The sequence below is a fragment of the Bos indicus genome, chromosome 17, assembly GCF_029378745.1.
Source record: "Bos indicus isolate NIAB-ARS_2022 breed Sahiwal x Tharparkar chromosome 17, NIAB-ARS_B.indTharparkar_mat_pri_1.0, whole genome shotgun sequence".
Taxonomy (NCBI): Eukaryota; Metazoa; Chordata; class Mammalia; order Artiodactyla; family Bovidae; genus Bos; species Bos indicus.
The window spans coordinates 14,801,428-14,873,516 of NC_091776.1; the positions used below are offsets into that span (position 1 = coordinate 14,801,428).

General features: G+C 38.4%; 1 protein-coding gene across 1 annotated transcript; it reads right to left on the reverse strand.

Moving 5' to 3' along the window:
* Window positions 1-9,641: 9,641 nt before the first annotated feature.
* Window positions 9,642-44,854, reverse strand: USP38 (ubiquitin specific peptidase 38). The gene is made up of 10 exons (XM_019977545.2): window positions 43,705-44,854; window positions 42,167-42,302; window positions 35,760-35,889; window positions 33,208-33,309; window positions 28,776-28,934; window positions 26,737-26,930; window positions 23,772-23,865; window positions 21,004-21,110; window positions 18,478-19,834; window positions 9,642-13,706 (listed from the first exon to the last, which is right to left on the reverse strand). Exons 1-10 carry the CDS (start codon window positions 44,384-44,386, stop codon window positions 13,545-13,547), a joined length of 3,123 nt encoding a protein of 1,040 aa, XP_019833104.2. The 5' UTR covers window positions 44,387-44,854; the 3' UTR covers window positions 9,642-13,544.
* Between the last annotated feature and the right edge of the window lie 27,235 nt (window positions 44,855-72,089).

The window sequence follows — 72,089 nt, forward strand, 5'->3', positions numbered from 1 at the left end:
GTCCATTCTTAACCCGGTTATGATTAGCTTCTTGGTTAGATGAACATCCCCCAAAGTATGAAATACTTCCATCTACTTATGCTAATGCATGATTTCTTTTTGACATACCATCCATACACTTCTTGACCAAGTATGTTGATCAAGTTCTTCAAGACTTATACTTCTTAGCTCTTGGAGAATGACCCTGCCTAACAGGACCCTGTGTTCAGTTCCATGTGCGTCTATTTAGTGCCTACTAAATATCTGGTAATATTGGGGATGCACAGGTGAAGGCATTCTTTCAGAGGGAAAGCAGTCTAGTTGCAAACAGTTATATCCCCAAATATACAAAATTAGCAATAGGCTCTACTCAACATTTTAATGAAGATTGTATTAAATATAACTTTTTTTGTTGGAAACTGAAATGGCAAAAATTACATTAATCAATTTATTTCAAGTATGAAAAGTAAAATTACTCTTCAAAGGGGAATAGTCAAACAGCTCCTTGTTAGCAGCTCTCTTAAATTTCTATGGAGAGAGTAAAATAATTGACTAGTGTGAGGCTTGGGGTTATCCATGAAGTCCTGCAAACTTTGATCATACATTTTTCTTAATGAAGATCCTCTTTGTAAAACACACTATTGCTCTCATTGTTCTTCAAAACCAAGTCCCCAGTGTACTAGGTGGTGTTAACTGACACTGCATTGCCTAGAAAATAGAGATGTGGATTGTTTAAGGCACTTATTCTGAGTCAATAGTCAATCTGGGAAGAGAAGTTATTTGCCAAATGGCAGCCAATCTATTATTTTGTCTCTAGTATTTAACACAAACCTAGCTCTTTGTATACTTGTGTCTACCCATGATGTTCCAACAAAGGATAGTGGAAAATTCAAGAACTGTTCCAGACGATTGCTGACCTGTTTATACTGGCAGCCAGTGCCCTGGCTGAAGACACAATAGAATATTCTGGGCAGTCATGTCCCAAAGCAAGATTCTTAGTTTAGCTTGGAATGTTTTCTCTAACACTATGTTGTTGAGATATAGGGGAGGGCAGGGGAGATTGAGGGGCAAGTTTTGTATTATTGTTTTGTTATTATTTTACTTCTTATTTTGTATTCATTTTAGCCATGGGTGAGAAAAGTAATAAACTTCTCTATGACCACTGGTTAATTTGATTATGCAATTGCTTCTGCGATTACTGAAAACTGAGAAGGTGAAAATTATCCAAGGAAAGAAATTATTCAGCAGAAACATACAGAAGTGTACCGTCAGTTACAACAGAAAATTACTTTTCCATGTTTTGAACCTAGATTTAAATATTTTCCTCATTAACTCTGGACCATGTTTGAGAACAAACTGCTCCAGACAGAACCAGGTTAAGGTCAAGCCTGTCTTTCACACCTGAAAATGATGATGTTCTCGGGAAATATAAACTGTCAAAAATACAGCGAGGATAGTATTTGTAACCGTGTGCTTAGAACTAGCCAAGTATAGATGATCCTGGAGAAACTGAATGGCACCAGTGCTCTCTACTGGAATATTGGGATTTTGGTATCAAGGTCACATACCACAGGGCAGACATCCTGAAAAATACTCACGCCTGTTGTTGTCTGTTTAAAGAAACTAAGGTCAGTGCTGGGAAGTAAAGGACAGACTATAACCCCAAACCCAAGAAGTAAAAATAAACTTGAAAAAAATAAAAAGATATTCTAAAAGGGCAAGTAAACATTATGAGCTATTTCCTTTCTCATAGCCGTGGACAGACTGGTTAATAAGTGGTCAACAGGAGCAGCAATTAAAATAAGTCTATGGCTCTGTTGCCTTAATAATAAGGAAGTCTTTAATATTGTTACAAGTTCCCCTTTCAGAAGTCACACATGGTCCATTCTCTAGGCATAGAATTGAGCCTGAAACTTCCAGGAAGATGGATACCTAAAAATTGTTTCTTAAATATTTTCATTTATTTCAAAGAGAATAGACATGTATTTAATTTTTTATAAGGATTTCTAGATGATAGGTAGTTAGGATGGGAAGGAAGCATAAAATTGTAAAATGATCACTATTTTTCAGGTTGTACTGTTCGTTATGGTGGCCACTGACCACTTAAATGAGGCAACTGACCATGCAAATATGGTTAGTATACCTGAGGGACTGACATTGTAATTTAATTGAAAATAGATGCTAAATTTAGATGCAAACCCTTCATTTTCATCCTCTCCAGTTTTCTCCAACTCTTAGTGTAAGTCCATCATCCATCATTGGGGCCCTTGCAGTAGCTTCTTAACTGCTTTCTGGCCTTTAATCTTATACTCTGCTAGATCAGTCTCAAAAAACTGTTAACATGAATTTGTTTCTTTTTTTTTTTTTTGACGTATAAAAGACAAAGCCAATGCAAAGAAATAGAGGAAAACAATAGAATGGGAAAGACTAGAGATCTCTTCAAGAAAATTAGAGATACCAAAGGAACCTTTCATGCAAAGATGGGCTCAATAAAGGACAGAAATGATATGGACCTAACATAAGCAGAAGATACTAAGAAGAGGTGGCAAGAATACAGAGAAGAACTATACAAAAAAGATCTTCACGACCCAGATAATCATGATGGTGTGATCACTCACTTAGAGCCAGACATCCTGGAATGTGAAGTCAAGTGGGCCTTAGGAAGCATCACTACGAACAAACCTAGTGGACGTGATGGAATTCCAGTTGAGCTCTTTCAAATCCTGAAAGATGATGCTGTGAAAGTGCTGCACTCAATATGCCAGCAAATTTGGAAAACTCAGCAGTGGTCACAGGACTGGAAAAGGTTAGTGTTCATTCCAATCCCAAAGAAAAGCAATGCCAAAGAATGTTCAAACTACCGCACAATTGCACTCATCTCACATGCTAGCAAAGTAATGCTCAAAATTCTCCAAGCCAGGCTTCAGCAGTACGTGAACTGTGAACTTCCTGATGTTCAAGCTGGTTTTAGAAAAGGCAGAGGAACCAGAGATCAAATTGCCAACATCCACTAGATTATCGAAAAAGCAGGAGAGTTCCAGAAAAACATCTACTTCTGCTTTATTGGGAGAAGGCAATGGCACCCCACTCCAGTACTCTTGCCTGGAAAATCCCATGGAGGGAGGAGCCCAGTAGGCTGTAGTCCGTGGGGTTGCTAAGAGTCGGACATGACTGAGCGACTTCCCTTTCACTTTTCACTTTCATGCATCGGAGAAGGAAATGGCAACCCGCTCCGGTGTTCTTGCCTGGAGAATCCCAGGGACGGGGGAGCCTGGTGGGCTGCTGTCTATGGGGCCGCACAGAGTCGGACACGACTGAAGCGACTTAGCAGCAGCAGCAGCTGCTTTATTGACAATGCCAAAGCCTTTGACTGTGTGGATCACAATAAACTGTGGAAAGTTCTGAAACAGATGGGAATACCAGACCACCTGACCTGCCTCTTGAGAAACCTGTATGCATGTCAGGAAGCAACAGTTAGAACTGGACATGGAACAACAGACTGGTTCCAAATAGGAAAAGGAGTACGTCAAGGCTGTATATTGTCACCCTGCTTATTTAACTTACATGCAGAGTACATCATAAGAAATGCTGGGCTAGAAGAAGCACAAGCTGGAATCAAGATTGCCAGGAGAAATATCAATAACCTCAGATATGCAGATGACACCACCCTTATGGCAGAAAGTGAAGAGGAACTAAGAAGCCTCTCGATGAAAGTGAAAGAGGAGAGTGAAAAAGTTGGCTTAAAACTCAACATTCTCAAAACGAAGATCATGGCATCTGGTCCCATCACTTCATGGGAAATAGATGGGGAAACAGTGGAAACAGTGACAAGCTTTATTTTTTTGGGCTCCAAGATCACTGCAGACGGTGACTGCAGCCATGAAATTAAAAAATGCTTGCTCCTTGGAAGAAAAGCTTTGACCAACTTAGACAACATGTTAAAAAGCAGAGACATTACTTTGCCAACAAAGGTCCATCTAGTCAAAGCTATGGTTTTTCCAGTGGTCCTGTATGGATGTGAGAGTTGGATTATAAAGAAAGCTGAGTGCCAAAGAATTGATTTTGAACTGTGGTGTTGGAGAAGACTCTTAAGAGTCCCTTGGACTGAAAGGAGATCCAACCAGTCCATCCTAAAGGAAATCAGTCCTGAATATTCACTGGAAGGACTGATGCTGAAGCTGAAACTCCAATAGTTTGGCCACCTGATGCAAAGAACTGACTCATTTGAAAAGACCCTGGTGCTGGGAAAGATTGAAGGCAGGAGGCGAAGGGGACGACAGAGGATGAAATAGTTGGATGGAATCACGGACTCAGTGGACACGAGTTTGAGTAAACTCTGGGAGTTGGCGATAGGGAGGCCTGGCATGCTGCAGTCCATGGGGTTGCAAAGAGTTGGACATGACTGAGTGACTGAACTGATAAAAGACATACAGAAAAGCACAAAATTATAAGTATACAGTAGATATGTTATCATAAAGTGAACAAAGCTGATAAATGAGTAATAGGTAAAACAGAATTATACCATGGAAGTCCCCATTCATGATTCTCTGTGATCAGTTCTCCCTTTCTCCCACCGTAACAGCCATACAAGTGTTTGCTTGGCCATGCAGAGACAATGGGACTGACTCAGATCTCTTGTTGTTTAGTTGCTAAGTCATCTCTGATTCTTTGAAACCCCAAGGACCGTAGCCTGCCAGGCTCCTCTGTTCATTGGGTGCTAGTGATAAAGAATCTGCCTGCCAGTGCAGGAGAACCAGAGACATGGGTTTGATTCTTGTGTTGGGAAGATCCCCTGGAGAAGGGAATTGCTACCCACTCCAGTATTCTTGCCTGGAAAATGCAATGGACAGGACAAACTGGTGGGCTACAGTCCAGAAGCCTGACCACACACGGTGGGGGCTGGTGGTGGTGTAGGAAACATCCATACTTCTTACATCCACAGACTGCCTGTTTTACAGAAATAATTTGCTCTCCTTAAATTATGCTTGTGGAAATCATCCATGTTGTAATGTTAATTGGAGTTCATTTATTTTCACTGCTGTACAGGAATCTAATATATGATATACCACAGCTGATCTATTCTACTCTTCATAAACACTTAGATTATTTCAAGTTTTATGCTGTTATGAATTTTCTAGGCAATAATAATGGAGTGGATTGCCATTTCCTTCTCCAGAGGATCTTCCCAACCCAGGGATTGAACCCGGGTCTCCCGCATTGTAGACAGATGCTTTACCGTCTGGGCCACCAGGGAAGTCCTGAATAACACATAAGATCTTTGCAAATGTGTATTGTGAACACATTTTTGTAGCCGTATGCACAGGTCCAGTTTTCAAAGATAATGCCGGTTTTCCAAAATGGTTTTATCAATCCACACTCCTGTTAAGCGTGAAATTTTACATTCTACATTCTCATCAGTATTTTTCAATCTGTCAAAGTTTATTCATTTTATGAATAATAAATGGTGTACCATTGTGCTTTCATTTACATTTTCTGATGATTAATAAGGTGTCTTTCTGTATGTTTATTAGAAACTTGTTTTCTTTTGAAGTGCCTGCTTCTCTCTTTCCCATTTTCTATGAATCATCTTCTTTTTTTTTTTTTTTTAATTTGTAGTTATTTTATATATTCACTTGTGAGTTGCAAATATTTTCCACTCCATGGCTTTTTCATCCTGAATGGTGTCTTTGAGGATCAGAAGTTTTTCATTTTATGTTATGCATTTTATCATTGCTTTTCTTCATGACAAGGGCTTTTTGGGTCCTATTTAAGAAATCTTTTTCATATTCTTAGGTTTTGAAGATATTTTTCTAAGTAATTAAAAAAAACTTTTATTTTGCTTTTGTTTAGATTTACCATACATCTGAAATATATTTTTGTACATAGTGTGAGGTAAAGGCTGTTTCTTTTAGTTTATATGATTATCCAATTGCCCCACTATAATTTATTGAAAAGCCCATTCTTTCCTCACTGCTCTAAAGCACCTGCCCACCTTTGTCTATGGTGACTAGCTTATCCCAGTTTTCCTGAGAGTTTCTTGGTTTCAGCCTAAAAATTCTATATTCTGGGAACAGCCTCAGGCAAACTAGGATACATGATCATCTTCCTTTTGTCATAAATTGTGTGTGCATAAATATGGGTCTATTTCTTGAGTCTCTCTTCTGAACAGACTAATAAGCCCATGTCTTAATTAGCTTTATAATAAACTTTGTTATTCTATAAAGAAAGTCATCTTATTTTATTCATTTCCAAGAGAGTCTTGACAAATTTTGTATTTTTTTCATTTCCATTTTAGAATCAGCTTCTCAATTAACAGAAATAAAAATTCCAAGATTGGGGATGCACTGTTTATATACGTCAGTGTAGGGGAAAATAGGTGTTCATAATTTTTAGTTTTCCAAGCCATGAATTGTTTGCTGCTGCTGCTAAGTCGCTTCAGTTGTGTCCGACTCTGTGCGACCCCATAGACGGCAGCCCACCAGGCTCCTCTGTCCCTGGGATTCTTCAGGCAAGAACACTGGAGTGGGTTGCCATTTCCTTCTCCAATGCATGAAAGTGAAAATTGAAAAGGAAGTCGCTCAGTCGTGTCCAACTCTTAGCGACCCCATGGACTGCAGCCCACCAGGCTCCTCCATCCATGGGATTTTCTAGGCAAGAGTGCTGGAGTGGGGTGCCATTGCTTTCTCCAAATTGTTTAGGTCTTCTTTAATTTCTTAGGTAATGTTTTATAGTATTCTGTGTAATATTAAAAAAACTGATTTTTAAAATATTATTGTATGTGGTGGTGGTGGTTTAGTTGCTAAGTTGTGTCTGACTCTTGCAATCCCATGGTCTGTAGCCTGCCAGGCTCCTCAGTCCATGGGATTTTCCAGGAGAGAATACTAGAGTGGGTTGCCATTTCCTTCTCTAGGGGATCAGCCCAACCCAGCAATCAAACCCAGGTCTCCTGCATTGCAGGCAGATTCTTTACTGACTGAGCTATGAAGGAAGCCTCATATTATTTTTGTTATATTATTTTATATATATAATATTACACACTATATAAACATATTATTGTATGTATCATTATTCATTTCTATATTCTGATACTTGTTCTTTATATATGCACTTGAATTTGATATATTGGCTTTATATTCAGGTGACTAACTGAATTCACTTATTAATTTTTAAATTTTATAGGTAAGTTAAGCATTCATTATTTTGGATTTTCTACATAAACAGGTGGCTGGCTCATAGGCTGTAGTTTGCCAAACTCTGCTTTAGTCCATGTTCACACTTCTTTTCCTGGAAGGGAGTCTCGTCTGCCTGTCTGGTGTGCTGGATGCATGGTGGATACAGCAGGTGGTCAATCAAATTGCTGCTCAAGAGCACAGTGTCAGACTGGAGCTTTCCAAAGCTGTCCCTCCTTTCTTGGATATTGAATCAACTGTGCCAAATCTATTTCCAGCCCTCTATTTATTTGTGTAGACCCAATTTTCCATCTAGTATCATTTTCTTTCAGCCTAAAGAATTTTCTTTAACATATCACATAGAGCAAACACTCAAGAATTCTCAACTTCTGTCTAAAAACGTCTATCTCACCTTTGTTTTGAATGACATTTTCACTGGTGAAGTGAAGTGATAGTGACTCAGTTGTGTCGGACTCTGTGACCCCATGGGCTCTTTGCAGCCCACCAGGCTCCTCTGTCCATGGGATTTCCCAGGCAAGAATACTGGAGTGGGTTGCCATTTCCTTCTCTGGGGATCTTACTGACCCAGGGATTTAACCCAGGCCTCCCACACTGCAGACTCTTTACCGACTGAGCCACGAGGGAAGCCACAGCAAATATTCACTAGGTAGTTTTTTCTTCTGCACTTTTTGGATGTCATTCCACTGCCTTTCGGCTTGCATATTTTCTAGTGAGATGACTGCGGTATTCCTTCTGTTTTTCTATGTTGGGGGTCACAAACTTTTTCTGTAAAGTACTTTAGTAAATATTTTTTGTCATTCACTGCTAAATAGTCTGTGTCACAACTACTCAGTTCTGCCACTGTCGCATAAAAACCACTATGATGATGGGTAAACAAATAGGTGTGTCAGTATTCCAACAGGATTTTATTTATGAAAATCCATGAGGCAGAATAGATACGGCTTGAGGGCTGTATATGTGCTAAACTTGATTCTATATGTAACGTGTTCTCTTTCTCCAGCTGCTTTTAAGAGTTTCTCTTTATCATTGTTAAGAAACTTGATTATTATGTGATTGGGTGTAGCTTCTTTTATATTTATTCTGCTGAGGGTTTGTTGAGCTTCTTGGATTTTCCATTTCTTTATTCATTTTGTTCATTTTTCTTCACATTCTTTTAAGGTTCACGTTTGTCAGTTCCTTCCTTTCCATAATTTGAGCCTGTTTCTATTGATTGGTTTTTTGTGTTTTTTTTGGGGGGTATAAGCCATAGTTTTCTTTGAATGACTGATAATTTTTTATCAGATCCTCAACATTGTGAATTTTACTTTCTTAAATGCTCGGCTTGTTGTGTTCCTTTAAAGAGTGCTGGACTTTGTTCTGCGTGTAGTTACTTACACGTGAGTTTGATCCTTTCAAGGTCTGCTTTTTTTTTTCCCCCCAAAATTTAAGTGTTTATTAAGAGTTAAATATAAACATCAACCTATTGACTTACAGAAAAATAGGGTCTTTGGGGAATTGTTTGTACCTGGACTACAGTTATATGCTCCTGTAACATGACTTACTGGGGTGCAGGGTCTTTCACAGCAAGAATAGGAGACTGGAAAGGACATCTTATGATTGTAACAGGGAAATGATACAAGAAAATTTCACATATTGAGATACAGAGAAGTCTTTCTGGCTTATACACGAGTTAAGGTGAATTTTATGCTAACTAAAACAGCCTGCTTGTGTTAAGACCTGCTTTGAATCTTTGTTGTTGTAAAGCAGCAGTCCCCAAACTTTTGGCACCAGGGACTGGTTTTGTGGAAGACAAGTTTTCCACAGACCAGGGATGGGGGGATGGTTTAGGGATGATTCAAGTACATTTATTGTTCACTGATTTCCATCATTATTACATCAGCTCCACCTCAGATCATCGGGTATTAGATCCCGGAGGTTGGGGACGTCTGCTTTGAAGGATCAGTCTTTAATTTACTCCATTACTAAGCTATGGTATTTTCAATGAGAAGCACAAGACAACCAGGATAAAACGGGAGACTAGTCAGTTAGGGAGGTTGGTATGAGAAGACTTGAGCATATTGACAGATGAGCAGGAATTAGTCAAATGAAAGCAGGGAGGGAAAGTGGGGTCAGGGGAATGATGTGCTTACTGTTACTTGCATGTGGAAAAGCCTAGAGATGGCAAGTATATGATGTCTGAGTAAGAACTGGGCTTCCCTGATGGCTCAGATGGTCAAGAATCTGCCTGAAATGCAGGAGACCAGGGTTTGACGCACAGTCTAAATGACATGGGAGGACAGAAAGGGAAGATTGGAAGAGATAAGGCTAGTAAAATAAGTGTAGTTAAACAGGGGTAGCACATGAGTTCGCTCAGAACCATATTTCTCAACTGTTGGGATTACTACCTACAGGTTTCAAGAGTGGGTCTCACTTTTTTTTTTTTTTTTAATGGTGTTTGGAGTGCAAAAGAATAAACGATACAGATTATAGAAATTCGATTTCATAGTTCACTGCAAACCTTTATTCATATGTAATTTGCTTCCTTCTTTTGCTCATGTTTTTCTCCTACTTGTTACCGTCCCTCTTTTGGAGCACTGACTTTGGAGTTCTGAAGACATGGATTAAAATCTCAGTTATGACTTTGAAAAATCTCAATTTCTGATTTTTTAGCTGCATAGCTTTGAGCAAGTTCCTTAATCTGAGTCTTTACTTTCTTTATCCATGTAAGAGTAAGGGAGGGCAAAGGTAAGAACTCACTTACAGGGCTGGTGTAAGTTCAAAAGGCATAAACATCTATCAGTATCCACCACATCATCTTTTTATCTGGTTGACGCTTACGCTGCTTCCAAATAATTAATATTACTATAGTTTTAATCTTTCTTAATCACTCTACATGTTACTATCCTTGGATAAAAGTCCCAGAGAAAACAATTCCTTTTCTAGCCCAGAAGTTCTCAGCAAAGGCTGTACATTTAAATCACGTGAGGAACTTCAAAAAATACTGATACCCAGTCGCCATGTAATTTAATAGGTCTGGGGCAGGGCCAGGCTTGGTAATATTTTTTAAAAACTTTCCAAGTGATTCTAACATTTTGCATGGTTGAAAGCCACTGATCTACCCAGGGAAGGCTAACCTTTTCATCTCTCTGAAATCAAGGTGTGTGTGTGTCTAGCACACAAAGCAAAACTTGAAGACATGAGATTTATTAAGAGAAAAACAACTGCAGGCCATAACTGACACTGGTGATGAGAGTTGGCTACACACTTGGCTGACTTCTTAGAGTCTATTTTTAAAGTTAAATCCACACTGGTTATGTAACACTGGGGCTAAAGGTTTTACATAACAAATCCTTTTGATTTTGTAAAACCCAGATAGTTGATTTGTTGAATAAAATCTTTATTTCATTTCTTTAAAACTATTTATATAACAGAATTTCTTTTTACACAGAAAACCTGAGGTTTTTATGAGTTTTATTTTTAAAGAACTGTTTACTTTGAATCCTTGTTTTTTAAAAATCCTTCATTCATTTTGAGTTTCATTCACTTCCAAAAAGGACTCTATAAGAAAATTAGTAAAACAAAAAATAAGGCTAACATTATGATGATATGACAGTTTGGTAAATGCATATATATATACACACACACACATAGAAGAGCCTTTTAGACTTCTTTTTTCTTTTATTAGACTTCTTTTTTAAGATTCATTGGGTTTTTTTGGGGGGGGCGGTTATTATCTTTTTTGTTTTTAAATTTATTTTTTAAATTGAAGTATAGTTGATTTACAGTGCTTTAGATTACAGCAAAGTGATCCACTTATAGTTAACTAGTTAGATATGTGTGTGTGTGTAGGTATACATATACACATAATCTCTTCAGATTCTTTTCCAATATGTTATTATAAAATACTGAGTACAGTTCTTTATGCTGTACAGTAGGTCCCTGTTGATTATCTATTTTACACACACAGTAGTGTGTGTGTGTTACTCCCAAACTCCTAATTTATCCCTCACTGTTCTACTGTGTTTACCATAAGCTTGTTTTCTATGTCTGTGAGTTTCTTTCTGTTTTATAAATAAGTTCATTTGCATATTTTCTTTTAGATTCCACATATAAGTTACATCACATGATATTTGTCTTTCTCTGGCTTCTTTCACTTAGTATGATAAACTCTAGGTCTATCCACGTTGCTCCAAATGGCAGTATTTCTTTCCTATGGCTGAGTAATATTCCACTACATATAAATAACCACATTTTCTTTTATTCATTCATCTGTTGATGGACATTTAGGTTGCTTCCAAATAACTATTACTATAGTTGTAATTTTAAAAGGAAATCTTTAACTTCCAGTTTTTGGTAATGGTATGAAGTTAATCTAAATATGCTCAGTAGTATGTTTTTTTTTTTTCTTGTGCCACACCACACAGCACCTAGGATTCTAATTCCCTAACCAGGGATCAAACCCATGCCCCTGAATTGGAAGCACAGAGTCACTAGACTACCAAGGAAGTCCCCATGCTCAGTATATTACATAACTAGAATTTCATCTTTGTTATCATTCTGAATATTCAATTACCTTGAAACATAAAAATCCTTGAATGGCTTGCTATTCAAAGATAAAACTTTATGTAGGTTTAATTGTCTTTATGCAAGTTCCTAGTAGAAGCAGTTGAATCCAATATCAACCCACCAAGTATTAAATGACTTTACCAGTTTCAATAGATGCCGATTGATACAGTCTGACTATAAATCATTTTCTAGCCAGTGGATAACTGAACACATAACTTAGACATTCACTATTAGAACAACAGGAAGTCCATAGGAAAGAAACTTGATAAAATTCCTTCTGGTTTCAGTGATTTGTAGGGAAGAGAAATCTCAATTCTGTAAAGAACTTCCAGTTTTTAACTAATCCAATCAGTTTTTCTAATCTTCCTGATGACCAGAAACAGGTTAGGAATGGGAAGTAGTAGAATGAAGATGAGGATATCTGTTTTTAACCACTGACATTAAAAGCTTGGGAAAAAGATAAATCCCAAATCAACAAAGAACATTCTTTCCGTGAAATGTTTTAAAAATAAATATATGACCAATCTTCGGAGCTATGTACACGATGGGTAAGTTAAAACTTTTAGGAATGGAGACAACTGGGATCCTGAATACTGTATAATCAAGACCTAGAAGTGACTTGTTTCCAGTTTCCCAGCAAAGAAAATGTGGGAAGGTAGGGGCTGACATTTTGACATTTTATCTGAAACTGTGAAACAGATATAACTGTGCAAAACATATGACTCAAAAAAAAAAAAAAAAAAAAAAGCCCAAATGTACAACTCTGAAAATATATGATCAATGTTTAATATTCTGAGGATTAAGTAAAAAAATCAAAAAAAATTTTTTTACTCGATCTAGTTCATTTCCTCTGAATTCTTAAGAGTTAAAAACAAACTACCACACTTTTTGATTTAGAACCATCAGATTTTACTTCAGGAAAATCTAATACCTTTCAAAAGTTATAATTTTAATGTTAGCACAAAAAATTACTTCCTAACATTTCATTTTAGAAAACCTTTTCTGCAGCCAAAGATTCTTATTTTTGAATTACAGTACTGCAAGGCACATACAGAACTCACCTCCTTCAAAACACACAGAAGATATACTCCCTGAAATAGAATTTTTAAAATCCTCAATTAGAAATACTACAAAGTTAGCAATTCTTAAGGTAAAAATGTGACTCCTACAGGATCATGCACCTTTCTTAAGATCAAATTCAGCACATATGTATAAATAATCCTTTTTTAAAACATTTTTACTCGAAATGCAGAGACAGTGATGCTGAAGACAGCACTGAACAAACCTGAAAAGTACTACAGCTTGATAAAGTTTATGTTATTGCCTTCATAAGAGACTGTATCATCGCTAGTATTCTCAAAGACTTGAATTTAATAATGGGGTAACTACAAAGGGAATAAAATATTTGCTTTCTTTTTAAACAATATTTCCTTCACCTCCAACACACAATTCTTTTATAAAGGATGCTAAGTGAAATCTATTTTCTGTTCGGTAAAACTGAGCAAGGACCATTTAAATGCCTCTAACTAAATTTAATGCAGCTTCATTAGGGACCAGGTACATATTTTCCTCTGAAAATTTTTGGTCAAGCGTGTCTAACCATAAAAGCAAATGGAGTTTTAAGAGGTAGATTTTTTTTTCCCATGATGCATTTTGTTAATAAATGTTATTGTCAAGAAAATAAAACAAGCACTGAGTGTGTTTTCTTAAAGTATAAGGGTCTAATGAAAAGAAAAATAAAAGATAGATATGATATTTGTTACAGTCTGACATTTTAACAGTCATGGTATTGGATGTTTTGTGACCAGTGCATTTTGGACTCTCTCAGCATCAAAATACGAGTCTTCCAACTGTATTAAATCCGCCTCCACCCCCACCACCAGTTGGTCCACAGCTTCCGGGTGGATCGTTGTCATCAAATCCATTGGGCCGAAAAGAACAGGATGCAGATGCAGCTTGTAGGGCCCGGGCTCGAGCATTCAACTCTTGTTCCTGAAATTTAAAATAGTTTTTATGACATTAAAACTCTAACTACCGTGGATGGGTATATCATCTATAAAAATATTTTTCAGTTGCTTTAATCCTTAAGTATCCTTCAAATCTCAGTAACTTTAAAAATACTGATTACACTAATCCTTATCAAATCGTACTAAAGTACATAATCACAGATGGAGCAAACAAGAGAGAGAGCAAAATCCTGGTGTAATTTTAGAGAATGATAGATCCTAAAGGCCATCCTCTGTCAATACCCCACTTTAACTGAAGCCCCACAGTCTTCAGATTTCTCTACAGAAACATCACAGTTCTTGCAAAGCTCATCAACAAATACAAGAATGGATTTCTTTCCTAATACACAGAACACAAAATTCAAAGGTTATGACAATGGATTATCTACTTTCCGTCAAGTGGGGCTGTTTTGGAAGTGGGTGATTACAGTAAAAGGTATAAATAATGAAAGAGGGCTCAATGTTTTCCTGCCCTTTCCTCAGAATATTTCTCAGTAAATAACAGATCTCAAAAACACTGCTAAAGAAAATGGAGCCTGTATTCTTACAGTATTACTTAAAACCATCCCCTACCAGATTATTAGAACTTTTATAAGGACTCATATTCATCTCTGTGCCAGACACATATTAAGTGCTCAGTAAATATTCATGATCTCAAACTAGAACACTGTTAGGTACTCAGCCATGAAAGGAACAAATATGAATAAACATTTATTTGTAAATTGCAAATTCATTTGGCAAGGTGTTGAACTGGATTCTAAAACTGACACAAACTCCAAGGAAGAATAGGCAAAATATTCTGGCATAGGTCCATTTTCTGGGAAAGAGTCCGCAACTGTCAAATGAGGTCATTAGTGTCAACAAGGTGTAAAAGCCACTGGTAACAGCATAACCCTTAAATGATTAGGTATACTCATCCTGAAGGACTCTCACAGTGCCATCAACATTAATATTAAAAACTGTACTATTTCCAGCTTTTCAACTACAAGTCCAATTAGTTTGCTCCGCCTGGCAATGTAATGTTCAATTTCTAGCTAAATTTTCTTAGTTGACTGTTCTACCCTCTCCATGAGATGCCTGAGTTTTATCATGGAGGAAAAACCTCAGGCATACCTTGACATCTCTCTATATTATGGACACCCTGGTTTCTCAGTAAGCATACATGACTGCTGTGCGATTCCCAATACACAAAATGATCAACAACCACATATTTTATGGCTGAATGTGATCATAGATAAGAAATCCTTATAGCAGAATGGCTTAATTAACCAGTCTCTGATAGGCCCTTAGAAAGGCTTTTAAAACTTAATTTACAGGATATTTCTCAGAAACAATTCTTCCATTAACTCTATCAGTTACAACATTTATAACTGTTGGCTCCTCTGTATCATGTCTAACCACACGATATTTCTCAGGGATTATATTAATTTATTCTTCAATTTGTAAAGTTAGAGTAAGATTACATATGTTTGACAGATAAAAAAATAAAAGCTGCCATACAGATATCAGAAATAGACACAAAAATAAAAACAGAAATACTCCATTCTGGCTCTATAATATATTAAGCTATCTAAACAAGCAATGAAAATATGGCTCTGTATCTAAGAAACAATATTTGGTTTAGGATACAGATCATGGTCCCTAATGAAATAAATAAACTGAGTAAATATGCAAGGCAGAGTTCAAGAAGTTCTATTCAAGAAGATCTTGCCTAGACTCTCTTAAACAGTGATTTCCCACCAGAAACTATGTTGAAGAACCTACACAATACAAAACTGAGTAACCCCATTGCTTCTGAGACATCTGAAACCTATATTATATTATACTTTAAGATATAGGGCTTCTCAAGGAAGTAAGATTTCATTTTTACTTTTGTAGTTATTTATATAATACATGGCTAATGGAGGAAAGCATATGATATTCTGTTTTCAGAAGATAAGCTTCAACTATGGATAAAAGTAGGGGAAACATTTCATTTTATTTCTTTGAATATAGATGAGAATATTAGGTAAATTCACAAATTTATAAGTAATTTTACCCAATTTATATAAAGTATTAAAATTAATTCTTATTTCAATAGTGGACTATTGGTCAAGTAACAAAAAGGAGCTACTGTTGCTTTGACTATTGGTCAAGTAACAAAAAGGAGCTACTGTTGCTATACAAAAACCTTTCAGTATATTTAGATCTCTCATTTAAGTAAATCTGTAAGCATAAAATTGATCCAGCTTTTTTGTTTGTTTTAAACTACACAGATACAATATATACTCTTATGCATGAGATACAATATATACTCTTATGTATGATGAAGAAAGATATTCAGACAAACTCCCACCTCCTCCAAAGAAAGAAAAGAAACTGAACAAGAAAGGGGAGGATTGTCTGCAGTTAGGGTGGAACACATGGGGTTAGGTGATACCATTCACACATCCTTTCTCACACTGGATCCTAACAGAAAGCATGATGTTTGTAGTCCAGTCGCTAAAAGAATGGAGATACTCCTAATGGAAGTTGGGGGTAGAAGGATATGAGGAACAAGCCCTTTCCCAGATATACTTCAAGATCTACAGTTTGCACTGCTTTCCTGTGTGTCAGGTTATGATACAGAGTAGAAAATAGTTTGTGTGGTAGAATTCTTTTGCCTAGGTTTTTCAAAACCACTAGTGCTTCCCATACTATAAAGAGCAAGAGTCTTTCTAACACTTGTAAATCTAGCTGTGACTTAACTCCATAGCCTTACTTTTACTAAGATTTGGTAAGTTTTTTACAACTATTTTATAATTAGGCAGAATGCCATTTCTTAAAGCCAAAGCTGTATCCCAAACATAGCAATCTATTACAAAGCATTTTTACTATGAAATGGGCACACACTTTTAACTATAACTCAAGAGTGAATGTAAAAACAGCACTGGAAATGAGAGGAAAAATATACACATATATGTTCCACGTGTTCAAAACTAAAGAATGACAGCTGAAAACTGCTATATATAAAATCTCACCACATATTGTCACTGCCAGGCAATTATGAAGACACGTTCACAACAGAAGCAGCACTACAGCTCCTAACACAAACTTAAAACACCAGAATGACTTGGTTACAGTATGAGAAACATCACCATTCAAAACCTATCCATTATAGTACTGTATTTGAAATTAAATAATATAAAGTCTAAATATATTTAAGTTTCTAATTAATTTCTAGTTGGGTATTTGTTATTGTAATTTGGTTCAAAAAGGCACTTTAATATGAAGCTTTAACAGCCTAAGAGTCTTAATACAGGTAAATAAATAATATCTTAAAACAGGTAATAACTTTAATGTAAAATGAAGTGATAACTTTTTTGCATTAGACAACTGGACAATCTGAGACATAAAATGGAATTTAGAACAACTGCACAGCACGAGAAACTGAATTCACAAAGTACATAATGGTTTTTCTTTATAATGGCATACGGATAATAAAGTAATAATGAAAAGAATGGCTCATCACAAACACTGTAAAATAGGATGTAATGGGGTAAGTTTTTGGCATTCCAATTATAGAAATGAGAGTAGTTTTTATATATTTCAAAAGTCAAGATTGCACTGGGCCTTATTTTCATATTTTATATTGTAGAAATTCTGTTTCAACCTTACCTTCTTACCCTCACTCCATCTTTCCAATGTTCAAGAATCCTGATGATTCCTATCTAATGGCTTATTTGATATCTAGCAAGAAGTACATGGTTGAATATATTCTATTACCTTGATCATAAGCCTTTCTGGTAGTGAATAAGGAATATTCTGAGTTTCTTATTTTTTTTTCCTGCAAAATGTATTGTTTCTGTGTAATGCTGGAACACTGCCATACTCCTTTAAAAATGTATCATGTATCATTATTTGAATATTTCATAATACAGTAAACTTTCCAAAAAATCAGTACTGTTTTTTCTCTTATTCTGAATCTTTTAAGAGTCTGTAACACAAAATTTTTAGAAACTTACATATTTAAACTCATAAAATCATTTGGTGTGTTTGTAATACACCTACAGTTTTAACTCCTATTTACTGTTGGTCTTTTATGTTGATAGCAAGTTGGCAGGTTTCAAAGAAAAATACTTTCAGCAAGGTCTATATTAAGTTTAAAGTAAGAAAAATCTTTGTGAAAAGTATATTTATAAGTAAATCCAGCTCATATGAAATCCTTATTCCATAGTTTTCTTTACTGTTGTACTATTGCCTTGATTCTACTACCAGGTCCTTAAAGAATACAAACATCTGTTGTGTACATATTCTGCCTTTTAGTCTCCTTTTAACCACTTGTCAATAAATAGTTCTTAAAATATTTGTACAAAGGTCAAGAAGAAATAAATACAAATTTAGCAGTTGTTTCCCCTGGCAGGTGGAACTAAAAGGAAGAGGAAAACATTTCCATTTTATTAAACTTCTGAATTTATTCTTATTAAATTTATTAAACATTAAATTTCTGAATGGCATGATTTTATAATGATCAGATCTTTTCTAATTGAAAACAAAGAAGGGCTTCTATACTGCATCTAATTGTGACTCTCCATAACTAATTCATAGTATTAGCAAGTAAGAAAATTTAGTTATAAAGGTTGAACCCATTTCATATGAACCCAGATTCAAATTTCAAAATCACCACTTTGTAAATTCCTAGGAAGTGTAAAGGTGGATTTCAAAATTAAGGCAAGCATTCAACCATTTATCAACTGTTTAAATATATTCCACAAATGATGACTATATTTCCAACTTACCTGTAAATATAGTTTATTGTCTTTTGTTATAGCATCCATTAGTTCTTTCTGTAGAGGTGGGTCTCCATTTACCCAGAGTCCAGTGGTTGAATTATTACCATTTAAACCATTAGTACTGTTCTGTCTCTTATACAAAAGTACATAAGCTGTATCCTTGGGAAACCTACTCGTAATTTTCTGGACTGACTGAAATGAAGTAAACGTCACTCGGCTGTCATTAAATAAAAACCATTCTTTTGACATGTCCTTATTTTCCAAGTCCTGTTCAATCACTACGGTGGGACTCTCTCTCCCTAGTAAGTGATTCCGGGAGGAGGAAAACGCCAGAGTTTCAGGCTGGGGGCACATCTGGCGGGAGGACTCTGTTCCTGTGACGTTTCTGGCATAAGAATAGTAATGCCCACTTTCTGAGGACACACCAGAGTGAACGACCACAGAACTCAAGAGATAGGGCACCAATTTTGGGGAGCAAGCTTCTTCAGTCCCAGAAGGCTTTAACTTTTTAGCTAGATTCTCACTAATGTCAGTGAAGTCAACATCTAGAGACCAACTTTCTGACAATGAAGAGAAAGGAGTTCTTTTAACTGGCAACTCCAAAACCAGTGGCAGTGACACATTGTCTAGTATTTTTCTTCTCACATGATACTTCTGATCATATGAAAATCTTAAGAGAGTAAGGATAAGGTATTCAGGTTCCTCTGTGATTTGCATAGTTTTCTCGGCATTCTGCAGAGAGGCACAGTTTTCACAATAATACTGGTTGTCACCAGTAAGAATCTCTGGAGCCAAAAAATAATTTAATAAGTCAGTCACTGAAGGTGTGGTTTCACCTCCTGGTTTCTGAGGTACATCTTTATTAACAAGCATCTTGCTAGAGTCATTAGGGACAGAAGTGTCCTCAGTACAGCAGAACTCATCAGGACTGTCAACCATTCTTTCATTCACAGCTGAGTCGCAGGCAATGGCAACTGCTGACGCGTTACAGACTCCTGGTTCTTTTGAAGGACCAGGCCCGCTGGCCTGTGTTAGGCCATCATCTTGTGTACTGGGTGATGATGCTGGATCTTGAAAAGACAAGTTTTCCACGGAAGAGGAAGGACAAAAGGCCAGTGAAAGATCTGTAAAGGCTTCCACTTTCTGTGAGGTACTCCTGCAGTTCAGACAACAAATATGAGTTCGCAGTTTTCCTCCAAACATTTTTTCAATTAGCGTCTTCTCACCGTCACTTGTGCAATGGGTCTCTGGTAGGACAGCTGCTTTATTGGCTACCTCCTGTAAAGAAGTTTCACTGCATCCTGGACTTTCAGAAGACTTGTGTGAGGACTGAACTTTCAAGATCTTTTCTTCTTCATGGAGCCTGCAGGAGAGTATATCATTATATAGCTACTTGGCTTACATTTAAATGTCAGTTCTACTCAAAAATATGAGTGGCTTGGCTTATATAAATAGCCAAATTATTCTTATCAAATATAATGCTTATTTAAAAAATACAGTTTCTCCTCCTTTAAACCAGATAACCCTTTATCAAACAGTTCGAGAATGTAGATCAGAAGATAACTCAGGGATTGTTCCTGACCTATATTCTCACTACACTTTCATCATACTGCTATTTTATAGCACTTATACCGTATATACCCACTAACTGCCTTATAGATCTTTGTCTGCCTGGCATCTCATAGAAAGCCTGGCACAAAGAAACTACTCAACGTATCCTTGTTGAATGGGAAGAACATGTTGCACATGTTGGGTTCAACTAACTTTACTAGTCATTTACATTCCAGAAAGGAGGCAAAGACCAGGAAACAATAGGTTTTATTACCTAAGGGGGAAGAAGACAATAAAATTTATCAAACCCACCTAATTATCAGTTGGTCTAAAGGTGAAGTTATTAAATTTTGTTATCTCAGAATGCCTTTATGCTCTTAAAAATAACCGAGGAACCTGAGAGCTATCATGTATGTGGTTGAATCTATCAATATTTACTGTATTCAAAAACTGAGAATAAAAGTAATAAAGTGCTACATAATAATAAATAATAAACTCATTACATGCTAATATAAATAACATTTTTAAATGAAAAACAGTTATATTTTCTAAACCCAAAAAAATTTAGTGAGAAGAATGGCTCATTTTGCAAATATTTCAAGCATCTGGCTGAAGAGAAGGCAGGCTGGATCCTTGTATCTGCTCTGCATTCAGTCTATTGTGCTCTGTTGTTTTGGATGAAGCATATGAAGAAAGTCTGGCCTTAACTACAGATACACAGATATGCAGTCGGAAAGGGAAAGACCCCTGAAAGTGTTTTGGGAACCCCTAGGGGTTCTTGTACTACACTTTGAGAACTGCTAAAGTAAGAAAATTTAAAAAAGAAACTAAATTAAAAACACCTAAAAAAATACAATAAATGCAAGGCATTTTAGAGTTTAACATTAGAAATAATGTCTTTAAAGGTAAAAACAATATTCGGTAGAAATAATCTGTTAAGAAAGAACTAATTCAGATCACAGCTCTAGAAATACTTTTTACCTGTCTAGTAGAAACCTGAGGTATTCAGAACAGTCTTGTTGTGATCTGGGGGTAAACCATGGAGGTCTGGAAGCCTCAAAGAATATCCGAGGTGCATATGCTTCTCTCTGTTGATCAAGAAAACACAAAGAAGTGATTCTCACATCATGAGCTAAATACCTAAATCTTAATATATAATGTTTAATAAAGATTACTACAATTACATGGGCTTAACTTTTACTACAAAAGACCAAACAAATACATTTAGGTAACTTTCAGTCATAACTTCTCATTCTGCAGATCAGAAATAAGATCTAGAGAAAGTATGTGATGTGCCCAAGGTCATATAGCTAAACTAGTAGCAGAGGGGATTTTTATCAGACTCCAAGTCTCTTTAACTTAATACAGTGCTTCTGCCCTTATCTCTCTGATGTGCTTGAATCCACAATTTAAAAAAAATCTGAAAAAAAAAGTTAGTGGATATATATTTTGGATTAATAAGGGACATACTCTAAAGAGCCATGCATACTGATTTTAGGTGAAAATTTCTTTGACTGGGAACACATGTCATAAATGTATGGAATATGAACACACTGGTCAGGAACTTTCCTAACTTTATTTGTTTTAGCATAGGAGCAGTTTAGTGAAGTGATTGCTTGTGGACTTTAGAGCAAGGTAGGCTGAAATCCTAGATTTTGCCACAACAAAAAAAGAACTGAAAAAGACATCTACAAAGTTGTGATTATAACTTGAAAATTTAGAATTTGAGTATTTGTAGTATATATGACAGGGTTCTCAGTTAAGGAAAACATTTCTATCAAAATAGGTGTGTTTATGGCATTTTGAAGAAAAGGAATTTGGTGGATTGTTTGCAATGGGTTTCAGAAATCATTTGATTCATATTCCAGTCTTGCCACTTGTTTGCATGGCCATGAAAGCAGGTCATGTAAGCCCTGTTTCTTTACCTGTAAAATGGGGACACTACCTTATTACCTCACAGATTGATTTTGAGGATTAAGAGATAATATATGTAAACCACCTAGCACAGGAGCTGCTGCTGCTGCTAAGTCGCTTCAGTTGTGTCCGACTCTGTGTGACCCCATAGATGGCAGCCCACCAGGCTCCCCCGTCCCTGGGATTCTCCAGGCAAGAACACTGGAGTGGGTTGCCATTTCCTCCTCCAATGCATGAAAGTGAAAAGTGAAAGTGACTAATTTAAATGCTCAATACATAATAGCTTTATTAATTATGAGAATAAAAGCCTTTTAAATCATATAGGGTAAATCTACCTACCTAATCTACTTGTCAGACAGGGTCTCAACTATGGCAGAAGTTTAATTAGGTTCTCTTGTTAATTGTTCTTTTGTTGGGAATATGGAAGACTCCTAAGGCTTTTTCCTAATAGCTCTGACTTAAGTTAATATAGTATATATAATGTATTTATTTCTACACATGTACACATAGATACACACACACCTACCATATGCATACATGTTATATAGCTGACCATTGAACAACATGGGGTTAGGGGTGCTGACCCTCTGCTTAGTCAAAAACTTGTGTATAACTTTACAATAGGCCCACCATATCTGTGGTTCTGTATCTGTGGACTCAGACATGGATTATGTAGTACTGTAGTACATATTTATTGAAAAAAATCCATGTGTAAGTGAACCTTTGCAGTTCGACTGTGATGTTCAAGGGCAAACTCTATATAACATACAGTAAATACAGCATACAGTAAATACAGCAAGTACATACATCCATTTACAAGAAAACAATGTTTGGAAGTTGCAGGGAGGAGATTTCATCTCCTTTGGTCCTGAGGTGTTAAATTTGTGAACATATTTCCTCCAGGTAGAGAACAGTAAAATGATCCTCTGAGTATTTCAGGCCATCACTCATGTCAATCTTGATTCCTTCCATTTAAGAAGTTATACTTGAGATATTTCTCAGCTTGTAGATAGGAAACAAAGCATTCCTAACAACTCAATTCCATCAATTCTAAATCTATTTTCTCTTCTGGCTGTAACTACCTATTCCTTTAGACCTCTGTGAAATGAAAACAGTAAAACCAGAAAATATTATTTATAAATGATTTGTATTATTCATAGGTATTACTCAAAACTTAAAAGTACAAGTTCCTTGAGCATAAGGATTCCTTTCTGAATGCTTATCAGACTTCATATTATATCTCTCAATAAATGGCTATTTACATGACGTTCTTGCTGTTAGCATAAACTTATTTCCTTGGATTAATTTGTGGACATAAAAGATCACAAAATTTTAAGCTCCATAACTTTTAACAGATAAACAGTTTATCCATTAAGTTCAAAAGTTTAGTCATAATGAAAGGATATATACATTAGAAATGGGAGGGGAAAAAAGCCAAGATGTCACAAAATTATTTTAATTATTCATGTTAAATTGTTCATTACTATGAAAATCTACCAAATTAATATCTATAAACTTAAAGATGCATTTTAAAATATTTCTTCATGAACGAGCTAATTTTTGATAGGAAATCAAATTTTACCTATAATAATTAGAATAATGGGTCAGTAAAATATTCATCTACAAGAATGGAAAGTAGAAGGGAGAAGTAAGAACTTAGGGCATATCCTGATTTTAGGCAGTATCTCTTTAGATTTCTATGCGGATCTGTTGTGCTGGGAGAGAGAGATACTATTTCTTCAGTTAAAAAGGTTCATCAAATTTGATATAATGTGAAGTTTAAAGAAGATTATCAATTCAGTTAACATATACATACTATACACACTTACACTCACCTGTGTATGAGCCAAAAAGGCAAAAAGATGCTGTAATTTTTTCATTAATGAATTGCACCCATTTAGATTTAAAGATAATACTTGTCTCCTGAAACTGAAAGATAGTAACATATAATGATTTTTTGTCTACATGTGTACACATGATGCACTTTTTAAAAGCTAAAGGGAAGTTAGTTCAAGTTATTATCCTTAAAGTAAAATTTCACTTACCTGAAGGCCCTTTACCTAGCAAAGTCACTGCCTACAATGTAGTGAAGAAGAAAGAAAATGGTGCAAATAGAAATAGATGAAGCTATTAACTAATAACTTGAGTAAACAACTTTTAAATTCTTTCAACTCATGAAATATAAAAAAATGTCCTGTCATCAAAACTATGATAAAGTTAGAGTTTTAAAGAATGTAGTACTAGTGCTGAATGGGAAAAGAAGAAACTTCAAAAAACAGTATAGAACAATTTGGTATCCTTTTGGGAAAAAAATGGAATTAAACAAGATTTCATATCATTACAGATGCCACAGAGAAGTAATGAGCTAAATATAAAATATGAAAATACTGAAGTATTTAACAGAAGAAAAGAGGGTAAAGGGATTTTGGAGGGGAAGGTGTCCTAGAATTCAGAAGCTATAAATGATAAATAGCAGATCTGTCTACATAAAATAAAAAATTGCAAACAAAACACTTGATAAATGTATCATTCTGATGGGAAGAAAGCACATATACATCCAGGATAAATCAGTAGGAAAAAGAAAAGGACCCAACAGAAAGGTGTGCAATGGAAAGAAAAGGTCATTCAGAAAAGAGACACAAGTGAACAAAGATACTAGAGAGGACAAAAAACTGTAAAGGTCAGCCAAGATGCACAAAGACACTGTCGTCCAGATTGGAAAGATTTTTTAATACTGATTTTATCAAGTACTGCTAAAGGTATGGGGTCATAGGTACAATCATGTATTAGTATGCAAGTTCAAATGCTATAACCTTTCTGGAGACCAATATGGCACACCCTATTCAAAGAATAGCCTCTATATCATAGGCATATGTTAATTATAAGCAACACAACCTAATATTCATCATTAGGAAGATGATTAAATTAACTATGGCACATCTATTTACTCAGAATGACATAGCTCTGTCATTACACTAACATGGGACTATTTCCAATATAAAATCATCAAAAGAAAAAAAATAAGTGGCTGGAAAAGAATAAACAAGATTCTTTGTAAACATATTTTTAAAAACCAACGCATTTGTTTTATACTAGATAAATCTTATCACTATACAAAAAATAGGTCTGGAACAATGCAAGCAAAACTATTAACAGAAACCTATGGGAATGTCTGATTTTTATTTTATGTACTCCTAGATTTATTTAAGAATTTACATATTACCAAAGAAATAAAATATGCTGTCTGCCTATTCTGAGATAGTATTGGCTGCTATAAAATAAGATGTGCTCTTTTAATTGTAGCTGTCAGTTATAACTGCTTTGAGTTTTTGCTTTCTCTATCATTCGTAAAATGAGATGGCTGGATGAGATGACCTCTGGTGGTAAGACATGGATTATTTTGGTTTTATGCCTAGTATCAGTTGTGTCTATGAATAAATATTTTCTTAGAACACAAGAAAAAATTCCTAAAAACAAACGAACCACTAGACCAAATGAAAACACCTTAGTTTTGATTGTATATATTGAGGCCAGGAAAGAAAATAAAGCTAAACTCTTCAGCTTTTAGTTTATGATTCCTCTGTGATCAATCGCTCAGTCATGTCCGACTCTTTGCAACCCCACACCGCAGCCCTCCAGGCTCCTCTGTCTATGGGATTCTCCAGGCAATAATACTGAAGTGGGCTGCCAAACCCTGCTCCAGGTGTGATACCTCTGCTGCTGCTGCTGCTGCTGCTGCTGCTGCTGCTAAGTCGCGTCAGTCGTGTCCGACTCTGTGCGACCCCATAGACAGAAGCCCACCAGGCTCCTCTGTCCCTGAGATTCTCCAGGCAAGAACACTGGAGTGGTTTGCCATTTCCTTCTCCAATGATGAAAGTGAAAAGTGAAAGCAAAGCCACTCAGTCGTGTCCGACTCGCAGTGACCCCAGGGACTGCAGCACCAGGCTCCTTCATCTATGGGATTTTCCAGGCAAGAGTATTGGAGTGGGAAAGGTTCATTTCCTTCTCCTTTTCCTGTGATACCTCTAGGAAGGCATAAAAACTTACAAAGGCCTAAAATTCAATTTGTAAACATCTTTGGTCAAGTTCCATGAATATCCTATTGGTATAGAAGAGAAAAATTCAACCAGGTTTTTGCCTTCAGGAAAAGTTCATCACTATTTTGTTCCTTTACAGATTGCATTCACATAGCTAACAGCCACTGATTTCCTATTTGCTTGGCTGCGAAAGAAAATGTATTTGAAAGTAAATCTGTAAGACGACAAAGGAACATGTCTGTTATACATCTGTTCAGTATCTATCAACTTGGGATGGGAAGCACAGCTTGAATTTCTTTAAGGGCAGTGAAGAAGTTATTGATCTGAGAAACAAACAGCAAAATACCTACAAGCAGAAAAAACTAAATATGACCACTTCAGAAGATATACAGGTTAAAAAAAAAAAATCAGTCTTACAGGATAATAACAAATTAATACTTGAGGACTCTTAAATTCTGTGAAATAAGTTCAATCACTTCCTCTGATATATTAATAAATATCAAGTCAGAGCAATTGAAAGGCTCTAAATGAAATAAATAATATAGACATGAAGTATAATTTATATAAATTAGCATTTTAATAGGTCCAGGCACTAAAAGCAATTTCATTTCTGAATAAGGCAATTATATGAAAATATTAATATTTGTTCTGCCATATATAAGAAACAATTTGAAGACAATCTCACCATCTTATATTTCATCAGCATGCATCAATTTCTACAGTTAAAATGAAAAATTTTTTTAAAGTTCAAATTTAAACTTACTCTGTGGCCATAAACAATGCTTGTATAACACTGTTCATATAACACGTATTCCCTAGATTAATAAGACCAGTTTTCCCAGTTTCAGATTTTCCAGAAAGTCTAGACAAGCAAGATGCCAAAGAATTGGATTGAGAAGTCCAGGCACTTTGATTGAGAATCAATTTAATCTTCTCTTCACTGGGCTTAGGGAAATCCTGTAGATCATAAAGAGGAAAAGTAGTATAAAATATAAACTATTTTTTGTTATTAACACCATAAAGAAGATTCTTCCACTGACATTTAATCTTTCTCTTTTCCCATTTAGTTTTGACATCACTGATGGTCAAGAAAAATCACAGTACATGGCAAAAATAATGATCTCCAAAAATGAATAAATATCTCCTAGAGTTTATCAAGCTGAGGAATACTCAAGAAATAGGAACTCAAGTCACATTTGAACTATTTCTACTTCCTATTTGCCAGCAAAATATTTTCAAAATAAACCTCTGCCATCAGAGAATATGTGGCAGTGCTATTCAAAGTCTGTAGAATGAGGACGTAGCACACAATTTGCTTTCAGAGTTCATAGTAAAATAAGAAATATCTCTTTATCATTCACTACTAATATTTACCCAGTGTTAACCCTTAGAAATGAAATCTCAAAGTAGTCAGAGGATGAAAAATGGAAGTATCTAAGCACAATGACCTCTGGCTTTAAAACACAAAACTCCATCTCATGTTTAACCATAGAGAAAATTATTACAAGGTACAGTTTCTTCCCCGCTTTGTGACATATGAGAGAAAATGTTCCGTGTCAGTGGTTTTCAAGCATGAGTGGAGTACTGGAGACTAAGGAAAGCTGGGGCAAAATCTTGAAGGCTTTTTTGGACTGCTGTTACCACCTAAAGTACTTAAACCTCAGAAAATACTTTCTGGAGGAATTTTAATCTTTTGATTTTATTGTTATTGTTGACATCTAATAGAAAATGCTTCCCTTAGTTTAACAGGGAGATCTGTGCAAACTGAGCCTACTTCAGTTATCAGAATTTTCAGCTTTTAGTGGTGAAGAATGACATTTTACAACAGCAGTAGCTTTCATCTATGGACACAGCAACATTGCAGAAAGAGGTTAATATTGCTATCAAATCCATGACAAAAATCTTTTATAAATAAAGACAGTTACTTCTGAAGTGTCCAAGGGTCATACCAGTAGTATACCTTCTTTGCTGAACAGTTTTGTGTTTTGGCCTCATCCAAACTCATTCTAAGTCTAACTAGAAACTCTACAGTAGAAAGAATATGCTTTGTATTCATTTCAGATACAGAAGTAAAGATAATGAGACCTTATACTTTATTTCAGATCTCAAAAAGGAACATTATCAATAGAACTGATTTCTAATGACTTCTGAACACATCTAGCTGAAGGAAGTTCTCCAATTATTTTGCTGTTCCCTGATTAAGCAATACATTTACTAAGAGGAAAGTGTGCTACCTGTGACCCATTTTTCAAGACAAACAGAATCAATGCTTTTCAGATCCAGTATCCACACAAAGTTGAAAAACAGTGAGTTCACAAATAATTCAAGTAAAGATTCTAAGATATATGAACATTCATGAACAATCCATAGCAAAAATGAAATAAAAATCAGAGAAGAAACAGAGGTCAAATACTGTAATTACAATGCCTTCCTTTGAATCTAAGATGTATCTTACATATTTTGACATTTCTGATATTGGGAAGCAACTTATGTACATATCAGCTTAATATATCATTTTTTAAAACAAATTTCCTCCAAAGCTGTTACGAATTTAAAGATATGCCTTATCATTGTTGGCACTGTAGAACTGAAGAAATATGATTATTAATTTGGAGAGTAATAGCACATAAGAAAGATATCACTAAGAATTATTGAACCACGGTTCCAGTTGCATTTTTCAAACAAAACGCACATTTCCATAAAAAAGAAAATTGAATAGCTGGTTATAGGAATGTTTCATTGCGTTCATCTATCACATCATAGGCTGCAGCTCCACAGACACTGGTGCAACTGCCATCATACCTTTATTGCCTCCAGGATGGGTTCGTAGAGATCTGGAAATCCAGAGTAGTGATACATCATACAGTGAATCAGTTCTGTTAACTGCACTAGGAAGGCTGTACTGGAAGGCAGACCATCACTTTTGAAGGAATGAACCAGATTAACCACATGAGGAACAATCTGAACAGAGAAAAAGACACACATTCTTCAATTTGCACAAACTGGCAACAAATTCCCTAGCCTACAAATGGAATAGGGTTTCCCTGGTGGCTCAGTCTGTAAAGAACCAGCCTGCAATGCAGGAGACCCAGGTTTGGGAAAGATCCCCTGGAGAAGGAAGTGGCAACCCACACCAGTACAAATGGAACGCAAGTGTTACATGATTAGCAAATGCTCTTCTGTATGTTTGGTCACTGCCTTTTTCTAAAAACGTTATGAAGTTAAACATTTCTAGAATACCAAGGTAAATCTAGTTTTTGAAGCATATGTAATTGTAATCCATATAAGACCCCTCTCCTCATGCTTATACTCCATTTAAAACTAAGGTACAAAAAATTAAGGTAATAACTAGGAGCCTAAGTCACTGCTGCCATTTAAAAATGGCTTAAACTGAAAAATGTTGGGGCTATTATATTTACCAGATTGTTTAATAGGGACAAATGTTTAAAAGATAAACCAAGCATTAGCTTAAGAGCGCCATCTAGTGTGAATTTTAGATTTTTCACTTGAAAGAACTAGACATGTTATCCCAGGGACGGGGGAGCCTGGTGGGCTGCCGGCTATGGGGTTGCACAGAGTCGGACACGACTGAAGCAACCTAGCAGCAGCAGCAGCAGCACATTAAAGAATGCTTCAAGAAAATTTTCGTGATAACTTATCCATACAACTAAAATTACAGCTGAGGCTACAGCACCACCTCTATTTTAGACAAGGGACTACATTTTAGGGATGGTGTCTTATGCAACCATGGTTATCCTTACTAATGATCCCCATGCCCCACTTCCAAAAAAGAAGAGATGATTCTAAAAATAAAGAGAATTAGGAAAGTCCATTATTTTTAAGGAACTGGGGTTAGAAATTAAAGTGAAATCTAAAATGCTCATTGCTCATAATTATGTAGAAAACTATTAACACTGATAATAAGCACAACAATGTCCTTTCATTATAAAATTAAAGAAAAAGTCAATACAGAGCCAATCACATATTTAAGATATTATTATCAAAAATGCTACTTTGTAGCAATGGCTCATTAGTACAGAACTACACTTGTTTCAACTAATTATTATAATTTGATACTACATATTTAGAGTCCACATGTAAAAAGCATCTTATTATTTTCTCTTTGTAGAACTTTTGTGTATGTATGTGTGTGTGTATATGTAGCAACATGGGAAAATATTTATTATGTGATGTTAAATTTCAAAAGGATACAAAAATTACATATTGATTATAAATATAAATACAACCTTGTTAGAATATTTAGGGGAAAAAACATTGTAATGGAAAACATAAAAATTAGTGTAGTGAGATTGTGGGTAATTTCATGATATATTGCCCTAACTTCCTATATTGTTATATTATCTTTCTATACAAGTTTAACTTTGTTGCAAATGAATTATACACTTAGTATAAAGAAAATCTGATGATACAAACATGTATGAAGTAAAAGTCTCCGTCCCACTGTCCAGCGAAAGACATTGGTTGTATATCAAACTTTATATGGCATGTCACGGCACATACCATATATGTGATTTTTTTGTACAAATGGAATCAAACCTATATACTGCCTAGAACTTTTCTTGTTTCAACTGACAATCATCTCTTGCCTCAAATTCATGCAAAGCCTCCCAAATGGTCTCCTTGCTTTCACCTTTTGCCCTCCTTTAGACTACTTTTAAAGTAGCCAAATGAGCCAAATAAAAAGCAGTGTAGAACATTATTTGGTATAAGCAATGTAGAACATCTATTTGGTTCATGGCTAACTCATGACAAAAGTGAAGTTACAGCCAGCTCTATGGTCTTACCGTCAAACAGCAAACAATTACAGTTATATTCCAGTCAGCCCCCTTCCTTCTTGTAGAAAGAAATTCATATTCTTAAAATAATAGTGCTATTCTTCGTTCTCCTCTCTGGTTTTACTCTTATGCTTTGAGGTCTTAAATCATATTTTTGCTTTCACACCACTTTCTTTAGTCTTACCTCCATTGAAGGCATTAATCTGACCATAAAACTACCAGTTCCTAATGGTTCACACCACTGCTATCATCGCTACATTTCAAAGCAAATCTGAATTTTTTCTCCATAAAGCCATATCTATCAGATATTTGCTAAAATAATCAGAAATCCAAAATTATGGTTTCCTCAGAGGTGATAGGAGAGACAAAGATGGAAGAGAAGAAAGAATTTTTAAAATGATTATTTAATGTATAATACTAAATCATCCAAAAGCCTTCCTAGTGTAGATTGGATCTTTGCAGACAGATAATATACCTAGTTATCTACTATTACATCTTACATGGTAAAAAATGATCGCTGACTCAAAAATAAGACTAAGTTCTTCACAAGTGTATAAGACAGATGTCCAAGCAGTTTATTATCTTCTAAATATCTGAAAACTGATTTTTTTTCCTGAATGAGCAAATCTGAATATTTGCAGACATTACTGTGATATTCATTAAACTTAAGTTACTATTTAAGAAAATATGTATAACATTTAATTAGAAGGTTTGATATTTTCTCTTCCATTTAAAATTTTTTCGTCACTTATAAAAAGCATATGAAAAGCAAATGGTCCATAAAAACATACTCTGTAACATCAATCTTGGTTTGCTTTAAAATATTCTAAATGTGTAATACACTAGTGATTCCAGGTTCCTGTTCATACTTAGCAACTCCTAAATCTGAGTCCTTTGCTGAGTTATTTAGAGTTACAGGTGATTTAACTCCTGCATGACCCACTACTAGATGCCCAAGTTAATTTTAGTTGAGTAGTAGGTCAGGCTATATACAGTATGTAGACAGAATAATTAGGTCTTTGTTTTTAGACTTTATTAAGCCAGATCACAGTTTCCTATTTCAGCTCTAACTGTTCTTTAAATAAATGATTTCATATTTACTTATTTCAGTAGTCAAATTTTCAAAGTCAACCATTTGCCATTTCAATTACTTTTTTGCGGGGAGGGGGAAGGCAACAAAAGGTAAGGAGATCCCTTCCATCTTTTAAAAAATTGAGCAAAGAAATAGGTTTAGAGTATAGCAAAAGTGACGTATCTGAGAGAAAAAGGAATGTGTGGAGAGTAATAAACATTAGAATGGATTTCCTCCCCAGAAAGTAAATAAATATAAACCTTTTCTCAAACAGTTGATACTGACTGTGCCTGAAGGGAGGGACAAAGAGTTGTTTTTTTTCCCTTGGACGATTTTGCTAGTATTCTTGCTACATTAGCTCAAGTTTGAGTTTTATGTAATGGATAACAAGTTTATTAACTGATGATCAGGCTCACCAATTAGAACAATAAACTACAGAAATCACTCTTCCTAAGTGATAATGTATTATAATGTAATTACTTGTTAGTAAGGTTTATTTCTGATAAGCCTGCAGATTTTCCTTCAGTGGAAATGGGGCACTGAGTAGCTGATGTGATACATAATTCTCTGAGGCTAGTTAAATTTCCAACCAACAATCAGCAACTGAATATTCTACATTTCATCAGCCTCTTCTGAATATGTTTGTGGTGGGTCAGGCCTCCTAAAATTTTAAACTGTGGGTGTGTTGATTGAGTTTCTAGTTCTGTAAAACTGAGGATCAGACCTGGGAGGGAGTGAGTAACCACACAAAACACTGCTTTCCTGTGATGCCCTAGACAGAAAAATGGACAGGTTCTCAAAGGTACATTTTGTCATTTCTCACTTGCAATACTGATAATTAAATAAATAATATGAAGTCAAACCAAAACCAGTGATGCAGCTGGTTAAAAGTGGTAGGATTCTGGATATATTTTAGAGGAGGAATCAACAGAATTTATAGGGTATGAGCTGAGAGAGAATGCAAAGCCCTAATTCTAGGGCAATCAAGACTGATGTTCTCCTGCTTCTGAAGTTCTAGAGCAGTCAGTGGTTTTAAACCATTTTTCTCCTTCTACACTGCTCATGTGTGCAACCGACAGTGAACGGTGACACTGACACGTGACACTTCTCAAGTGCAAGAGTAACTTCTAACTTTCAGTTGCTCATTGTGATCCCAAGTGGAAGTTTTGGTGAGATCCAAAACATTCTAAAATATATTCTTTGAGAGGAAATCTCACAATATCAATTTTAAAAGGACTCATAAAGCTACAGGAAAATAGATTTAGGACCAATCTATAATCTTTTCACAAATACAAATGTGACTCAATACTAAGTTGAAATTTTAAAACAAGGTTTTTCGAAGTAGGAAACTTGAGTCCTAACTTACCAAATGGAACGCCTCTGGAGAATGCTGAAAACTAAGCAGCATGTGAGAGAGAACTGCGAGAGCACCAGGTCGCACGAGAGGAAACCAGAGGCGATTAAAAACCTGCCCAAAAGACAAGCATCCACTTTAGGATCTGGCATGGAAACCGTTACCCCAATCGGTGGCTACTTTCATAGGGCCCCAAATTATTTACGTGCATATCTCCCTCCTGGGAAATTTTATCATAACATATGTAATTAAACTCTGGGAGAGGGAGAAAGTTAGGAAATAATATGACAGAGATCAAGGGAGTATAATGACCCCACCAACTCTTAAAACTACATCATCAAATAAAAATCTGTTAAACAATGTTTACAAGGTGATACTCCCCGGCCCATTATTCATTCAGAAAATACTTACTGATCATCTACTACTGCTTGGCACTATTGTATATTCTGAGAAAACAATAGTGGATTCAAAGGAAACCTCTGATCTTAGAGGGCTTACTGTCTAGAAGGTTGGATAGAGGCAATTAAAAGTAACATGAGAGAAAAATGCTATGAAAGCAAGGCATGTTGAATAGGGAATGCTGAGTGGCAAAAGGCTCTGCTGTTTTATTATAGGGAATTTAAAAAAGGCCTCATGATAAACGTGACTCCTGACTACAAAAAACTGAAGGGAATGAGATTAAGTCTGACAGATAACTGGGAGAAGGGCCTTTGCTCTGCTTATTATATATACTCAGCACTGCAAAAGCCCCGAGGCCTCCAGCCTGGTGGACTAGAGATATAACAAGGAGGGCAGTGTGTGTAAATAAAGCACGGAGATTGAGGCAGTTACAGTGGAAGACAGGACGAGAGAAGCAGCAGTGGCTCAGATTGGGTAAGACCTCGTGTGATGCCCAAAGGGGATAAAGAATAGGAGCCGCAGGGCTACTGCAATCAACATAGCAAGGGGTGATGCTTTCGAGATAGGAAACCCAGGTTCGATCTGTGGGTTGGGAAGATCCCCTGGAGGAGGCCATGACCACCCACTCCAGTATTCCTGCCTATAGATTTCCTTTGGATGGAGGAGCCTGGTGGGCTACAGTCGAGAGGGTTGCATAGCGTCGGACACAACCGAAGTGACTTAGCACAACCGGTGATGAATCTGGACCAGGGTGGTAGTGATGTAGCTGGTTGAGAGTGGTAGAATTCGGGATATATTTTAAAGGTGGAGTCAATCGGATTTGTAAGATATGGGATGAGAGAGCATGAAAAGAGACAAGAATAGCTTCAAGGTTGAGCCTGAGCACATGAAAGGCTGGTGCTGCTGCTGCTGCTAAGTTGCTTCAGTCGTGTCCGACTATGCGACCCCATAGATGGCAGCTCACCAGCCTCCTCCGCCCCTGGGATTCTCCAGGCAAGAACACTGGAGTGGGTTGCCATTTCCTTCTCCAATGCACAAAAGTGAAAAGTGAGAATGAAGTCGCTCAGTTGTGTCTGACCCTCAGCAACCCCATGGACTGAAGCCTTCCAGGCTCCTCTGTCCACGGGATTTTCCAGGCAAGAGTACTGAAGTGAGGTGCCATTGCCTTCTCTGACATGAAAGGCTAAAATAGTCATTTAAGATCGGGAAGACCAGGTTTGGGAGGGAAAAATCAGGAATTAGATTGTGGATAAGCTGAACCTGAGATCCAAGTATATAGAGAGCTGGATACATGAATATGGAATTTACAGGAGAATAATGGACTAGAAATAAAAACCCATTGGTCATAAACTTAGAGATGTTGTTTAAAGCCATGGTGGCTGCGTGAACTGAGAAGAAAGGAAACCAGAGATGAAACTCTAAGGCACTCTAAAGTTAGAAAGATCCACACCAGGACTGAGAATCTAGTGAACGAGAACAAAATCCAGGAGAGTATAACATCCTGGAAACCAAGGGAGGAAAGTGTTTCAAGAGGGAGTGATCAACTATGTCAAATGACTAACAGGTCAAATGAGAGGAGGCTTGAGAAATAACTCTTGAGTTAAGCAACACTGAAGAGCACAGGTGTCAAAGATCGTTTTGGCAGAAAAATGGTGGTAAAAGCTTGATTAGTCGTGATTCAAGAGATAATGGGAAGACTGTGTTTTCATAATAAATATTTGAAAATAGCAAAATTATTATTATGACCTAATCTTAAGTAGCATTTTAAATTTCTAAAGCCTATTCAACATTTTTATTCAAAAGAAAACCCCAAACAAGAATATATTCAAAACTAGATGCTTTAAAGGGGCCAAGCCAAAGATAAAAAGACTTAATATATGGACTTACACGGGTCCTGCTTCCCAGGTAGCACTGGTGGTAAAGAACCCGCCAGTGCAGGACATTTAAGAGAGAGATGTGGGTTCGATCCCAAGTCAGGAAGATCCCCTGGGGCAGGAAACAGCAACCCACTCTAGTACTCTTGCCTAGGAAATCCCATGGACAGAAGAACCTGGGGGGCTACAGTCCATAGGGTTGCAAAGAGTCAGGCATGACTGAAATGACTTAGCACACATATGTATTAAATGGCTCTATACATTCCAAAAGATTCATATACTCCTACTTACCAATTCTATTTTCAGTAAAGTAACATCTATCAAAATAGTAAACTTCTGGACAGCTGCCAGTCCTTTCAAGAGTGCAATCACCCATGTGTCTACGTGCTGAGCCAATGGCCAAGACAGCCAGTCAATCATTCTGAAAATTAAAGGATAACACAACTATTAGCATTGACAATACCTTTGACATTACTCAGTCAGGAATAACAAGAGTAACTACAGCAGTAGTTACAAAGTCACTCACTTTGTGACTCAATATTTACTGAAATTGCACGTGAAAAGTACTATTGAAGATGTACTTCCAGTGTATTAATTCATTTAACCTTCTCATCAGTCCTGTAAAATTCATTCATAACCTACAGATGAGGAACTGAAACACAAAGAAGTAACTGATAAAAGTATTTAGGGACCCCCAGCTAATAAATGGTGAATTGAGATTTTAAACCAAATAACTCTGACTTAAAAACCTGGTTTGTTTTACTATTTTTGTTGTATATATTCACCAAAACTGGATTACTGGATCAAAATCAAATAATATGAACAATTGGCTGCTTGTACTCAGGGATTTCCAATCTTGTCAACTGACAGTTTTATATAAGACATTTGTATAAAAAGAATTTCTGATAATCATTCTGCATAAATGCAAAGTTTTGAATTTATTTTTCAGTAGTGTCAATTTATTAGGCAAATTTACTTTAAGAAGAACAGTTCAAATATGGCTATCTGAACTAAGACATGCATATGAACCAAAATTTCTCCTTTTTGGTGATTACAATCTAAATAAATATAAAATGTACTGTTAAAAAAAGACTACATTTTGAATTGTGAAATAGGTCTCTTCATCTCTCTCAAAATTCTACTATACAAAGACAACAAAAAGAAATTTCAAATAGATAAAAGGGCACCAAGTATACAAATATTGAAATGGCCTCGTTTTGTAACAGTGAGTGCTTTTCTCTTTGAGTAGGGCTTCCTTGGTGGTTCAGTCGGTAAAGAATATGCCTGCAATGCAGGAAACTCAGACTTGATCTGTGGGTTGCAAAGATCCCCTGGGGGAGGAAATGGCAACCCACTTCAGTCAGTATTCTTGCCTGGGAAATCCCATGGACAGAGGAGCCTTGCAGGCTACCGTCCATGGGGTCCCAAGAGTTGGACACGACTTAGTGACTGAACCACTACCACCACCTTTCTGAGTACCAACCCAATTAAATGAAAATAAAGTAATATGGAGTATGATGGAAACTGTGCCTTATGTTAGATATCAACCACGATGAAGATGCTACAGTGCTTCTGGAAGGCAACTGGGCCAGATGTTCATATTATCTGATTTCGATCCAGTAATCCAGTTTGGGTGAATATATAATAAAACAAATAGTAAAACAAACCAGATTTTTAAGTCAGAGTGATTTGGTTTAAAAATCTCAGTTCACCATTTATTAGCTGGGGGTCCCTAAATACTTTTTATCAGTTACTTCTTTGTGTTTCAGTTCTTCATCTGTAGGTTATGAATGAATTTTACAGGACTGATGAGAAGGTTAAATCAACTAATACACTGGAAATACTGTGAATGTCTCCCTTCTAAATGTTAAGACGAGGAAATAAATACATACTTTGATTGTACAAGATGTAAAATACAAATACTAAGTACATAAACACATGACCAAAAGAGCAACTAACATGTCAAAAGCACTGACTTTCATATTGATATAAACTGTCTACATTAACACTGGAGTGTTACCTTTATTAAGATTTTTGCTCTTAACGATTAACCTGTCCTATCAGACCCTGAGTGGCTCCAAAGTTCATACTCATTTTACTACAGGTTATCTGTACGTTTCCTCTATACTCTACACACATTATTTCTTTTTCCCTTTCTTGTTTTTCTGGCCAACAATGATGGTTTTAAGTCATTACAGTTGTATCTGAGAGCTGTTCCACACCTCTCAACTGTTGTTAATCTGGTTTTCACAAGTCTGTGGCCACTGTACACACCCGGAGTAGAAAGTAGAGACATTTGCATTTGTGTGTGAAGAGTATATTCACTGCAGCACTGCTTACAATACAGAAAAAATGCAAAATTGTCATAAGGAAATGACTTACATATACTATGGAACATTAGGTAGAGTTTTAAAATATGAGATAGGTCGATATGAATCTATCCACAGGGATCTAACACAAAAATATCTGAGCTATTATTGAATTAAAAAAGAAAAAAAATGCTAGTAAATCTTTTTAAAAACTGATTTGTTTAAAAGAAAACATATGAGTACATGTTTTATGTATATATATATATTTACTATAAAATGTACACGAAAGAACTGTGGTTTAGAGAAGGAGAACAAGCGAGCACCTCTCTTTGGTTCTATAGACTCTTCCCCGTGGGGAGCACAGTCCCAGAATGGAACCACACTGGGCTCCCTAGCACACAGGGCCCAAGTTTCCCTTCAGCTCAGGTCCGGGGGCAGTGCAAGGAAAGCCGGGGGTGGGGGCAGAGTATCAAATTCCACTTGGCCATGGCTTTTCAACATCCCTAATCACTCCATCCTCTCCACTTCCAGCCTCCCCTCTCACAAGCCTCTATCTAGTTTTTACCTTATCCCATGTGTACCCCATGTCGTAACCACCCTAAAGATACTTCAAGTCAGAAGTAACACAAATTAGAAGCCACTCATTCAAAAAATATTCGAGTGTCTATTATATAATAGATACTGCATTAAATGCTAAGAATATAACTCTAAATTAGGATGTATGCCTTCAAACTGCTAGGGAAAGTTAGGAAATATTCAACAGGCCACACAATAAGTAGCAATGCTGGTATCTGAAGCAATGGTCTCATTACCTGCTCTGCTGGCAGGTAAAGAGACACTGTTGGCTACACTTTAATCACATTCTAGTCTTGCTTCAATTTGATTGGATATACATAGGCTCAAATCCTCTCACACACAGTCACTCTAGAATCAGTTATTTTTATGGTTGACTACTGTAATCTTATCCACTGTGTACTGGTTACAATTTGAATTTTAAGGACACTTAACCCTGATAGGCAGATTTAATTTCCTACTATTTAAAGAACATTCAGTAGTTGTAATAAATCTTGATTCCTCCATTAGATTGTGGGATTAAGAACAGTGTTGTCATTGTTCTGTTTTTTAATCTCTAATCTTTGATCTGCATTGAAATGGAGCTCAAATCTATTGACTAAATGAAATCATTACCCTCTGGAGCTAAAAAAAGGACACGCAACTTAAAAAAATTAAAACTGGCAGGGCTTCCCTAGTGGCTCAGGGATCTACCTGCAATGCGGGAGACCTGGCTTTGATCCCTGGTTCCGGAAGATCCCCTGGAGAAGGAAACAGCAGCACACTCCAGTATTCTCGCCTGGAGAATTCCATGGACCAAGGAGCCTGGTGGGCTACAGTCAGTGGGGTCGCAAAGGCTTGGACATGACTGAATGACTCACATAATATTATGAAAGCCCACAAAATAGATCCAATCTTAATTTGTAGAGAATAAAGGCAATTTTCACTTTTATATGGCAGCTTAAGGGCTAGATCCAGCTTTCAGTCTTATTCTTTCTAATGTTTTAAAAATTGGAAAACTTCACATAAAAAATGGACGTCAGGCTTCTTTTGAAAAATCAGATTAGCAACACTGAACTCAAATTTTCCTATGATACAGACTTAGAGAATGGAACTTACGATTGCCAGGGGAGAAGGATCGGGGAGGGGATACTTAGGGAGTTTGGAATCGACACGTACACACTCCTTTATTTTAAATGGATAACCAACAAGGTCCTACTGGATAGCACAGGGGACTCTGCTGCTCAATATTGCATGGCAGCCTGGACCAGAGGGGAGTTTGGGGGAGAATGGATACATGTACATGTAGGCTGAGTTCCTCTGCTGTCCACTTCAAACTACCACAACATTGTTAATTGGCTATACTCCAAAATAAATTAAAAAGTTTAAAAGCAAAAAAAAGTTCCCCCTTGATAATAAGACAGCAGAAGTTGAGGGTCAGCTTTCTCTTTTAGAAAGTGCTTGGAGAATCCCAGGGACAGAGGAGCCTAACGGGCTGCTGTCTATGGGGTCTCACAGAGTCGGACACGACTGAAGCGACTTAGCAGCAGCAGCAGCAGCAGCATGAACCCTATTTCCTATTGTTTCAGTTGTTGCTTAGCTGCTAGGTTGTGTCCAACTCTTTGCGACCCCATGGACTGTGGCCAGCCAGCGTCCTCTGTTCATGGGATTTCCCAGGCAAGAATACTGGAGTGGGTTGCCTTCTCCACGGGATCTTCCCAACTCAGGGATCGAACCAGCATCTTCTGTGTTCGCAGATGGATTCTTTACCACTGAGCCACCAGGTCAGTTATACCTGGCCTATTTCATCCTCTAGTGTGACTCATCTAGTTCTGGTACAGTATCTGCATTTGGGTTTCTGTGGGTCACGGAAAATGACAGTGAAGCATGACAAGCGCTATGTGTGAAATATAGAGCATGAGGGAGTAGAGGGTGGGGTATGATAAAAGTAAATGTTACTATCCTTTTCATTTACATTTGTAATACAAGAATAATTACTCCAGGTACATTGTAAGTTAAATAGGATCATGTAGGAGATAAATTGGAAATGCAATACAAAAAATGGATCACAATTTCCCATAGAAACATGTAGGTAAAAAATAATTTTCAAATATATCTTAAAATAAATTCTTAAGTTGGAAACTATCGTTGTTTTGAAGAGGCTGAAAAATTACGACTAAGGGTGCCATCAGAGAACCCCATGAACAGTATGAAAAGGGTGCCATACCTGACATTATAAATCAACTATAAGAAAAAAAAAGAACCAGAGAGCGAGATTTGTACACATGTAAATTTCTGAGACCCCAACATAAAGTATCGATACTGAAGTTTACATGTTACTTCATGACTGTAATTTATAATTAGTTAAAATATAATCTGTAATGCAGAAAACATTTTGTTCCAAATCCTTACATTTTCTTTAAAGAAAATGTGCTATCAATATACACAGGGGGAAAAAAATAGAAAAAAATTACAAAACAAAATCAGACAGATATGAAACAAGAATAGGAAGACAGGGAAAGCTCAATTAGAATAGTCATTGAAATAAACTCAGTAACTAATAATATCTTACCTTTGAAAGAAAAATTAGTAAATTATAAGATAGTATTGCTGTCCTTCCCTTATATCTCCAAAAGGTCTGCACTCTCATTTCCTTCGTATCTTTACTTCAAGGTCACCTTTTCAGTGAGGGCTTCCTGTCTATCTTATTTAAAATTGCAAACCATTCCCCATGCTTTATTGCCTTCCTATCTACTTTTTTTCCAAAACCATTCATCACTACCCAACGTACTAAATTATTTTACTTATCATATCTAATTAAATCTAAAAACAGAATCAATTTTAGGATGTATAATTAGGTTATATACCACTGCAGCAACAAAAGTTCTGCAATTTAAACACCAATGACTATACCTTTCAACATCTCTGAAATCAGGATGTATCTTGGAATCAATATAATATGTTAATACTATCTGCCTGCTTCCCCAACTAGATGCTCATGAGGAGAGATATTTCTATCCATTTGACTTTTAAACATTGCTTGGCATTCCTGGTAAGTGCCCAATAGATGTGTTTGAATAGCTGAATGACGGGAAGCACAAGAGCACAAGAGTACAAGAGTACTGAGAAATAAAAATAACACTGAGTTTACACCTAGACATATAAGACTAAAACTGAAAAACATTAAGGATAAAGAGAAAGCATAAACATACCAGGACAGCCTAACTACTCACAAAGGAAAGATAATCAAACCGACTGCAGACTCCATATTAGCAACAACAGATGCCAGAAGATAGTGCACTATTATTTTCAAAATGCTAAGAGAAAATTATTATCAGATTAGAATTCTGTGTCTTGCCAAATCATATACTTGAGAATATGCAAGAAAGAAACATGCTTTGAACAGACTAAGAAAGTCTTACCCAGAGGCCCTGGTTGAAAGAGAAAGTAAAAGTATGTAATAAGTAAAGGTACATGCTTAGTCAGGAAGAAAAAAGAAGATCCCAGAGGGAGGAAATAGGTTTCAGGAAATGATACCGAGCAAAGAAATTCATAAAGTATATCGATAATCCAACCAACTCCTGATTGTACAATAAGTGTGTATATGTGTTATATTTTTGTAATTAAAAAATGTTGAATTGAAAATGTATTCGTGAATTACTGGAATGCCCGCAGGTAAATGATTCATTTCAATTAATTAGGAGAATCTTTATATATTTGATTCCATGGTTTCAGTTCTGCACATTGCCCTAAGTTTTTCATTACCCACAAAATACAGCAAAATAATCTTCTCCTCCCAAATCTACAATTACCATCTATGATGTTATGAAGAAGTACCTGCAAAGAGCTTGGGTCATACTCGCATCTTTTACATTTGGATCCGTTGTAAGGCTCCTGATGAGAACTGTGATCATCTGAAGAGGGATGTGCTGCACGAGGCTCGCCAGTGCTACAGAAGGTTCAAATGAAGCATCTATATTGTTTTAATGAAAAAGACAAAGGAATATAGCAAGACGGTTTAAATGAAGTATGTAGAGAGAAGAGTTTACCACCCCTTCCACCAAGTGGTTGTTATGCTCCACCTCCTGTGTAGACACTAACATACAAGGAATGTTGAACTGCAGAAGTGAGAGATTAAGAGCTAATAGCGATGAACGTTCACTCTACAGGAAGAACTACTGCAACATAAAAACTATTCCTATCACCATATTTAGTCCATAAGTTACTTTATTTTCTTGCATTCTTTAATACTGTTTTTGTCGTGCTAAAATAGTCATTTGTAAAAGCAGTAGTCAGAAAAGAAATGCAAGGCATCATTTAAATGAACTCCTTAGATCCTCCAAAGTAGCTTATCCCTATTAATTACAGTAGTCATTACATTGTTCTAAGGACAATTTTTTAAATCTCTTAAAGAAGTAGAAATTAAGATGAATTTTAGGGGGACTTTGCTTAAAACACATAAAAATTGGGCAAAGCCAAGGTGAGCACCTTTACTGCTAAAGTGAGAAACTTCTGGGGAAATCTAACTGTTCTAGCAACACAGGCAATATAAGAACAATTACAATTAAAAAATAAACCTAAACTCCGATGATGCAAATTCCGGAAGGATGACGGTACCAAGCAGAGAGGGAGTAAACACAGTTTTGGATCTCGTGTTGCACAACTTACAGAGCTGGAAGCTCCATGTCTGGACAAGGAATGTAAACACACAGGTAAAATTTCTGGGTGAGAAGGCATTTTCCTGTTAAGTATCACCTGACCCCCTCCTGTAGTTCTAAGGACACAATTCGAGGCCTATATACACCTGGAGCGGGAAACACCGATCACTCAGCCCGCCTGCATCCACTCTCACAAACAGAAAATGCCAATATTCAGCAACTACACGGTTAACTAGGATAATCCAGTAATAAAACGAACGGCACAGTCCAGGAATTAAAATGTGGGAAAATTCAGAAGCTAAGGAAAAACTCATGACAACAAGATGACAAAATCACAGCACAATTATGATACGGTAAACATGATTATGCTGCCATTAGTCACTCATGAATAAAAGCTTTACATGCTTTATATAGTAGCTGTCATCCTCAAAGCATTCCATAACTTGAGCAGAGGCTGAGTAATTAAGCGACTTGTTTCCTGCCAAAGGTCTTAGACCTGGACATTCTCAACCTTTAAAATAGAAACACTGCCCTTTTTTTTTTTAAGGTCCAAAGTGACAGGCTGAATATGGCAAGTGGAAGAGAATCTGGATGAGGGTGTTAAGATCAGCTTTTCCACGAAGACGTTTTCAGAGCAGGGAAACGAACACAGCGTGTATGTAAGAGACACAAACTACATTTCCAAGAGAGGCTGTCCGGGAAGGCCACGACCCTTACCTGTGGAGGAAATGCTTGCAAAAACTTCTTGCAGAGAAGGCAGCAGGGTGGAGGGCTCGGCCTTCCAGATGTTCTGCAGCAAGTTACTCACTTTTGTCACCTGCGAAACATATTCCCGCAGCTCTTTCTCCTGGGTGGACACGCACTGGAAGTGGCCTATCGTTCGAACTAGCTGTTGGCAGAAGGTGATGGACAACTTCCCCTTGGGGATGCACTGCACGAAGTCTGTCAGGAGGTCGCTGAGTCGGGCGCACAGCTGCGGCTCTGGCCTCTCGCATACCATCCGCAGCACCTCCACCTGCAGCAGGCTGAAGAGGTCCAGCACCGACGGGCAGCTCATGATCAGCTTCAGGCCGTTGTGAATGTAGTCCACGATGGCTACGTCCTTCCTGTCCAGCGAGTGGTAGCCCTGCTGAAGGAGACCCAGCACGAACGTCTTGTTGAAGAAGGACTCGAACTCCGGCCGGTGGTAGCGCGCGTAGGCCTCCAGCACTTGGTGGCCCACCTGCCGCTGAAAGGGGTCCTGGCCCTCCAGGATGAGCCGGGTCGTCAGGTCAAACATGGCCTCGCACTGCGCCTCGTCCAGCCAGTGCTCTGCCGACTCCACCACCTTCCGCACGATCACCCGCTTCAGGGGCAGCGGGTGCGAAGAACTCACCAGGCCCTCCAGGATCTTGTCCATTGTCGCCACGCGGCAAGGCCCGGGCCAGGGGGTGAGGAGCCGGTGGCCACGGCCCCGAGGTGGGCCAGGAGAGCCCCGGGGCGGAGGCGAACCTGGAGCGCAGCAGCAGCAGCAGCGGGACCGACCACCGCCACCGCCGCCTCAGTAGCCACATTTATCGGGCAGGGGGGCCCATCCGAGTCCGGGCGGGAGTTGGCAAGTCTGGGGAGTCTAAGAACCGGCCCCGTCCGCGCTGGGCCTAAGGAGCCAGAGGCCCACACTCCGCCGCCGCCGCCGCCGCCCCGGGCCCGCGGTCTCTCTCAGCATCAGCGCGGAGGGGCCAGCGGGGGCCCCCCAGCTGCGGCGGGCACTCAGGACCCGGGGCTGCCAGCCGCCGGGTGAGGAAGCGCGCCTCCGCGTGCCGCAGCAGGTGCAGGCGTTCGGGCTCCAGCCGGTCCTGGGATGAAACCCAGCCTGGGTTGAGTCAGAAGCGGCTGTCACGAAAGGTGCCGGATCAGCCGGGGAGAAGAGGAGGCGGACACCCTTGACCCGGATTCAGAAAGTCCAGCGAACAGGAAGTGAAGAGTGTCGGAACCTCCGGAAAGGCCCGCCCCTCCGCCCTCCTCCCCACCCCACCTCTTTCCTCCCTCCTCTCTCTCCCTCCTCCGTCCCCGCCCGCCTACCCACTCCCGGGCCCGGCTCGGATCCCCCCGCGGTTCCGCCTCCTCGCTGCCGCGCAGGCGCGGCCGCCCCGGTGGAGTCGCGCCGCTACACCGGCGTCACTGGGGATCACGTGTAAGTCATAGGCGGCTTTCCGGGAGGTGCGGCAGGGAACCGCTCCGGAGAGCGGTGGAAGTGACGAGTTCAGGATTCCCACCTTCCGATCTCTTGTCGGTTCTGTTCGGGTCGGGTTACATGTGAAAGGCCGAGAAAGTTTTATTTAGTTCAAGTCTTGTGAATCATAAAGTTTTGGAAACGCGAACCGAAGAGCATGTGGGGGAGAAAATAAGGAAAAGGACCCAAAATTCGGATTGAAGAGAAGTTATTCATCAAGAAATGAACTAGGGTTCCTAAATGCGAGTGCCTTTCTTTTAACGTATGGTTATTAAAGTAAGGGCGGTACTGGCCCGGTATACATTTAGAAACGATCCACTTTTTTTTTTTTTAAAACAGCTATCTTTTTAATGAGCTTTCGTGGGATAGCTGTCAGGGCTTCCCTGATAGCTCTGTTGGTAAAGAATCCGCCGGCAATGCAGGAGACCCGGGTTCTGTTCCCTGGGTTGGGAAGATCCCCTGGAGAAGGGAAAGGCTACCCACTTTAGTATTCTGGCCTGGAGAATTCCGTAGACTGTATAGTCCATGGAGTCGCAAAGAGTCGGACACGACTGAGCGATGGGGAAACAATGACAGTGTGGGATAGCGAAAAATACGTTGTCCCCAGAATGGGAGGAGAATAAGGAAAATGATAGATGAGAAAGAATGACAGTACTTTGAAAATAAACCCGTTGAAATCTTAACAGTATTTATGTTATGCTGACACTGGTTAACAATAAAGACTAGATGGAGTCATCATGTTTGTAGTTTTTCAACTTAAATTCCCAAGATTCTGAATAAGAATTTAGGCTTTCATCGGAGGCCTTTAAATTGAAAAATTACCTAATTATGTCTCCGTTAAGACTTGACTCCTATGATTGTGAAATCAGACCTTAATGGCCTGTAATACAGACGAAAATTTAAACAGCTGGTTCATTTAAAATGTACAGTAGAAAAGAAGCAAACTTGTGAGTTGTTTACTTTGATCAATGGTGTTTGGGTTTCTACCAATTTACAAAGAGGTTACATCAATATATTTAATACATTGGTGAGGGTAATCGTGGGGCTTCCCAGGTGGTTCAGTGGTAAAGTATTTGCCTGCCAATGCAAGACAGGCAAAAGATGCAGATTCAGTCCCTGGGTCAGGAAGATCCCCTCAAGGGAATGGCAGCCTGCTCCAGTGTTCTTGCCTGGAAAATCCCATGGATGGAGGAACGTGGAGGGCTATAGTCCATGGAGTCTCAGATTGGACGTGACTAATTGGCTGAGCACACACAGGTGGATACTCTTGAAAAGAATAGCAGTTTAAACAGGATAGAAACTGGGTAGAGAAACTTGAGATCGAGTTAGTTTGTAGAAAGAGATTGACGATAAAAGAGAAATGAGGTAATTGGTGGATGTAAAAGTCATGCTCAGGAATAGCTTTGGAACTTTTTTTTCCCCAATAGATGGAAAGTAAAACTACAGAGAAAAGTTTGACTTTACTGGGAATGGTGCCGCATTGGAAGACAAAAATAAGGTGAAAGTAAAACAGAGGAATGAATGGTAGGATTGTGAATTTACTGATTTAATTTAAAATCTAAGATGTAAAATTAACAATATTTAGACATTATACCTTACATCCTATGTTATGTAATAAGGGAATGAGAGGAAAAGAGACAATATTTGTTATACATATTAATATACATTTGAAGCAAATGTTTTTGTTACATATACTAAGCAAATATATTACGCATTCATAATGAAATAAGGAATAAATGCTTGTGACAATAACAGTCCAGGTTCTGTCACTGAAGATGTGATTATAGTTGGTATTTTAACAACCTTTTCCCACTGTCTAATCTGTATTCCCTTTGCCTTCAGCAAGTACCTCAGCTGGTTGTAGTTCTTTGCCTGGTGGAGTGACCCAAACAAACCTTCATTTCTGAAGAGTCTGGGCTGTGAGTAGTCCTACCTGGGTTGGATTGTTGTAGATTTACACTGGCTTTAATCACAGAGCATGGTAATACCAAGAGATGCCCTAAGGGATATTATTCCAGACAGAGTGCATTCCTTATCTCTATTATAGAGTTGCTGTCCAATTTTCTCTTGGTAGTCAGGATCAGTCACTCCAGCCAACACAGTAACTCCCTTCTTTACCTGTTGATTTATAGATATGAGGAATTCAAGGTGGCCTAGTGGCATTCTTAACTTGAAATTCAATGGAATCATTGTTGCATTTCCTGGCGGAAGCATTCTACAAGCAGAGCATAAGGTCTCGAGAACAGGGAGCAAACATTTTGCTAGTAAGTCATTAGGAGAAATAGTTGAGTGGTACCACTCCCATTTCTACCGTTTTGTTTCTGGGCTTATGAATTCTGACTATGAGAAAAATGGCACCGGGTATTGGATGCTGATTCAAAGCATATAATCATTCTGGAAAACTTTGCTACAGTTCTGCAAGTTCTAGTCACCTTGCTGGAAATGCTGCTCTGCTATTCTGTCCAGCCAGCTGCTTCAGAGTGATGGGAAACATGGTAAGAGCAGTGAATTCTGTGAATGTGGGTCCAGTACCTCACTTCATTTGTTGTGAAGTGAGTTCTTGATCAGAAGCAGTGCTGCCTAGAGTACTACGATGGTGGATGAAGCATTCTGTAAGTTCATGGATGGTAGTTTTGGCAGAAGCACTGTGTGCAGGAAAGGCAAGTTTATATCTAGAGTCAATATTTATTCCAGTAAGAACAAAACATTTCCCCTTCCATGATAGAAAGAGTCCATGGTAATCAACCTGCCACCAGGTCACTGGCTAGCATTCAAGGCATGGTAACCCGAGGGTTGGTCTCTGCTGTTGGAAGGTTCAGTGCTCAGCGGTGGCCATAGCCAGGTTGGGCTTGAGGAGTGGAAGTGGAAGTCCATGTTTCTGAGTCCATGTCTAACCTGCATCCTTGTCACCAGGTCCACTTTGTCCATGAGAACATTGGGCAGTGATGGGGGTGGCTAGGGAAAAAGTGATTTGCCATACAACAGGAATCATTCTGTAATCATATATCTGGCCATTTCTCTTTCCAATCAAAGTGAACAACCAGGTTCCCTGCTCAAAGTCTGCCTACTGGCAGAATTTCCTTCACCATTGCCCTTCAGGGATGTCCCAGAACAAGGGATTGTATTACTACAGACATCCACTTTTGGGTGGTGCTTGTATATTGTCCAGAATCATCTGTAAACAAGGCCAGAGTCTTCTCTTCCTCTGTCAGCTGATTTAGGGAACTCCCCATGAGGCCTTTGGTGCAGATTTATTTTTTACTGGTGTGCAAACGTCTTACCATTAAGTCTAGAGTAGTTCCTACCCCAAGTCCATCTTTCGCTCATCAAGCCCACTGAGCATAACACCATCAGTGTAATGGAGCAACGTGCTATCTTTTGGAAGAGAAAGGTAATCAAGATACCTGTGGATTAGATTATGACCCCTTACTTAGAACTGGAGAGTTCATAGTCCTCTGAGGTAGGAGAGCGAAATTGTATTGCTGTTGGCCTTGCTAGCTGGAAACTGCTTCTGCTGGTCTTAGCAATAGATATAGAGAAAAAGCAAGCAAACGAAAAACATTTGTCAGCTCAATAGCTGCGTGTCAGGTGCCAGGGGATGTGTTTATTTGCTCAGGCAATGGAGCTACATCTGAGAGAGCAACTGCAACTGGCCTGTCTGCCTGATTAAGCTTATGATGGTCCATTGTCATTTTCTGAGATGCATCTCTCTTCTGCACAGGTTAAATAGATGAGTTGAATGTGGATGTAGTGGAAATGACCATGCCTGTATTTTTCAAGTCCTTGATTGTGGAACTAATCTACTGCAGTCTTTCCAAGAATAGGGCAGTGCTTTTAGTTTACTGTTTTCCTAGGTAGAGGCAGTTCTAATGGATTCCACCTTGCTATTCCCATTTGAATAACCCTCTCTCTGTAGGTCAGGGAGCCATTGTGGGGATTCTGCTAGCTGCTGAGTATATCTGTTCCAATAATTCTGGTATTGGGAAATAACCACGGAATAGATTAGAGACCCCCTGGGCTCACTCAGTGTGAAACAGACTTGAGCTAAAATTCCATTGACCACTTGACCTCCATAAGCTCTTACTCTGACTGCTAGATCACAACGATGTTTTAGATTTCTTGGAATTAATGTCAGTTCTGAGTCAACACTGACATTAGTCCCCCAAAACACTAATTAATCAATTTCCTTTTGCCCAATCACAATTACCCTGGCAAAAACTGTGGGTTACTTTCGGAAAGGCTGGGAGAATGATTAACAGCATAAATTTTTGGCAGTTTATCCAATGGGTTCTGGACCTATAAACCAGATCAAATCTAGGAAATGAATGAGGGACCTTGAAACCTATCTTTTTATGGTTCAGGTTAAATTTTTGTTCTCTTGACCTAGAATTTTCCTGCTTAGGCATCTCAAGAAAGAATTTAGTAGGCTTCCTATTTTTTTTTTTTTTTTAGGCTTCCTAACTATTGCATTTCTAGGAATGACATGCTCAACTAGCTAATGCCTTAGGTCTATACAAGTCAGACTATTCTGATTGCTGCTGCTTTGCTCTCCATTATGGTCACCATACTGTCCTTGCCTTTGGCAGATCCCTGCCAGCCAGGATATAGTTACTCCCACTGCATTTAGGCTTTCCAGTTCAGTGACTGCAATCCCTGTTGTAAGGTCTGGCCTAAAACAAAGAGCAATCACAGAGTTCTTCAAAGATGTTGGGGTTCTTCTCAGAAGTCTGTTTCTCACGGTAGTGGTGAGAATATTTTCTGGACCTTCCCAGTGTGGATGCCTGGGTCTTAACTGTCAAATCCACTCTTGACATTTCAATCTCCCTAAGTCTTTGAATCTCTGTATTAAGTGAAGGCAGGTCTAGCATTTCTAATTTGCCCACTGCAGAGTGTCTGAGATCAGTAAGGGAATCAATGTAGATGGGAGAGGAAAAAAAAAAAAAAAAAAGACCCTCTAAGATGGGGTGCTCCAACATTAAGATATTTGGAAGACTAGGAACAAATTTATTTGTTTCCTCCAGCCAAGTGTACATGCACAAGTGCAAGCATAGAGTAAGCAGAGAGGGTTGGACATTACCAGGGTTGTAGTTTAGCCAAGTACAGGGAAAAACAGAAAAAGATCTGGAGGATTAAGAGTGTATGCAAAGGAGTGGTTATGATTGACCATGCAGTTTAAGCTGAATAAGGATAGAAGTTTAGATATGAGACACAAGAAAAATATATTAGAATCAATGAATTGTTGGTTCTGGTGAGGTCAGAGGACTGTTGAAATTTTACAGTTTCCCAGTAGAAGTGGTGAGCTGGAAAAGCAGGAGATGGTAGTCAGAAAGTGAGATGCCTTAAGTTGAGACGATTGAGAGACAGTGCATTTGTCCTTTGGTATCTGCAGAGGATTGGTTCAAGGGTCCCACATGGATGCCATAATCCATGGGTGCTCAGTCCCTTGTATAAAATGGCATTTTATTTGCCTGTGTCCTTTGTGCATCCTCTTGTTTACTTTAAATCATCTCTAGATTGCTTATAATACCTAATGCAGAGTACAGATGACCCTTGAGCAGTGTGGGTGTTAAGAGCCCTGACTGTGCATTGGAAAATCCATGTATAACTTTACAAAGTCAGAAAAGCAAATATGGCATATTAACTCATATATATGGAATCTGAAAGGATGGTATGGATAAACCTATCTGCAGGGCAACAGTGGAGACACAGACATAGAGAACAGGCTTGTGGAGAAGGGGAGGAATTAGAGGCTGGGAATTGAGAGAATTGAGAGAGCAGCACTGAAGCATATACATTACCAAATATAAAATAAATAGCCAGTGGGAATCTGCTGTATGACTCAGCTCAAACCCCAGGCTATGTGACAGCCTAGAGGGGTGCGATGGGATGGGAGGTGGGAGGGAGGTTCAAGAGGGAGGGGACATATGTATACCTATGGCTGATTCACATTGATATATGGCAGAAACCAACAATATTGTAAAGCAGTTATCCTCCAATGAAAAATAAATAAAAAAACTTTATAGTCAGCTCTCTGTATGCTTGGTTCCACATCCACAGATTCAACCCGCTGTGGATCATGCAATACTATAGTATTTAGTAAAAAAAAAAACAAAAACAAAAAAACAACAACCCACGTGGAAGGACCTGTACTGTTCAATTACATCTTGTTCGAGGGTCAACTGTAAATATTGTGTAAATAGTTGTCAGTGCACAGCAAATTCAAGTTTTGCTTTTAGAAACTTTTTAGAATTTCTTTCTGAATGTTTTTTGATCCACAGTTGGTTGATGTGGGATGCACAGATACGGAGGGCTGACGGTAGTTATTGAGAAAGATGAGAGTTGAGGTATGGCCCCATGAGTACGTAGCTGGAGTAAGGTGGAGAATAAAATCAGTGGAGGAGAGAAGGTCGAGGCGGTAAGTAGCAGTGTATTAGGCAGATCATCTCTGTGGACATTGAAGGCCACTGAGAGTAATGATAGAAGTAGGGCTGAAACAGTGTCGGGGAGTAAGGAACTGAAATATCCAGGGAACAGGGGAAAGGGAGACTGGCCTGGGGACTGTTTGAGCACTGCAGCAGAGAAGGAGACTTAGTGCTGTTATTTGAAGTCATAATACTTAAATGGGCAGGTTTATTGAGAGAAGAAGAGTGGTCTGGAAGGAGCAACGGGGAGCAGGCATGTCATCTCCACCTCCGGACTTAGTAGTGGTGGCCTTTGGGAGTTGAGAGGGCTGCAGGGCTGATCAGGTTTTACAGCAAGAAGGGAAGGGAATGTTTACAGAGAAGGTGAGTTTGCTGATGACTGAGTCTCACAGAACCCAGTGGAGAGTTTTCAGGTATTGGACAGGGATAAGAAATGGGTCTGAAAGGAGATGTTCAGTCTTACGGAAATTAGCGTCCCGAAGATGAGAGTTAACTTTGGCTTCTTGTGACAACTAAAATCAGCAGGCATAAAGGGCATCATAAGATTCATCCTGATGAAAGTCTTTGAAAGAAGCTTTAAGTTCAGAGTGGAAACCATAATGAAATAAATGTGCAACTTCAGTGCCTATTCAAGGACAAGTTTGGGCTTGGATCAGTCATGAGTGAAATGTCGGCTGGCAAATGTCTGCCTTGTAAAAGGTGCAGGGTGGTTTATGGGGTTATGAAGGGATCTGAAGACCTTGGAGATAATCAAAGTTTATTATTCATTACCTTCAATTTACATCATCTAGCAATTATTGCTGCTATCTCAAAGACTTTCATCATCTGAAGAGGATCTTTCTCAAAAGCTAGGCAGTGATTTTTTGCCCTCTTGCATGAGAGGAGTTTGAATAGCAGTAGTATGTTGTTGATTTGTAGACATTTTACATGTTGTTGCATTCAAGCAAAATTTGAAACTTGAGATTTTGATTTTTGAAAAATAATCCCAAAACATCATAGCAGTTATAACTGGCTGAGCTTGAATTTCAAATAAAGAAATCATGGGGAACCCCAGACCTAAAAAATGGACATAATGTTTATGAAAGTGAAGGTCGCTCAGTTGTGTCCCAATCTTTGTGAACCCATGGACTGTCCATGGAATTCTCCAGGCCACAATACTGGAGTGGGTAGCCTTTCCCTTCTCCAGGGGATCTTTCTAACCCAGGGATTGAAAGGTTGTTGTTGAACCACACAAGGACGCCAGGATCCTTGGCCTCCGGAGGAGAAGAATTAAATCCGGGGTCAGAGATGAGGCTTGATCATTCAGAGCTTTTGTGTAATAAAGTTTTATTAAAGTTTAAAGGAGATAGAGAAAGCTTCTGACATAGGCATCAGAAGGGGGTAGAAATAGTACCCCCTTGCTGGTGTTAGCAATGGAGTTATATACTCTCCAATGAATCCAAAGAATGTCTGGAGGTTGTAAAGACCTTGCCAGACCTACTCCCATAATTTACATTTTAAGATAACAGAATTAGCCCAAAGGTTTAATCCAGAGACTGTCCTCAGGCAGGTTACATTATTGTTATATAATCCTTGTAAAGACCAGACCTACTCCCATAATTTATATGTTAAAATAACAGGATTAGCCCGAAGGTTTAATCCAGAGACTGTCCTCAGGCAGGATACATAATCCTAAGGAATGTAGAGGGAAAAAAGTTTGTCTTTTCTTCCTCCTTGAGAATTCCAGACCTCTCTCTCCTTGGGTACCCCTAGACTTCTTATAAACCTGCCTAGGAAATGACTCTCTCAGGATCAAACCCAGGTCTCCCGCATTGCAGGTGGATTCTTTACCAGCTGAGCAGAGAAGCTCAAGGATACTGGAGTGGGTAGCCTATCCCTTCTCCAGCAGATCTTCTCGACCCAGGAATTGAACTGGGGTCTCCTGCATTGCAGGCAGATTCTTTACCAACTGAACTATCAGGGAAGCCAATAATGTTTATAGACACATATTAATAAAAAAAGTGTAATACTTCCTCTTTTGCCACAAGTAAGCAACATGTGATACTGGAAAAAGCAGTGGGTGGGAATATTAACTTTTACATAATTCTTATCTGGTCCACATGCTTATCTTTTCCCGTAACCTAAGACTAGATCTTTGTGTCTCCATTTATTTATAAAAGGAACTGAGAACTGTCACTGCTTTTGAATGTTGAGAGGTAAAAACTTTTCTGGTTGGGGACAGTGAAGGCTTCGATTGGCTCAAAGAGGTCCATGTAGTTACAGGGTGATGTCAGTAGGAATGAGGTAAAGAACAAGGAAGCAGGTGGCTGTGGCATGGCAGCAGTTTTACTTCTTATGCGGTTAGGGTATTTACAGAGTCTGAAGACTTAAGTTTGCTAAGATGGGGAGAGGGCTGGAATGGATAATCATGCAGTGTTTGTGTACGGGTTTTGAAGACTTAGATGGAAAGCAGGACTGAGAACTTTATCATTTACTGTTTAGGTTATTTTTAAAGTTTCTGTCATGACAATCAGCGTGCAAGACACACTTCAGTTTGGCAAATTATAGAATAAAACCAGGGCCAATACAAATAGTTACCTCATAGTTTCATTGTAAGACTAAATGAAATGAAATATGCAAGGTACAGAGCCCAGTGGTTCCTTAAATTGTATTTCCTTGAAAGTTCTCTGGAAATTATTTGATTAGTTTTGGAATGTCTTGTTGCTTTTTAGTTTCTAAGTCGTGTCTGACTCTATGGCGACCTTATAGACTGTAGCCCGCCAGGCTCCTAGGTCCGTGAGATTTCCCAGGTAAGAATACTGGAACGGGTTGCCATTTCCTTCTCCAAGGGATCTTCTCAACTCAGGGATCGAACCTGTGTCTCCTGCATTGCAGATGGACTCTTTACCAGTGAGCCACCAGAGAATCTTTTATAGAAATAAAATAATGACTTCTGGTTGTAAAAAACCCTCTCTAGTTATTTACATAAGCTCTTTACTGTATGCATGTGTGTGTGTTTTTAATAATAGTAGGTATTCCCTATCATGGTTCCTTTTCTCAAGTATCACTAACATTTTCTTTCAGATCTCAATTTAAATGTCCTGTCTTCAGGGGAAATTTTACCTAACCTCACAAAATAGATCAAGTATTCTATAAAATATCCTCAGATCATCCTGTATTCCTCTCAAGCACCTATCACAATTATATTATTTTTTTCTGTAATTTTTGAATGTCTTTTTTCTACCTTAGAAAGTAAGTTCTTTGAGGCTACTTGTCATGTTTTATCTTTCTTCCTGCTCCTTACCCAGCACCCAGCACAATATCTCCCAGTACTCAGCACTCAGTAATTATTAAATAATGAATCTTGGTTTTAGTTAAAAAAAAAAAAAAAGTCTCTTTGGGGATATGCTCATTTGGCATATATCAGTATTGTTAAGGAGAAATTAGACAGGAAGTAAGATTTTTAGTGGCATTATAAATCTGTAGGGACTATGTGTTATTTTCCTTTACTGTAATTGGAATATATTTATATCTTGATGAGTTTTCTTACATTTCTCCATCTCTTTCAGAATTTTCCACAGTTTATTGTGATCCACACAGTCAAAGGCTTTGGCATAGTCAATAAAGCAGAAATAGATATTTTTCTGGAACTCTCTTGCTTTTTCGATGATCCAGCAGATGTTGGCAATTTGATCTCTGGTTCCTCTGCCTTTTCTAAAACCAGCTTGAAGCTTCCCTTGTGGCTCAGCTGGTAAAGAATCCACCTGCAATATAGGAGACCTGGGTTCGATCCCTGGGTTGGGAAGATCCCCTGGAGAAGGGAAAGGCTACCCACTCCAGTATTCTGGCCTGGAGAATTCCCTGGACTGTATAGTCCATGGGGTTGCAAAGAGTTGGACACGACTGAGTGACTTTCACTTTCACTAGCGATCCTAGTAGATGTGAACTGGCACGATTATACATTGGAAGTGACAAATAGATTCAAGGGATTAGACATTATAGAGTGCCTGAAGAACTGTAGACAGAGGTTCGTAACATTGTACAGGAGGCAGTGATCAGAACCATTCCCAAGAAGAAGAAATGCAAAAAGGCAGAATGGCTGTATGAGGAGGTCTTACAAATAGCTGAGAAAAGAAGAGAAGCCAAAGGTAAAGGAGAAAAGGAAAGATATATCCATCTTAATGCAGAGTTCCAAAGAATAGCAAGGAGAGATAAGAAATCCTTGCTCAGTGTTCAATGCAAAGAAATAGAGGAAAACAATAGAATGGGAAAGACTAGAGATCTCTTCAAGAAAATTAGAGATACCAAGGGAACAGTTCAGCAAAGATGGGCACAATAGAGGACAGGAGTGGTTTGGATCTAACAGAAGGAGATGATATTAAGAAGAGGTGGCAACAATACATAGAAGAACTATACAAAAAAGATCTTAATGACCCAGATAACCACAACTGTATGATCACTCACCTAGAGCCAGACATCCTATAGTGTGAAGTCAACTGGGCCTTAGGGAGAATCATTAGGAACAAAGCTAGTGGAGGTGATGGAATGCCAGTTGAGCTATTTCAGATCCTAAAAGATGATGCTGTGAAAGTGCTGCACTCACTATGCCAGCAAATTTGGAAAGCTCAGCAATAGCCACAGGACTGGAAAAGGTCAGTTTTCATTCCATTCCCAAAGAAAGGCAATGCCAAAGAATGTTCAAACTACCGCACAATTGCACTCAACTCACACACTAGCACAGTAATGCTAAAAATTCTCCAAGCTATGCTTCAACAATTTGTGAAGAGAAAACTTCCAGATGTTCAAGCTGGAGTTAGAAAAGGCAGAGGAACCAGAGATCAAATTGCCAACATCTGTTGGATCATAGAAAAAGCAAGAGAATTTCAGAAAACCATCTACTTCTGCTTCATTGACTACACTAAAGTTTGACTGTGTGGATGGCAACAAACTGGAAAATTCTTAAAGAGTTGGGAATACCAGACCGCCTGACCTGCCTCCTGAGAAACCTGTATGCAGGTCAAGAAGCAATAGGTAGAACTGGACATGGAACAACAGACGGGTTCCAAATTTGGAAAGGCATACATCAAGGCTGTATATTGTTACCTTGCTTATTTAACTTATATGCAGAGTTCAGTTCAGTTCAGTTTAGTCGCTCAGTCGTGTCCGACTCTTTGTGACCCCATGAACCGCAGCATGCCAGGCCTCCCTGTCCATCACCAACTCCCAGAGTTCACTCAAACCCATGTCCATTGAGTCGGTGATGCCATCCAATCATCTCATTCTCTGTCGTCCCCTTCTCCTCCTGCCCTCAATCTTTCCCAGAATCAAGGTCTTTTCAAATGAGCAAGCTCTTCACATCAGGTGGCCAAAGTATTGGAATTTCAGCTTCAGCATCAGTCCTTCTAATGAACACCCAGGACTGATCTCCTTTAGGATGGACTGGTTGGATCTCCTTGTAGTCCAAGGGACTCTCAAGAGTCTTCTCCAACACCACAGTTCAAAAGCATCAATTCTTTGGCACTCAGCTTTCTTTATAATACAACTCTCACATCTATACATGACCACTGGAAAAACCATAGCCTTGACCAGACAGACCTTTGTTGACAAAGTAGTGTCTCTGCTTTTTAATATGCTGTCTAGGTTGGTCATAACTTTCCTTCTAAGGAGTAAGCGTCTTTTCATTTCATGGCTGCAATCACCAGCTGCAGTGATTTTGGAGCCCAGAAAAATAAACTCTGACACTGTTTCCACTGTTTCCCCATCTGTTTGCCATGAAGTGATGGGACTGGATGCCATGATCTTAGTTTTCTGAATGTTGAGCTTTAAGCCAACTTTTTCACTCTCCTCTTTCACTTTCATAAAAAGTACATCATACAAAATGCTGGGATAGATGAAGCACAAGCTGGAATCAAGATTGCTGGGAAAAATATCAATAACCTCAGATAGTCTGATGACAGCACTCTTATCTAGAATGCAAAGACAATGTAGAGCCTGTTGATGAAAGAGGAAAATGAAAAAGGAAAATGTTGGCTTAAAACTCATTCAGAAAACTAAGATCATGGTTTCTGGTCCCATCACTTCATGGCAAATAGATGGGGAAACAATGGAAACAGTGACAGATTTTTTCTTGGGTTTCAAGATCACTGCAGATGGTGTCTGCAGCCATGAAATTAAAAGATGCTAACTGCTTGGAAGAAAAGCCATGACCAACCTAGATAGCATATTAAAAAGAAGAGATTTACTTTGCCGACAAAGGTCTGTCCAGTCAAGGCTATGGTTTTTCCAGTGGTCATGTATGGATGTGAGAGTGGGACCATAAAGAAAGCTGAGCACCGAAGAATTGATGCTTTTGAACTGTGGTGCTTTTGAACTTGAGAGTCCTTCTGACAGCAAGGAAATCAAACCAGTCTATCCTAAAGGAAATCAGTCCTGAATATTCATTGGAAGGACTGATGCTGAAGTTGAAGCTCCAGTACTTTTCCCTCCTGATGCGAAGAACTGACTCATTTGAAAAGATCCTTATGCTGGGAAAGATTGATGGCAGGAGGAGAAGGGAGCGACAGAGGATGAGATGGTTGGATGGCATCACCAACTTGATGGACTCGAGTTTGAGCAAGCTCTGGGTTTTGGTGAAGGACAGGGAAGCCTTCACCAAAGGTTGCATGGCGTGCTGCAACCAGGGGGTTACAAATAGTCGGACACAACTGAGCGATTGAGCTGAACTGAACTGAAGGATGGTTTGCCCTTAATCAACAAGTCTGGAATTTTCCATCAGCACCAATCTGACCAGAGGCAATGTGCCACTGTGGGCCTTCTCCATCCCCTAGAGGAAGAGAGGCAATCTGCATGATAAAACCCTGTGGTTCCTCCCCACTCACCCCAAAATGTCCTCCAGCCTAAAGTAATCCTTCTGTTCTATTGCTAATAGCTCCCTTCCCCACCCTTCTTCCTATAAAAAACCTTCCATTTTAAACAACCCATAGAAGTGCCAAAGACAATGAGAGAACCTTGGGGTCGCAAGGAGTCAGACACAACTGAGTGACTAAGCACAAACACAAAAGAGGACAGTAATATAGGAAATGGATGACAAAAATGTTTAAGACATACAGAAAACAAAGCAACATGACAGAAGTACAACCTACCGACTGAACCATGAAGACAGATCATTCGAACAGACAAGGAGACTGAATCAGTAATCATGTAACTCCCAATCAAAGGCCATGAACAAATGGCTTCACTGGTGAACTCTACCAAACATTTAACAATGAACTAATGCCAGTTCTCAGCCTCTTCCAAAAAATTTAAGAGGAGTGAACACTCCCAAATTTATTTTATAAGGCCAGCATTACCTGGATACCAAAGCCAAAAGAAGAAAACTACAGGCCAATATTTCTGATGATTGTAGGTGTAAAAATCCTTAACAAAGAAGATCAAATCGAGTTCCACAGTGCACTGAAAGGATCATACACCATGATCAAGTGATTTTTATATCTGGGATGAAAGTATGGCTTAATATACACAAATTAATAAATATACCACGTTAATAGAATGAAAGACAAAAATCATATGATCACCTCATTAGATGCAGAAGGAGCAGTTGACAAAATTTTTTTCATGATAAAAACAGAAAAGTTGAGTATAGAAGGAACTTCCTCAACATAATAAAGGCCATACATGACAAACCGACAACTAACTTCGTAGTCAATGGTGAAAAATCAAAACATTTCCCTCTAAAATTAGAACAAGGGTGACCACTGTCACCATTTCTATTCAGCATAGTACTGGAACTCCTAGCCAGAGCAATTAGGCAGGACAAAGAAATAAAAAACATTTATGTTAAGAAGGAAAAAAATAAAACTGATAGTGACATGATCTTGTATGTAGAATATCCTAAAGAATCCACCAAAAACTGTTAGAACTAAGAAATGAATTAAGTAAAGTTGCAGAATACAGAATCAATATACAAAAATTATTTGGAATTCTATACTTTAATGATGAACTGTCTGAAAAAGAAAAGTCTCATTTATAGGATCAAAAACAATAAAATATCTAGGAATTTAATCTAGAAAGTGAAAGGTCTGTACTCCAAAAACTGAGACATTGATCAAAGAAATTGAAGACATGAATAAAAGGAAAGATATTCCATGTCCATGGATCTAAAGAGTTAATATTATCAAAATGGCCATACTACCTAAACCCAGGGGTCCCCAACTGTTATCAGTCTGTGGTCTCTTAGAAACCAGGCCTCACAGCAGGAAGTGAGCAATGGGCAAGTGAGTGGCACTTTACCTGCCACTCCCCATTTTTCACATTACCACATGAACCACCCCATCCCCTTGGTCTGTGGAGAAACTATCATCCATGAAATTGGGCCCTGGTGCCAAAAAGGTTGGGGACCACTAATCTCAAACATACATAGATCTAATGCAATCTCTATCAAAATTCCAATGGTGTTTTTCAGAGAAATAGAAGAAACTATCCTAAATTTTATGTGGAATCACAAAGACCTCAACTAGCTAAAGGTATCTCGGAAAGCTGGAGGCATCACAATTTCTGATTTCAAATTATATTACAAAGCTATGGTAATAAACACAGTATAGTTCTGGCAGAAAACAGACACATAGACCAATAGGTCATAATTGAGAGCCCAGAAATAAACCCATGCATATATGGCCAACTAGGAAGCCAAGCATACTCAATGGGGAAAGATAGTTTCTTTAGTAAATGATGTTGGGTGAATTGGATATTCACATGCAAAAGAATGAAGCTACACCCTCCTGTCATTCACAATGTGTAACTCAAAATGAATTAAATAACATAACACCTGAAATTATGAAACTTTTTTGGAAACAGAAAAAGCTCCTTGACATAGGTCTTAGCAATGACATTTTTTGATGTGAATCCCAAGACACAAGTAAGAAAAGCAAAAATCAGTCTTTTTCCCAAAGGAAACATACAAATGGCCAAAAAGCATATGAAAAGAAGCTCAGTGTCACTATCAGGAAAATGCAAATCAAAACCACAATGAGATACTATCTCTCATCTGTTAAGATGATTGTTCTCAGAAAGACATATGCTGGCAAGGATGTGTAGAAAAAGAAATCTGGTACACTTCGTGGGAATGTAAATTGTTTAGTCAGTTCAATCGCTCAGTCATGTCTGACTCTTGCAACCTCATGGACTGCAGCACGCCAGGCCTCCCTGTCTATCACCAACTCCCAGAGTTTACTCACACTCATGTCCATTGAGTCATTGATGCCACTGAATCATCTCATCCTCTGTCATCCCCTTTTCCTCCCACCTTCAATCTTTCCCAGCATCAGCATCTTTTCCAATGAGTCAGTTCTTTGCATCAGGTGACCAAAGTGTTGGGAGTTTCAGCTTCAGCATCAGTCTTTCCAATGAACACCCAGGACTGATCTCCTTTAGGATGGACTGGTTAGATCTCCTTGAAGTCCAAGGGCCTCTCAATAGTCTTCTCCAGCACCACACTTAAGAAGCATCAATTCTTTGGTGCTCAGCTTTCTTTATAGTCCAAGTCTCACATCTATACATGACTACTGGAAAAACCAAAGCTTTGACTAGACAGACCTATGTTGGCAAAGTAATATCTCTGCTTTTTAATATGCTATCTAGGTTGGCCATAACTTTTCTTCCAAGGAGCAAGTGTCTTTTCATTTCATGGCTGCAGTCACCGTCTGCAGGGATTTTGCAACCCAAGAAAAATAAAGTCTGTCACTGTTTCCACTGTTTCCCCATCTATTTGCCATGAAGTGATGACTGAGCGACTGAACTGAACTGAACTGAACTGATGGGACCAGATGCCATGATCTTAGTTTTCTGAATGTTGAGTTTTAAGCCAGCTTTTTCACTCTCCTCTTTCATCAAGAATCTCTTTAGTTCTTCTCTTTCTGCCATAAGGGTGATGTCATCTGCATATCTGAGGTTATTGATATTTCTCCTGGCAATCTTGATTCCAGCTTGTACTTCATCCAGTCCAGCATTTCTCATGATGTTCCCTCATAGCTCAGTCGGTAAAGAATTTGCCTGCAGTGCAGGAGACCTGGGTTCAATTCCTGGGTCGGGAAGATCCCTTGAAGAAGGAAATGGCAATCCACCCTTTTATTCTTGCCTGGAAAATCCTATGGACAGAGGAGCCTGGTGGGCTACAGTCCATGGGGTCACAAGAGTTGGACATGACTTAGTGACTAAACCACCACCACCACCACCACCACTTTGTATATAAGTTAAAGAAGCAAGGTGACAATATACACCCTGACGTACTCCTTTCCTGATTTGGAACCAGTCTGTTATTCCATGTCCAGTTCTAACTGTTGCTTCTTGACCTGCATACAGATTTCTCAGGAGGCAGATCAAGTGGTCTCATATTCCCATCTCTTTAAGAATTTTCTACAGTTTATTGTGATCCACACAGTCAAAGGCTTTGGCATAGTCAATAAAGCAGAAGTAGATGTTTTTCTGAACTCTTGCTTTTTTGATGATCCAGCAGATGTTGGCAATTTGATTGCTGGTTCCTCTGCCTTTTCTAAATTCAGCTTGAACATCTGGAAGTTCACGGTTCACATACTGTTGAAGCCTGGCTTGGAGAATTTTGAACATTACTTTGCTAGTGTTTGAGTTGAGTACCATTGTGCAGTAGTTTGAACATTCTTTGGCATTTCCCTTCTTTGGGATTGGAATGAAACTGACCTTTTCCAGTCCTGTGGCCACTGCTGAGTTTTCCAAATTTGCTGGCATATTGAGTGCAGCACTTTCACAGGATCAACTTTTAGGATTTGAAATAGCTCAACTGGAATTCTGTCACCTCCACTAGCTTTGTTCATAGTTTTGCTTCCTAAGGCCCACTTGACTTCACATTCCAGGATGTCTGGCTCTAGGTGAGTGATCACACCATTATGCTTATCTGGGCCGTGAAGATCATTTTTGTATAGTTCTTCTGTGTATTGTTGCCACCTCTTCTTTATATCTTCTGCTTTTGTTAGGTCCATACCATTTCTGTCCTTTATTGTGTCCATCTTTGCATGAAAATTTCCCTTGGTATCTCTAATTTTCTTGACAATATCTCTAGTCTGTCCCATTCTATTGTTTTCCTCTATTTCTTTGCATTGATCACTGAGGAAGGCTTTCTTATCTCTCTTTGCCTTTCTTAGGAACTCTGCATTCAAATGGGTATATCTTTTCTTTTCTCCTTTGCCTTTAGCTTGTCTTCTTTTCTCAGCTATTCATAAAGCCTCCTCAGACAACCATTTTGCCTTTTTGCATTTCTTTTTCTTGGCGGTGGTTTGATCCCTGCCTCCTGTACATTGTCATGAACCTCTGTCCATAGTTCTTCAGGCACTCTGTCTATCAGATCTAATCCCTTGAATCTATTTGTCACTTCCACTGTATAATCGAAAGGGATTTTATTTAGGCCATACCTGAATGGTCTAGTGGTTTTCTCTACTTTTCTTCAATTTTAAGTCTGAATTTTGCAATAAGGAATTCATGATCTGAGCCACAGTCAGCTCCTGGTCTTGTTTTTGCTGACTGTATAGAGCTTCTCCATCTTTGGCTGAAAGATATAGTCAATCTGATTTTGATATTGACTATCTGGTGATGTTCATGTGTAGAGTCGTCTCTTGTGTTGTTGGAAGACGGTGTTTGCTATGACCAGTATGTTCTTTTGGCAATACTCTTAGTAACCTTTATTCCTATGTAAATTGGTATAACCACAATTGGAAAAGTATGGTGGTTTCTCAACAGATTAAAGATACAACTATAATATGATTCACCCATCCTACTGATGAGTGTGTATTGAAATGAAATCACTATCTCAAAGCTATACCTATACCTTCATGTTCACTGTTGTGTTCTTCACAACAGTCAAGACATGGAAATAACCTAGGTGTTCACTGACAGATGAATGGATAAAGAACATGAGGTATATCTGTAGAGTGGAATATTATTTATGCATATAAAAGAAATCTTGCGATTTGTGACAAATGGATAGACATTGAAGTCATTTTACTAAGTGAAAGGAGTCAGAGAAAGAAAGATAAATGCTTTATGACCTCACTTGTGGAATCTAAATGTAACAAACTCCTGGAATCCAACAGTAACAAACTCCTAGAAACAGAAAGATTGGATCAGATCAGATCAGTCGCTCGTAGGAGAATGGTAATTGCCAGGGGCTGAGGAATAGAGGATATAGGGAGATGTTGGTTAAATAGTACAGACTCCAGTTAGAAGAGTAAATCCTGTGGATCTAAGGTAGTACAAGGGGACCCTAGTTAACGTTAGTGTGTTGTACGCTAGGGAGTTGCTGTGAGAGTAGAGTTCTAACCATTGTCACCCCAACAACAAAAGCAAAGGTAATTGTGTGAGAGGAGGACTATTTTAACAATCTTACTATGGTAAATATTTCACGTATATATGTGTAACAAAGGATCACATTGTATACCCTAATCTAAGTCTACACTGCTGCTGCCGCTGCTGCTAAGTCGCTTCAGTCGTGTCCGACTCTGTGCGACCCCAGAGACAGCAGCCCGCCAGGCTCCCCCGTCCCTGGGATTCTCCAGGCAAGAACACTGGAGTGGGTTGCCATTTCCTTCTCCAACGCATGAAAGTAAAAAGTGAAAGTAAAGTCACTCAGTTGTGTCCGACTCTTAGCGACCCCATGGACTGCAGCCTACAAGGCTCCCCTGTCCATGGATTTTCCAGGCAAGAGTACTGGAGTGGGGTGCCATTGCCTTCTCCAAAGTCTGTACAGTGTTATGTCAATTATATCTTAATTAGGCTGGAAGAAATGATAGTACTCCTTATTAGTACTTACATGTGAATGACAAGAACAGAGATCAGAAGAGTGGATTAAAAACACGTAATCCAACTGTATGCTGTCTCCAATTGGTTTATTTTACATCCAAAGGTACAAACAGATTGAAAGTGAAGGAATGGGAAACGATATTCTATGAAAATAGTAACCAAAAGAGAGAAAGTGTTGCTCTACTTCTATCAGACAAAATAGACATTACATCAAAAAAGGTTACAAGAGACAAAAACATTTAGAAAAGTTTAAATGCAACAAGAAGATGTAACAAACACTTAGGCACTTGGTGACCATCAAAATATATGAAGCAAAACAGAATTAAAGTGAGCTATGCATAATGCTAAGTGGAGTACATCAGGTAAACACAAATACTGAATGATTTTATTTATATGTGGAATCTAAAAAAATCAAACTCAGAAACAGAGAGCAGATTGGTAGTTGCCAGAGGCAGAGGTTGAGGGTAGGGGAAAAGAGTGAAGGTGGTCAAAAGGTGCAAACTTCCAGTATAAGTTTTGTGGATGTAATATATGGATGGTGAATACAGTTACAAATACCATATTGTATATTTCAAAGTTGCTGAGAGTGAGTCTCACAAGTTTTCATCACAAGAAAAAACCTGTAGCTATATGAAAGAAAAGCAAAGTCACTCAGTCGTGTCCGACTTTTTGCGACCCCATGGACTGTAGCCCACCAGGCTCCTCAGTCTATGGGATTCTCCAGGCAAGAATACTGGAGTGGGTTGCCATTTCCTTCTCCAGGGGGGGATCTTCCCAACCCAGGGATCGAACCTGGGTCTCCCACATTGCAGGCAGACGCTTTAACCTCTGAGCTACCAGGGAAGTATTAACTAAACTTACTGTCCTAATCATTTTGCAGTATATGCTGCTACTGCTGAGTCACTTGAGTCGTGTCCGACTGTGCGACCCCATAGACGGCAGCCCACCAGGCCCCGCCGTCCCTGGGATTCTCCAGGCAAGAACACTGGAATGGGTTGCCATTTCCTTCTCCAATGCATGAAAGTGAAAAGTGAAAGTGAAGTTGCTCAGTTGTGTCTGACTCTTAGAGACCCCATGGACTGCAGCCTACCAGGCGCCTCCATCCATGGGATTTTCCAGGCAAGAGTACTGGAGTGGGGTGCCATCTCCGTTGCAGTATATACGCATGTCAAATCATTGTTGCACACCTTAAACTAATTCAATGTTGTATGTCAATTATAAAACCAGAAAAAATAAAAGGAGAAACAGTTCTATAATAGTTGGAAGACTTCAATACATTCTCGATAATGGATAGAACAGACAGAGGTTAAGTAAGGAAATAGAAGACTTAACACAATACACTAACAAGATCTAATAAATACATACAGAACACTGTATCCAACAAAAATAGCAAAACATTCTTCTCAAGGTCACAGGGGAAAATTTCCCGGTTATGTATATAACACATTCTCAGTAGTTTCAAAGAGCACACAAGTATCTTCTCTGATCACAAAGTGATGAAATTAAATGAGCTATCAAGCCGTGGAAAGACATGGGGGAAAATGCATATTGCTTAGTGAAACAAGCAAGTCTGAAAAGGATACATGTTTTGTATTTTATAATCCCCACTGTATGAAATTCTGGAAAAGACAAAACCAAGGAGAGAATAAAGAGAATCAGTGGTTTCCAGAAGTTAGGGGAAAGAGGAGTTGAATAAGTAGACCACAGGAAATTTTTATGTTAGTGAAACTATTCTATGTGATACTCTAATGATGGACATGCCATTATGCATTTGTTAAACCCACTGAATGTAGGACATAAAAGTAAACCCTAATGTATCATATTGTTTCATTGATTGTAACAAGTGTGTCACATTTAGTTAATGATAGTGTATAAACCTGGAGGAATAGGAAATTCCTTTAAACTTTCTGGGGAATTTTACTTGAAGCCTCAAAACTGCTCTAAAAAATAAAGCCTATTTTGAAAAACCAAGACATATTATGAAAGATGCTGCTTACTTCTCTTATTCTGGGCCCCAGAAATTTATTATAAGGACAGGCAGGATTTTTCAGTTCTGGAATTTGATTTTACCATGCTTGCAAGCTAACAGCAAGCATGTTACTGTTTTATCAATGCATGAGCATCAGTATGTTGGTGTTAGTTCCCCTTGCCCCTCATTCATGTGAGAGTACCCTGGGAGGGCCTAGTGGGGAGCTGACACATGCAGTCAGTTATATTCTAGCCAAACTTGGGGATCCATGGTTTTTATAGCAAGCAGCAAGCAAGCCTGCTGTTTCTTTGTGATGGGTGCATTACCTTCTCTCTCAAGATTGGTCTCTGCAAACACAATTTTGAGAAATGGCCTGAGCAGAGAGTAGTCAGAGCTTTGCATGCGTTTCACACCTTGCAAAAAAAGTGCAGGATGCTAACTGCCCGTGGCAGATTACATCTCCCAATAGGTCCTTTCAGTTCTGGTATCTCCAATGATACTTAGAGAATTTCTTCATATTGGGATTTCCAGAACAACAAATATGCATATTCATGTACAGTTAACTTCCATATAGTTATATAACATTTAAGTATGAATTATTCACAAATGGGATACTGATGCCAATTTTATTTTCCTTCTTAATAAGCTTTCTTCTGTGTTCTGGTCCAATCTAGATTTATTTTCTTCCAGGTCTTCCTGATCATATTTTGGAGGGTTCCATTCAAATCTGCCATAGAATGGTGACCTTTTTTGTATCAAAGCCTTTAACTATTTACAGAAATGTCTTTGCCTATGCATCTGAAGTTCCTAGAGCAGAGCTTACTTTAAATATGGCCCTTTCCTCACATGGCTTCTGTGCACCTGGTTCTCTTTGCCATGTCCTGTTTTCTTCAAGGCTGTGGTCTGCTCCGTTTAGCAGGAAAAATGCTTCCTGTTTGATATCTAGACTGAAAACCACAATCGGCAGGAACATGGCTACCATAATGCTTCTTGGGTAACATTAGATAATCTTCCACTTTCCTGTGTCAGTGCCAGGGACACTGATATATAGTTATTTTATTCTCAGGATTGTGTGTGTTGTAAAATTCATGGGAATAAGATTTCGTGTCCAATATACAGATGATTTTATTAAAAAGGGAACGGCCGTAATGAATGAAACAAGACTAAATTGAGTGCCTGTGGCTTATAACTTTTATGTAATAGAGGCTGTGGAAAGCCTATGTCATTTCTAAACGTAATTTCAAATCAATACTCTTTCACCCTCCAAAATAATATTTTAGCCATATTTGTTAATTATTGCTGTACGCAAAGTTGAGTTAACTTGCATCTCTTCTTTTGCTTTGTTTATCCCTATTGTTGTTTATAAGATAACAATAAGGAGATAAAATAACTTAAGTGATATGAGCATAGAGAGAAAAACTCACCAAACCTTGTGGTAATTTTCCTACAACTCCAGTTTTATTTCATGGTTTCATAACTGACCAGCCCTATGCCTCTTTTGGGGGCAGCACAAGGGGGCTGTGCTCAGTGGAATATCAAATGGTCATTACATGTTGAGAAATGGAGTAAAAATAATAGTTTTCTCTGTTTTTACTTCTCCTGAGGTTAGCAGCTCCCTCAATGGAACTCATGTATATTTAGAAACTATATTAACATTTTGAGTGCCATTTTGGTGCTTCTTAATAAATTGTGCTTTCATCATACTAAAATAGTACCCGGACGGACACTGTAGTGAGCTTTCAGAGGCGGGAGTGTAGCAAGGCAGTGTTATTTGGAATTAGGGACAAGAGCTCAACTGGTGAGTTAGACTGCCTGGGTGTAAAACTTAGTACCACAATTCCCTAGCTGTATGACTGGGAAAACTAACCTCCGGGCTTCAGGCTTCTTATATAATGGTAAAAACATAGAACTTAGGGCTTTTTTGGTGATTAAATGAGATAATCCCTGGAAGACCCTTAGCTTAATTGCCGGTCACATAATATGCACTCTGTAAATGATAGCTCTTACTGTTTTTTGGTATTATAATAATATATTATTAATAGTCGCCAGCTTAATGAGTGCCTGCTAACCGAGTTGGCACTCCATTTTCACAAGCATGGACTCATTTAGTCCTCACTAGTGTCCTCTGATGTAGTAATCTTAACACAAAGATTGTATTCTCCAGTCAGACAAGAGTCAGAGATCTCACTGGCATCATTGGGTGACATCATAATTTGGCATAATTGACTTTGCTTCAGATTTGCTAGGAGATTTGTCATTATGTTCATAAGGAGGTTCAACTAGGTCAGTGTCCCTCTTTTCTAGGGGCCTCCCTTCAGTAAAGGGAGAGAATGGATTGTGGAAACACTGCTAGCTAGTTTCTTCCCGGGCAGGCACTGGTATTATTTCCATTTTAAGGCTGAGGAAACTGGGGCACAGAGAGACTAAGTCAGTTGCACCAAATCTAGTAATGATGGAGGCTGGATGAAGATAATTATGATTTATGGAATACCCACACATACAGGGCACTGGAGAAGGCTCTTGAGAGTCCCTGGACAGCACAGAGATTGAACCAATCAATCCAACAAGAAATCAACTTTCAATATTCATTCATTGAAAGGACTGATGCTGAAGCTGAAGCTCCAATACTTTGGCCACTTGATGCGAAGAGCTGACTCATTGGAAAAGACTCTGGTTTGGGGAAAAATCGAAGGCAGGAGGAGAAGGGGACGACAGAGGATGAGATGGTTGGATGGCATCATTGACACAATGGATGTGAGTTTGAGGAAACTCTGAGAGAGAGTGAAGGACCAGGGAAGCCTGGTGTGCTGCAGTCCTGAAGTTGAAAAGAGTCGGATACAACTTAGCAACTGAACAACAGCAACAGACTCAATGTATCCAGACTCAATTAAATTCACATTTCATTTCTCAGTAACTTAAAGTTTGAAAGAAGATATTCTGATAGATAGCTAAAACGTACAAATATACAGCAATACACTGAGAGGATCTTATACGAATCTGGTCTTCTAGTTTTCCCTTTCTGAGGAATGGCACCACAATCTAGCTATGCAAACCAGAAATCTAGGAGTTGTCCGAGACATTTCCCTACATTCCTCTTTTTCATCTCCATGTCAAACACTGCATAACAGATTATGCTGTTTTGACCTCTTAAATAACTTTCTCCACTGTTTTCTGTTCCCTAGTCTAAGTACTACCTTCTCTCTTCTGAACTACTTCAATAATAAATTTCCAGGTAAGAAAATAGCCTATACCACCACATTCTTAAAACATGGTATCCACACCACTTGCAGAATAATCTCTGATCATATCATTCCTGTACATAAAATGTATTAAAATTCCACATTTTTCAAAGAACAGAGATTTTTATTACGGTCTATGAGATGCAGCATGGTCTAGCTCCCAGCCATATCTCTGGACTCAGTTCACACTATGCTCCCCACATGTTCTTTGTACTTGACCCACACTGACCATTCTGCAAACTCTCCTGATTTCAGTGCTTCTTCCTTTCAGATTAGTCAGTTCAGTTCAGTAACTTAATTGTGTCTGACTCTTTGCGACTCCATGGACTGCAGCACACCAGGCTTCCCTGTCCATCACTAACTCCTAGAGCTTGCTCAAACTTATATCCATCGAGTCGATGATGCCATCCAACCATCTCATCCTGTGTCATCCTGTTCTGCCTTCAGCCTTTCCCAGCATCACGGTGTTTTTCAATGGTTAGTTCTTCACATCAGGGGGGCAAAGTATTGGAGCTTCAGCTTCAGCATCAGTCCTTCCAATGAACACCCAGGACTGATCTCCTTTAGAATGGACTGGTTGGATCTCTTTGCAGTCCAAGGGACTCTCAAGAGTCTTCTCCATCACCACAGTTCAAAAGCATCAGTTCTTCAGCATTTGGCCTTCTTTATGATCCAACTCTCACATCCATACATGACTACTGGAAAAACCATAGCTTTGACTGGACAGACCTTTGTTGGCAAAGTAATGTCTCTGCTTTTTAATATGCTGTCTAGGTTGGTCATAACTTTTCTTCCAAGGAGCAAGCGTCTTAATTTCATGGAGCGCTAGAAAAGAAAGTCTGTCACTGTTTCCATTGTTTCCCCATCTATTTGCCGTGAAGTGATGGGACCAGATGCCATGATCTTCGTTTTATGAATATTGAGTTTTAAGCCAGCTTTTTTCACTCTCTTTCACTTTCCTCATGAGGCTCTTTAGTTCCTCTTAGCTTTCTGCCATTAAGGTGGTGTCATCTGTATAGCTGAGGTTACTGATATTTCTCCCGGCAATCTTGATTCCAGCTTGTGCTTCATCTAGCCCTGCATCTCACGTGATGTACTCTGCTTATAAGTTAAATAAGCAGGCTGATAATATACAACCTTAACATACTTCTTTCCCAATTTGGAACCAGTCTGTTGTTCCATGTTTAGTTCTAACTGTTGCTTCTTGACCTGCATACAGATTTCTCAGGAGATGGTCTGATATTCCTATCTCTTTAAGAATTTTCCAAAGTTTGTTGTGATCCACACAGTCAAAAACTTTAGTGTAGTCAATGAAGCAGAAGTAGATGTTTTTCAGGAATTCTCTTGCATTTTCTATGAACGGATGTTGTCAATTTGATCTCTGGTTACTCTGCCTTTTCTAAATCCAACTTGAACATCTGAAAGTTCTCCGTTCATGTACTGTTGAAGCCTGGCTTGGAGAATTTTGAGCATTACTTTGCTAGCACGTGAGATGAGTGCAATTGTGCAGTAGTTTGAACATTCTTTGCCCTTTCAAATAGTTTTTGCATATTCTTTGCCTTTTGATCCTTCCTCCTTTTACTTGGTTGATTTTAAAATTTATCCTTCTGACCTTAGTTCAGTTATGTTTTCCTCAATAAAGTCTTCTGTCCCTGCCATGAAAGGCCAAATTCCCCAGTTCCAAAGTATTGCCTTTAGGTAATTTCACTGAGAAACAATAAACTTAGGGTCAGTTCCATGAATGACCAATTTGCTAAAAACCAATTTAGCAAAAACCAACTTTCAGGAGACCAGTGCATCACCCAGGTCAAGGATGTGTTTTTGCAGCAAACTTTCTGGAAAAAGCTCAAACCTAAAGACAGTAACTACATATAAGAAGCAACCCACCATTTGCTTACATTAAAGTACTGGATCATTGGGCTTTAGAGAAGGACTTGGCATCTGAAATGTGAAAACATGAAATTGATATCCAGCCCAGACAGACTGTCAAATTTGAGGTTAAAGAGCTGTCATGAAAGGACTGCATTGAAACTTCTGTGAAATTAAGACTTCAAAAAATCCTCAATAATTCAGTAAATTGGTCATTTGATGAAGTGATGATCTGAAAGACTACTTTTCATCAAATTGATTTTCTAGAAATTGGTTTTGGATGAACTATCTTTCAGTGAATTTTCTGTTAGGGAATTCAATGAATCAGTCATTTGGAAAATTGACTTTTGGCAAATTGGCTTGCTGCAAATTGATTTTTGGCAAATTGGCCTTCTTACAGCATCATGTTCTTTACCTTGCAACATTTTTCATAGTTAATGTTTTCAATTTGATGATAATTGGATTGGTGGTGCTTTCCCCTGATTGTACGCAAGCATCACCAAGGAAGGGGAAATACTGTTTTTATTCACCATTTTATTCTCAGTTTTTGGCACACAGTAAGTACTCAATAAACATACGTACAATAAATT

What these genes read in the sequence shown, in the direction of transcription:
- USP38 (XM_019977545.2), bottom strand. Translation starts at nt 44,386, where the DNA reads ATGGACAAGATCCTGGAGGGCCTGGTGAGTTCTTCGCACCCGCTGCCC. An exon ending in ATGACCCAAGCTCTTTGCAG is followed by an intron (nt 35,890 to 42,166) that starts GTACTTCTTCAT and finishes TTTAATTTTCAG; the next exon opens with AATGATTGACTGGCTGTCTT. An exon ending in CCATCCTGGAGGCAATAAAG is followed by an intron (nt 26,931 to 28,775) that starts GTATGATGGCAG and finishes TATGATCTACAG; the next exon opens with GATTTCCCTAAGCCCAGTGA.